Raw genomic sequence first — 72,089 nt, 5'->3', positions numbered from 1 at the left:
AAGCTGAATCTGTCTGGGATTAGTAAAGCAAATCAGTGACCTCCTGAGGTCACATTATTCCTGTTCTTATGATTCTGTGTCCTTCTTCAGATTTTTTTAACAACTCTAAAACACAGACTTATTATACATTGCATGTATGAAGCTGAACTCTGAGCCACATTACACTGATTTTTAACACAGCCTGATGGAACGTTATCACCAAACACCACTGAGTCAAGAATACAGACAAATCCTTGACTATAATGTCTGGGTTTTATTCAGAGAGGGAAAAAACTATGGTCAAGCAACAGTTACCCTTATTTTTATATAAGAAATGTACAAGATCTATGGTGATTGTTGAAATTTAGTTTAGTAGCTTTAAATATAACAGATTTGTGATCCTCTTTTGCCTTTCACTGGGTTTAAGAGAAAGTAAAAGACTGCTAAAAATAATGAGTTTGCCTCATAAAAGTTAGGCATTAAAATAATAAGCTAGAGGCCATAAAAACAAATGTCGCTTGGAGATTTTATCCATCTGGACTAGAGAGAATACATAGCTACTGCAGTTATTTAGCAAACAATGTTAACAACATCATTCTAAAGTTTTCACATTGAATCTTAAAAACCACAACACGTATCTCTTCCGTTCCAAAGATTCCCAGACTTCAGATTTACATCGAAAACTTACAGATGGCCCTACACTGTAATGGACCAAACCAAATCACTGACTCAGGGAAATATTTAAGCAACAGTTAAATCCATCTTTATTCAGCAAAACATTAGTATGTGCTTAACTTTAATAGTATTCACATTTAAAACAAAATCTTTTTTGCTCCCATGGGCTTTCACATATGCTCAGTAATGCATTTGTTGAAATTCTTACCATGAATATGAAAGAGGCCCCTTACAGAGACCAACCTGTACATACCCTCAAATGTAGAATTACTTGGGAGCTGGAATGCAAAGCTAGATGCAAGTGTTAAGGTCCGTCTCTGACATAAAACACTGTTACTCATTAACAGTTGCAAAGTGCTGGCTTTTACTCTCAAGAACAGTGGTTACGTCCACACCAAGTGTGAATGGAAATCCATTATGCAGCTTTTCAAGAAAAGAAAGCCTGGCTGATTCTGTCAGTATGAAAATAGCAACTTTAGATTTTCGTATCTTTTTTTCAGTTGCTCAGCACATAATTGTCACAGTTAACTTTGAGTTTACTTTGTCTTACTTTAACGTGGCTGATCTAATTCCTAAAGCCTTAGTCCAAAGTGGTAGCTGACAGGCATCATGTAACATTTACAGGAGAAAATTAAAAATCTATACAGCATCCATGAGTGCTGTAGCTTTCTCAATGAATGAGAAGTGTTTGAAATGAGTTGCTATTGTGGATAAAGAATAAATAAGTTAATTATGAAGAAAGACCTGTCACTTCATGACTATCTTCTTAAACAACTCAGTACTCTGCAATAGTCAGCAGAGATATGGAATGAGAAGTATGTTCCCAGAGCAAGGGAGGCTGGGAGCATTATATGCAGTACTTCCAGTGTAGCTGGGAAACATGTCACTGACTCCAGCTCTATGCCCACTAATACGTATGCAAAGCTGGAAGCAGGGTTAAGTCTCAGAGCTAAAACAGGAACACTTGTAGCAAAAATCAAATTCAAATCCCAGCAATTTTTTTTTTTTCTTTTAGCACTAGGCAGGGGGTACAGACTTTAATACATTCCTTTTTTTTTTTTCCATTTTTTTTTAAATTTTATTTACTGGCCCTTATGAAGAGGGCAATGATGGTGGGGGGTGTGGGTGTTGAAAAAAAGAAAGGTATGATTTTGATCAGAAGTAAGCATGTGCTCAAATGCACTACTGACTTAGGGTCTGTTGGCACACAGCCAGGGTCAAGAAGCATAAACAGAAACAAAGGTTTGAGTGATTTCTGGCTTGTAGAACAGAGGAGAGACTCATGCATTTGCTAGACTTGGGTGACCATTCGGAAAATTCCTTAATGGTGGCATGCAATGTCAACACTTCAATGCCACTGGTAAAGAGTTAAAACAGTCTTGGCACCATACAGGGGCTGAAAGCAGACTGATCGTTAATCATCTTATCTTCACCCTTTTTGATTAAATATCCTATTACTCTCCCATCTTCTTTTTGCTTTGCTATTATTTCCAGCCACGCCTGCTTATTTGTCCATATCTCCTAACCTCACCTCCATACTTTCTTCTAGATAGCCCTCACCATACACGAAACAAGTCTTCTCCTCTTACTTGCAAGATCTGCTTGTCCTTTTTAACCCCCATGTGAGTCCTTCTTAAAGACCCACCTCTGCTCTTTATAGAAAATCACATTGACTTACATAGAAATACTTCTTAGCTCCCAGTGTTTATTTGATTGTTCTTAAATTGAAAGTAAGGCTCTTCATTCTTGCTGAAGGTATTACAGGTGCCACAGTAAACAAACACAGTATCTATCAAATAAAACAAAACCCTCTAGGTGATAATACCATATATGCAATGATACAATCATCATAGTGACATCCCCAAAGTCGTAGATTATTGAACAATACACATACTATGGAATTAATTTTTCTCTCCAGTCCTCTTCTCCAGTGTAGAGAGACCAATATGATACCAGGAATTTCCCTTAATTCATAAAAAGGTGCTGAGGAAGAGAGAAGTCCAAAGCAAGAATTAGTCTAAAAAACAACACTTCGCTTTGTTTGTAAGATCTTTGATCCTCCTATTCTTCTCCATAATCTTCTGTTTTAAATTTCTTAGAAGTGTAGTAGAGATGAACAATGACAGATTTAAAAAAAGAAATAAATTTTATGCAAAACAAAGATGCCATGGAAAGGCAGCAGTGCTATATGGTGTGAATTAATCCTGTAATATTAAATTGGTCCACACTATGTAGTCCTGGATTAGGGAGCAAAGAGTAGAACTAGGCAGTAATATTCTGATTTTTAGAATGTTCTCCAGACTTAGCATTTGATTCGCAGAATAAGCCAGCCATCCAACTACCCTTTGGGCACCTGAAACCCTCTCAATGGAATATGTATTATCCCTGTTCAGCTATTGCTTAGAGTAGTAAATTTCTTGGTACGTGTGGGTCAGTTTGTAAAATCCCATAGGATCTAAATTTCAGCATTTGAGAAAGCCTAGAATTTCTTAAGCCATAATGACACTGAAAAGCTCTCATTCTACCTTACTAGTAAGCACCAATGGGACTCACAAAAAAAGCTACTTCCTCCACCAGTGTTCTCTGCAGGGCCTGAGCCTCTGGACAAGTTTCATGCCTCTTAACTACAGATGCAAACAAGTAGGAGAGACATGTTTTCCCCATAAGTCAATCGGTCTAGTAGTTTGAGTACCTCTGTGCCTGGTTTGGGTGAGGGCAATGCCGTATCTTTTTCCTTCCTTCAAGCTATCAAGATAATACCCTAAATTTTGTGCCACTAAATTTGCTGGAATGGATATTTCTCAGTCTCTCCTGCTGAAGTTGGTCTTTCAGTGTAAAATAGTATATTTTTTTTGCATGAGACATTAGAATTTTAGCCTACCAAACCATCAGGCCAAATAATTATTCTTACTCATTCTTACCCAATTAATATTTATGCATTGTATTCAAAGCAAAACAACAGCATTTAGACCAAAGGCTGAAGTAACTCCATCCCTTAAAATCCCATAATGACACATTCGGACATTCTCCTTAAAGCTGGGAATCCTGGACTTAAACTCTTACTCTTTGTCAGCTGGTCAATATCCATCTAATCATCATCTTCCACATCTCAGATGAGTAATTCAGCCCCTAAACTCTTGGACATAAGAAAATCAACTCCAAATGAACTTTTCTTCTCTTCTCAGCATGACTGGAGAATTAATGGAAACAGAACAAGAGAGTTACTTCACTCAGTGTTGATGTAGCATTTTCAGAGGTTGCACAGCCTAGAAGGGTCCTCTATGAACACAACTGTGTTGTGTGCCTTCCCTAGATGAGTAAGAGGATCGCATCTGCCAACCTTCTCAATGCACTTTAAGTTGCCCATGAAATTTACTTTAAAAGGAAAGACAGGGTAAGTCTCTCCTAGTATATATACAGAAGGCAACCAGTGATGTCAATCCAACCTAATGTCCCTCTGCTTCAGTGATCACTAATGAAAAAATCTAAGAGGAAGAAATTTCTAACATACTTCCACATGTGAAGGAGCATGTGGTAGTGTGAATGCATATTTCTCCTTGAGAAGGATAAAAGTTTTATGTGTATTTTAGTAGCTGCCTATATAAAGTTTTAAGATAATGGTGTCAGAGACTACCAGTCTTTTAATCTGTCATTGAAGGAGGTTATAAATAGGAAAGCAAGCAAACATGTTAATTTAAAACAAAACATAATCCTATCTTTAGTCATCTAAGTTGTAACTGAATTTAAATTTGATTGCATTTTCGTACACCTTTTTTTTCTTCTGGATCTGATTAGGATCAGAATCAAAAATGACAAAACATCTGAGCAAAACATAACTGAATATTTCTAAAGCCAAAGGGAAGAGAAGAAACTCCTCTTCCTTAGCATCCTGCCTTGCTGTGCAGATAATAAATCTACAATTGGGTCGAGGCAATTCAGATAAATATGATTGTCTGAATTTAGTGATTAGTAATTTAAACCATAGAGCCTCAGTCAAGTGATTAATCTGAGAATATCACACATTGTATTTTCAAGGTTTTTCAAATTATTTGCTGCTGATTCTATTTGCTGCAAAATCTATCACGATTCTGTTTATGAATCATTCATAAGCTGTTCCTAAGTTCCACAAATGCATTTGCTATCAATAAGTGTTTGCCAGATAGTCTAGGTATATAATTTTGCTTCTACTCTTTCCTTTTCTTTGACCATTTACTGTAGGACTGGTCATTTTTCATGATTTCTGACATATTTGGTCAGCTAAATCACACAGAGTTATTTCTTCTCCTTGACAGTGTGACTGAGGCTTGGGGAAAAAAATGATAAAAGAAATACATGAGAATTGCAAATGAGGAAAAGCCTCTAGGATCATAGAATCTGCCATCCTGGAATAAGCTATCTTGCATATAGTTCAATACTTTGCATCTGACAGTTGTCAGTACTGGATCCGTCAAAAGAAGGTAGAAGAAATCTGTAACAGCAGAGGGAAAATAATCAGACAACTCACATAGTTCTTTACCTGAACTCTGCCAGTTAGAGGCTGGTTAACATCTTCGAGTAGAAATCAAAATGCTTTCTAATGCTGTCATCATTATTAATTCCATCTGTGGATATTCCCGATACTTTTATACATGTCAAACTGTTTTCCATTTGATTTTGTTTCAGAATAGCAAATGACAAATGCTTTGGCACAAATGTTTAGTCAAACAGCCATTTACAAAACTTTCAGGATCAATACATTCAGCAACATAGAAAAGTTGTCAAAACAACTACATGTGTGTCTAAAAGTACTAGAAGACTAGACTTGGTATTTGTAGTCATGAAACAGAAATTTTTGACTCTTAACTAGCAGCAACAGCACTGATAAAGCCTCTGGGATCCCTCAGAAGGATCCTCCCTAATAGAAAGATCCCTCAGAAACTGAGGAGGTAGTTTCTCCGTTTTGGTTTTCTTTTCCTTTTTTAAGGAGGCACAAAAATGTTTTACATTTCTTATGAGCAGGTTTGAGTTTATAGAGTTTTTTGATTGTTTCTGGGAGAAGAATTAACACATAGATAAGGTTAGATTATGTGTTGCTTATCCTTCAGCATGCGGTCTTTTACCATAGAAATTGTGAAGCAATCTTGGGCTCAGATTCCAAATAATCCGAGTCAAAGTATTTCCACTAAGACGTACTGCGATTCTTATTCCCTGCTAATTTTAGCCATGCAAAAAAATTAGGCATTTAGTCAAAGCACAGTTATTTAGGCTACAGTTTGGGACAACGCAGAGAGATGGGCTGATTTTACAGTCTACCTGAAAACAACTAAGACTGTGATGAATCACTCCTGTCTTAGACACCTACCTTATACAACAATCTGCTTGCATCTTTTTCTGTGCTGGTGAACCAAATTCTGTGAACTGCTAAGTATCCTCAGCTTCCCATACAGACAATAGTAGTTAAGAGCACACAACTCTACCCAGGAGCAACTCAGCCCCTCTCAGACTTAAGCTTTAAGGAACAGAATTCTCTTTTAATAATAATCTGGCAACAGCTTATTGAAAAGTGGAAACATTGAGAGACAGATGTTTCTATATTTCCATTAGTATCACTGATCAAAGATTTATAAAAGTCAGCATTAAGTTCTTTTGAAACCTCATTCCCAGGAAGCACAGTTCAGAACAATGCCACTCCGTCTTATCAGTAGGTTTTACAATAAGACCCTTATTAGATTGCAATTGATTCACAGAAAGCTATTCATTCTTAGTCAAATTAAAACAACCTTTATTGTAGTGCCACAGTTCATGCTGATACAATTAATGTGGTGTGTGAGCATTTCTATTATGAAAATCCTTTCTTCCCTGCCTTGGTTTATAGCTCAAGCGTAAAGAACTCACATGGCACTGAAACTTCTCATACAAAGTCTCAGCCCAGACGAGAATGTTATTCTTTCAAATAAATAGTAGCAGAAAAAGGATTTGACCATTTTCCACATGCAGGAATATAATGAGGTGAGAGAAGCTGGAAATGTACCACTGGAACTGACCACTTGCCCCATCAGATTAGCATTCTTTAATTGCAGATGACTAATAAATGTGAGGACCAGAAAAAAATGTAATGTGTTCTGTCTTCACTGTCTTTATTGTACCTGATACAAGGATATGAACTGAAGACATGACCTCGTATAGTTCCCATTCCTTTAATGTATTAATTTCAAGGAGTGAACACAGAAAACAGTCACAGGGAAATGCAGGAACTGCAGCCATATCCTGATGTTGCACATACTGTGTGCTCTCACAGCACAACCAGAAAAAATCCTCCCCAGAGGGAGCATCAATGGATAAGCAAGAAGCAAAGCTGAGTGTGATATAAAGTCAGGTTAATACAAATAAGCTGGGAAAGAGTCATGAAACTGCAGGTGTCCAGATAAAGGATAGACTAAAGCATATTTTTTATTCTCCGCATCTGGTATTTATCCTGGATTCATGCTTTGGGCTATATTTTTAACTCAGTGTTAATGGAAGTTGCAGAAAGCTCAGCACTTTGCCAAGAGAATGGACTCCTGTATCTTCTTTGTGGGCATAGCAATGCATGCACTATGCTATGTAGTATTGATTTACAAATGCAAGAGATATAGTGAGACCAACGTCAAGGTTAAGGTAGTCATTTCTCCCTTTGCACCCTAGTTTTAAAGCAAGCTGCCAGTCTTCCCTTGAGAATTGCACTCATGGTGCCTTGAGCACTGGAAGCTGTTGTAAGCCAATGTTGCTGCTGAAAGCCCTCCATATACCAACAAAACTATCCTTTCACTTCAGCCAGAAGAAGTGTTCATGTGGCTGCTCAGGAAACTGATCCCAGTTACAACTCACCTGGCAAAATAAATAAAGATTGGTTCCCAGACTTGGGTTTTTTTTTTGGATTACTACATGGATTACACTTGTGTAAACAAAAGGTAGGGGTTGGAATGAACAAGTGGAGATAGGATTCCCTCCTCTGGCAGTGCTGAAAGACTTGGCTCACTTAAAATGCTCTCCTATGTTGAAGACAGTTTCCAGAACCTCCTTCTACACAGCTTCAACTTACCCTTTGCCAACAGAGCACAGCAGCATAAAGTCAGACAAAGACACTCTGTACGCCAGCAGCCACCTTTACTTGTAACATGTTTGCTCCAGCTAGTAGTTGCAGCCACTCTTTGTCCTGCAGAACTGACACAAGAAAGCCTGATTTGCTTAAAAATTCTTTTGAATGGAAGCTGGATAGCAATGTAATAAACAGAAAAAAATGCAGAATTCAACCTGCTCATTTTTGCTAAGGACTTTTGTTTCAATGCATGCAGTTCCCCTTCCCTACACTTACATCCCTAAATACAGATTCTTACCTCTATCCCACCTCTAATTTATCTTAGATAGAAGAGTTTGAGGGACACTGGAAATTAAGAACAAAATGGTGGGTCACTGGTAACTCAGGTCAACTTCCTGATGATTCAGCATCAGGCTCCATATGTTGTACTGGCACTACTGAGAGGTAACTGGAAAGATGCTGAAGCCAAAGGTTCTTAACTAGAGCTGCCACCAAGAAAACATGTGTGGAGACTTCATTCCCCAAGGTATTACCTTTCTGGGAACTTTTCTGTACAGATCTTTGCTGCCCTAAGTTTTTCAGGCTGATGACTTGGATTTTGCTCAATACTTAAAAGACTTACTCTTCTTGGGAAATCATCTTCTGAAATACCAGAATTCCCACTAGAAATATCAAAAATTCCTGATATAATTGATAAAAAAAATTTTTGTTTACTAGAAATGGAAATAATTTTCTGACACAAAATGTTACTAACATCACATTAAGATATCAGGATAGTTCAGCAATCTCCTGGAGTTGAGACCCTTGCTATTCTGCTGTCCTTCATTTTTACTGCAAAATCATTTCCTGAGTACAAAAGCCAAAAGTGGCATTTAAACAGAGCAGACTAATTTAAGCATTAAACATTGGAATAGTCCGAGTAGCAAACTCATGTTTGTGGTATGTACAAAGGAACAGTAAATGACTTAATGCAGGAATAGTGTCCACGATCAAAAGGAAAGCAGGTAACTTGGTGCATTCCTCAGTCAAACAACAGCTAAAAAACAATCTTGCAACAAGTTTTATATATGTATTTTTTTTAAAATTCCCACAGGCATTATCTTTCACACAAATGCTGAACTGCATTTTCCAAACTGCCCGACATCACCTGTATGGCTTTTTTAAGAAAAAGGTTCTCTGTAGAACTTAAAATACACACACTTGGAGACAGTTTAGGACCCAGTTGAGAAGTAATTAATGATGATGGGAAGTTTGCTATCCATTCTAAGAGGAGCTGGATCATTCTCTTAGCACTAGATCTTGCCACATCTGTGGTAGATCTTGTATCAGGTCTGTTGGCATTTATTCAACCCTGTATCCCGATTATAAAAAGAACCCAAAACATTGTAATCAAGTAGAGATTATAGGTCTTTTCAAATTTTGGATCAGTTCCACATTTCTTACAATTTAACACCCAGCATGCAGAGTACCTGTCTCCATTTAGCCTGCACCCAGGGCTAAACAATTATCAGTTGTTCTATCACCCAATCTCCCCTCCCCAACCAAGAAAGGGAATTGGGAAAAGGAGAGAAACTCATGGGTTGAAATTTAAACAGATTTAATAAAATAAGAAAACCCGTATCAATACTAATACAAAAGAACAAAATTATACTTACCCCATAGAGTAGTGGCAAGTTCCTCCAGGGACAGGAATCATTGAGAAGAGAGAAGGAGAAAGATAGAGAGAAGAACAGAACAAAGAGACCACCACTCCCCAGCAGCTTTCCCATTTATAGTGAACGTGATGTTAATGTTATAGAACACACCTGTGGGCCAGCCTGGGGCAGCTGCCCTGGCTTTCACTGCTAATGACCTTGATCACCATACCACAGCTGGCCACAAACTAAACCAAAATGTAACAGAAAATTGATTCTATAATTTTATCCCCATGAAACCAGGACAGTACCCAAACATGAACTCCACTGAGATGCAGTGAATTAAACTGTGGTGAATCTTTAGAAAACAACTTCAACCACATAGATTTATAGAAATACACAAAACTGTACATGCTGTTCAGCCTTGAAAGGAAGCAAAGCAATGTGAAGAACCTTTAGTGTTGTCATATAACCTTGAATCAATTTGACTTTATTACTATCTCATATTTATTTTCCAGTTGTAACATCTCAGCCAAACTATTTGAAGCTGGTGTTCTGTTTTTTTCCATCATCTTATTACTCATAAATGTGGAAAAATTACCAGTGAAGTGAATTCTTTCATCAGCTTCTATACAGATTTAAGTAGCTACCAGTGAAAGAACGCTATTCCATTTCCATTATTAAAGTAAAATCTAGTGTTTTTTTCCAATACACAGTTAATTCAATTGAGACACCTTCTAGTCAATGTTTTATGGACATAATACTGATTGTTACCAGTAACTTGAACACGCCCCTTGTGATGGCAGAACCTGTAGGAACTGTCCATAGAAACTGACAGTTAGATGTTAGAAGATTTCCAATTTCTTGTAAAAATTAGTACAAAGTATGCAATGGGGACTTTTGGGAGTAATTAATTTCAACTGATCTTTGTTTAACCTTGTGTGTGATGATTCTAGAGAACTATATGGATCCAAGGGCAGGCTTTCACTCTTCACTCTCCCCCTCATTAAGATTCAGATGTAGGCACGTATTAGCAGATGAATGACTGATGAGAACACATGTTGCCATATGCTAAATGAGAATATAGTTGTCCCTAATTCCAGCACCAGTGTTACACTCTGACAACAGCATTGCCATTCTGCTACATGACAGCAGATGTTCAGAGCCTTAGAGGTTGGCTTCCCAGTGAGGGAGAAAGCAATGACATAAAAACTGACTAAACTCTTAAGTGTTACTTACTAAATTTACACATATACAGAGATTCTGAACTTAGTCATAGAACATGCAGGGCAAACACAGCTCCAAAAAAGAATGAAAATGCCTCTTGACACCTGAACTAATAGTATCTTATTGTTAGTTTTGCAGACAGAAAATAAGCTCCTAATTCTAATTCGGAAAAGTTGACAAACTTTAAAAAATCTGACCCAAACTTAGCAAAGTGTTGAGGTTTTCTACAAAAAAAAAAAAGAAGACATCTTGTAAACACATCTCCCCATGAATTCTCAGGTGACTAGTAGTAATTCATGGTAGTTCTTTGGAATAAAAACAGCATGAAACAAATAGTGCAGCTGGAGACAACTCAGAAAAAGATTTAAGAAAATATCAGTGAAAAGTTTCCTTCTGATGTGAAAAGCAGATGTATACTCCAAGTTTTTCATATGCTGGGCTTTTTTCATCATCTTGCTGTCTTCACACATAATAGCTAAACCCATTGGTTTATGTTTAAGTTGTTTAAGACAACTTAATTAACTTAATTAAGAATAAACTTTATACCTAAATTTAAAACACAAAGACCACATCTAAGTAAGAATATCTCAGGATATGGGTAAATATTTTAATCAGTCAATATTAAGTATATATTTACATAAGCTATTGGACAGATATAATTTAAAGCATGGGCTTTAATAATTTCCAGGTCTGAGCATCTAACCTGATCTTATGTATCCCAGGTGTAACACCAAAAGCATGAAAGCAAAACTGATCTAGAAAAATACTGAAAAGTAACATTTAACAAATATAGAAAAGTGAAAGTCTCCTGAGCTGAAGATATGAGGCAAATAGGACCTGAATCCAGGAGCAGGTATGCACCAGCTGTTTGTGCATTTTAATTTACTTTGAAGGCTAAAAGAAATGACAGAAGGATTCACCTTTCTTGTGCAACCTGTGTGCTCAGTATTTCACTCTTTCTTCACAAAAATTACCGTAACCTACTCAGGGAGTCCAAGTGAGTAAAGCGTTACTCACTATTATAGCAATGCAGCACTGGGCTGTACATGACAATGGGAAGGAATTCATACCCTGGTTTGTTGGGGGTCCTCTAAGACATCCTTTTTAAAAACTAGAGCTGGTAAGAATGGTGAGACCAACACAATCAATCACATTTAATTACTTTGTTAACATTTCTAAAAGTAATGTAAAAGTCTCTGCCAGCCTGTAAACCACCCCGAAGCCAACACCATGGGGAAAGACCCTTCTACCAGACTTTGACTGACCTATTTGGCTTAGAAACCGCCCCACCGTTCAGCTGCAAAAGGTTTCAGCAACCTTCTCTTTAAAGAAATGCTTCTATCTCTTTATTGTTATTATTAATCATTTCTTAGACTGAGAATTGGATTGTAGAGATTATATAGGACTTCTATACCAATCCTCTGCTGTTACACATCAGTGACATTCTTCGGTTTCATACTAGTCTGGCTGTTGCCTTAGTGGTTAGGTATTGTGCTTTCATGGAAATAATAAAGCACAAATCTAAGCTCATGTTGCTTTATCCACAGTAGGAATTTTACCAGAAGCTCAGACTATTTTGGGAATACCAGAGCAAGCAAGGTCTGTAATATCTTTTTCTAAGATGACAATCTTTGTGCTATAAAGAATGAAATCTGCTCTATTAATTACTCTCTTCTTCAGCTCTGCATCTTGTAGGCCTATATCCTCAAAGGTATTTCATTATCTCTGCAGCCAAGAAAGGTTCAGTATCTGGTACCCAGCTTCCCACTGACAAAAAGTCTTCTAGTCATTACAAAGAAGATTTCTGTGAGTAAAGGTTACCATGAACTTTAAGTTGTTACTACTGACTGTCACAGTGACTCTTCAGTTCTGTGATGATTCTCTTACCACTTGTCCTGATTTTGGCTGGGATAGAGCTAACTTTCTTAGTGGCTAGAATAGTGTTATATTTTGGATTTAGTACAGGATTTGGTATGAGAAGAATGTTGATAATATACTGATGTTTTTAGTTGTTGATAAGAAAACAAGGACTCTTCAACTTCCCATGCTTTGCTAGTGTGCAGGTGCACAAGAAGCTGGGAGGGAGCATCGCCAGAGCAATAGATCCAAATTGGCCAATGGAATATTCCATATCATGCAACATCCTTCTCAGTATCTGGATGAGAGTTGGCCAGGAAGCTCTCTTTCTCTCTTCCAGGATTGCAGTTTCAGGATTTCTCTCCTCCAGGATCGCTAGACAGGGACGGTCAGCGGGTGGTGAGCAGTTACACTGTGCATCACTTGTTTGTATATTATTATTATTATTATTTTATTGCAATTATTAAATTGTTATTATTAAATTGTTTTTATCTCAACCCATGAGTCTCTTTACCTTTCCGAAGGTACTCAGGGGGTGGGGGAGAGGGAGTGGCTGCATGGTGTTTGGCTACCTGCCGGGTTAAAACCATGACACCACTCCACACACCTGCTTAATACACTCAAATGATACTCTGCAAAAATGCAGCTGGTGATGGTTACACATCCCAGAGTTAAGGGCTTAGCTCTGCCCACAGATCCCATCAATGTCAGTGTGGTTGCAGGGAGTGTAATTCCGAGTTTCAAATTATGCAGTTATCTGGGGTTTCACTATGGTTATTTCAAAACCACGAATTTTGAAATACTAAGTTATAGTTGCTTTGCTCTAACATAAAGATGCACTCTGACACTTGAGCTGCTCTCTGGAGAGAGATCCCAAGCTACAGCCAGATGGCTGTGGGGCTCCTGCTAGGTCTGAATCAAGCTGGCCAATTTATAAGAATTGGAGACCATAGTATGACACATTTCACAGTCTCTGGGGTTAAAATTTGATATGAAAAATATAACTGAATCAGCTAGTGACATCATCTCTTTATATTTTATTGCATTGTAGTTCTAATAACATTAGAAGATATTGCACTCAATTACTCAAAAGTGAGAAGATTTCAGTATGAACACTTTTATACACAAATAGTGTTTGGTGTAACTAAGGGGTATTAATGTGTAGGAAAACTGAGTTGAATACACTTCGTAAGCTATTGTGGAAGAAGAGCTTTCCTTTTTTTTCTGCTGCTAGTGAGTGATGAACATGATTATTTTACTGAGAACAGGGGAGAAAATGGAAACTAAGCAAACAACTGCAGTTCCAGAAATTCTACTTCATAAATTATGCCAATAAGGAAATAGTAGCTTGGTGATTTTACAATTCTTGAGTTTCAAATTGAATTGAAATAAGTAAAAGTGCCTTGTGTGCATTGCAGAGCACTTTCAGGAGGCTGTTTCCTGCCTTTCGTGATGCAATATCTTTTAATGAGATGTGTTGGGATTTTTCACTAATGTAATGCATTTTATCTAGATGATTGTACACTGCACAGGAATAGGAAATTAGTAACTGAGCATCATGGTCCTTTTAGTCACTTATCCTCACAGTGAGATTTGAAAAATAAAATTACTTTAAAAGCTTTTAGATTTTACCTTCTTTAAAATTTTCCTTTGCTCTAACACCTCCCCATAGGCCCAAGTTTATTGTAAGTCACGAATGCACACATAAAAGATCCTGCCTAAACCCAGCACACCTTCGATCCTTTTCAGTGGAGAGCACAATGAGAAAAGCTGACAAGAAGAGATGCAGTTGTGAATTCAAGTCAGGAGATCTGCCTTTTGCATGTAAATGTAGAAAATTCCTGTCTCCCTTATTTCTGAAAAATTACCATAAACATTCTACTTTTTAATTTAAGTCTAAATTGTTTGCTGCTTTCTGTGACAAAGCTACTACCTATACTAGGAACATGCACCATGCTGTTAATGTCTTTGAGGCCATCGCTTTACCATTTGATGATAAAACACTGATGAATTTTCAAAGGCAGATCTACGTTTTTAGAAATGGGCCTAAAAGTGTGCACTAAAACCAAAGCAAATCTTTCAGAGAATACTTCTGTTAATCATTCAGATGCTCCATTCTGTTGCATACACACACCCAAGCCTATGGTCATTATTTAACAAACAAATTGCTTGTTTTGGCTTGTACATGCAGAATACTTTTCCTTCCTAAATGTGTGCAAAATGCCCTATTTAATCTCCATTTATTTGCCTGGTTTCTCCATATATGGAGAAGCTGCAGCACACCACTTATTTCACAAATGAGATTTCATCTTTTGCTCCTGTATCAGCAGCAGATCTCTGCCTTGTGAGATACTGCCATACAGATGCATTATATGTCAAAAATGTCTTCCTTCAGTCACACAATGGCTCTTTCACAGAAAACCACTGGAGATAATGCAATGCTACTATACCAGTTTCAGATTTTCCTAGTTCTAGTTGGAACCTAGAAATAGGAAAACATCAACAGTAATACAAAATTCCTTACTATAATAACAGTAATAAACTCTGCTTCTTAAAAGTTTCAAGCGTTAGTCTTTCTGTAGTTTTAAAAATTTACAACACTGATTTATATCCTAGAATATTTTTAACACAGAAGGAAGAGCTCTCAGATCAAAAAAATATGAGTTGCTGATGATTAATCTTAAATGAAAAGATTTTTAAACTTCAGATTCTATTAATAAATTAGCAAATAAATTACCTGCATATGAAATACTCCAGTGACAACTTCCCAGCCTAATTTTCATATGAATTTAAGAAAATAGAGATTCAACTTTCAGATTTCATAATGTTTTGTTAAGTTTTAAAAAAATATTTTCTTGTCAAAGTCACAGATTAAAATTTCTTCACTGGATATATTTACCTTGAAGACTTCTAGTACTTTCATTGTTCCTGAAGGAAAACTCTAATTGGAACTTGGAAAGTCCAATGTTGTTCTTCCTGGTATTTCTACCAACATTGAGCCTCACTAACTTTGTATATTCTAGGAGTTTGAGAGTCCTGGCTTAAAGTCTGATTCAAAGACCTCTGAAAGTCCTTCTAAGGGAAGGATATTTATTGTTTCACTCAAAGGGTATCAAATGCTAAGAAATTAAGCACACTTCTTGAGCACATCTCACAAACATAATGTAACTTCTTTTGGATGTTTGTAAGAGAAAATACCATTTAAATATAAAGTTATAATGAAGAACTAAAGTTATAATGAAAAACAAAAATGAGTTAATACTGTGCTGAATAAAGACTCATGAGACACACATCTCGCTTTCATTATAGTTTATTATGACTTAATTTAAGACTCAGCTTCATTAACTCAATTTCCATTCTAATTCTAATTCTAAAATTTTTATTTTTTACTTATGTTAAACAAAAAATATGCAGAATACTCTCATGCATGATTAAGTAAGGAACTTCCCTTTAAATATATGGTATTTGGTTAATTTTCCAGGCATTTAAAGTTGCAGTGTAGTTATAACAGCAACGATGGTGAAAAACAGCTGATAAATGCTACTAGTATTGTCACTGCTGCCCATGCAGAGGCTTGAAGCCAAATGGATGAGGCATCAGCACTGATGCCAAGAATTAGTGTTTGGCAGAGATGGAGATTTGACTCATGGATACATTCCTAAGGGAAGAATAAATACTAAATTGAACGTCACAGCCGTTGCTACTGTAGCAACACCTGGTGGGTTGCCTGAGGAAATGTCAGTGGGGTGGATCCTTGCCTGAGATTCTATGAGCAGGAACAAGCTCAGGCTTCTTTCTTCGGACAGGAAAGAAATGGGGAAGTATTGGCTTAAAGTCATGTTTTGACTTCCCTCCCAGCATCAGAGAGGCCTTGTATAGGTGCTCTGTGTAAGTGACTCAGAAGACAGGGACAGCTACTTTCTCTACAGATTTTGTGAACTGTATGTCAGGTTGACGAGATATAAATTGAGATGAGTTGGACCTCCACCATTACTAAACTGTTACTAATTCAGAGAACTGTTTTCAACAGTGAGGAAGAAGGAAAGACAGAGAGGTATGCACAGAGGTATAAAATATAGGAGTATTTACATCAGAGACAAGTCTATCACAAATGATTATTCACATTGACCGAAATGGACACAGATAATCCCTTTACCATTTCTCCCCGTCATACGTGGAGCATTTATTTACTCATTCTAATTAAACTTGTTTTAGAAACTCATTCAATTCTAGTCGGAGCAATGCAAGAAATACCCATAATAGATTTTCTGAGGAAAGGCTTTTACTCTAAAACATTTCTAGATTGTTCATGTCAGACAGTATTCTTAGCATGGGAAGTGGTCGAATACCATAAAGAAATTGAGGTACACAACAATGGAGTAACTCTTCCTTTTCTGTAATGGTGACACTAGCTTGTTCCGACTATCTGAAGAAAGAAACACTGGAGTTGCTTATTTTGGAGCAGTATCTTTTCTAAGTTATATTGGAACAGATGTCCGTGGTTCCAGTGAGACTAATGCCAGAATCTGGCTCATTTTGTTTAACCCTTTAGATGTAATTTTATTATATGCATGTAAATGACTTTGGCTTGACATGGAAATAAATAACTCAAGTTGGTTTTAATGAGATCTAGATTATTAACTGCAATATACGTTGTTCTTTTTCATACACTGAGCACAGCAGAGTAAATTTTAATTGTGATGCTTAGGGATTTTCATTAGCAGTGAAACCTCTTGTGTGCTGAAATGAGAGTATTCCCTAGAGGGTGCAGAAGCAAGCAAGAGAGAATATGTAATGAACTGAGCTCAACAAAATGAAGGTCAGAGCCAACATTCATGCAGAAAAGAGGTCACCTGAGGAAGCTGTGTTATTAAATACAACCTGGAATATAGACACCTTGACAAGCAGCAGGAAGAAATCACTACTTAGTCCAGATAAGATCAAATGATAAAATTTAGGTGGATTTGCAGTGATTTGCAAGCCAAAATACATCTTAAGGAACAGGAATTTACTGATTTGCAAAACAGAATATGACTTTATTGGCCAGATTCTTGGCTCAGATGACTACCAACTACTGATTCATACTGGTTTGAAAGTGACACAAAGAATTTTTAAGAAATGCGGATGTGTAAATGATTTTGTCTCACCAATCACATGGAACTCAGCAGAGCTATTGCTACAGAATTTACAGAAGGGAGAATTACAGCTTTATGTTGCAACAGAGCAAGAAACATAAACAGATGTAAAATTTAAGTGAAAATTATCTTGGGAATGAACTAGAAAAACAACAGGGGAGAAGAACCTTCGCAAACAAACGTCATCGTGTGGACAAATGTGGACAGAAACAAACTGGATTATGAAGACCAATCAGCACTCCATGAGTTACCCCTGTGAGAGACAAAATACAGCAAGTAAACTCCAGACAGCACGGATGCTGAAAGACGTGAACAGAAGCAAGCAGACAAATTATCAAAGAGAAATGACTGACAGAGGGCCTTGTGTTTACCATCTATCAACAGCATGTCTTATACAGTTCAGCTGCAAGTCCAGCAAGATGATAAAAGTTTCATAATTGCCTGAGCTCTTGTGAAGCAGCAAGGAGGCTGCACTGAGCTCTCACAGGTGTTTGATGCTTGACAGCACAGTTATTCTGTTTCTGGATGGCCTGGCCCAAAGAGTTGTGGTGAATGGAGTTAAGTCCATTTGGTGACTGTTCACAAGTGGTGGTCCCCAGGGCTCAGTATTGGGGCCAGTTCTCTTTAATATCTTTATCAATGATGTGGACCAGGGGATCGAGTGCACCCTCAGTAAGTTCGCAGACACCAAGTTGGGCGGGAATGTTGATCTGCTGGAGGGTAGGAGGCTCTGCAGAGGGATCTGGACAGGCTGGAACGATGGGCCGAGGCCAATTGTATGAGGTTCAACAAGGCCAAGTGTCGGGTCCTGCACTTGGGGCACAACAATCCTATGCACAGCTGCAGGGATAGGGAAGAGTGGCTGGAAAGCTGCCCGGCGGAAAAGGACCTGGGGGTGTTGGTCAACAGCCAGCTGAATATGAGCCAGCAGTGTGCCCAGGTGGCCAAGGCGGCCAGCAGCATCCTGGCTTGTATCAGAAATAGTGTGGCCAGCAGGACTAGGGCAGTGATCCTCCCCCTGTAGTCGGCACTGGTGAGGCCTTTCAATCAGTTTTTAATATTGTTTTCCTCCCTTTTTGTTCTCAAAGAAATTTACATAATATTGCACTTGCACCTACTGATCAGAGAGATTTATTACAGTTGTCATTCACAGTAAAGATTATAGTTACTACTTTACAGTATTGCAAGAAACACAATGGTTAAGCTTACAAATTTAATTGTGGTGCCACTGCGGTGTTTTCTGTGGTTTTTTTCAAAGTGTATGGATACAAAAAAGGCAGAAACAAGTGTTAAAGTAGAGATGTGATTTGGGAATTCACTTAAATGGAACAACCTGATTATCCTCAGCTTTGCCTGTATTCACCCACATATGCATCAAAAGTAACTCGACTAACACCGGTACAGTTAGTCTGCCTTTAGGGTGGAAAAACCAAATAGAACATGGTTCACTACTCGCTCAGCATCTATGACTGACATAACCCTGAACACATTCTCTATGTACACTAAGCAGATGAGCTCTGCCCCTCTTTTCAGCTGACCAGAAGCAATAGGCTTGTAGAAGACTCTGAACCTCAGTTAACGTCTCCTGCTTCCCAGCTGAGCTTAGTAGCTTGGGCTGAGGGCCTCATTAACCCTGACAATATGGCTTCTAGTTGGTTTAGAGGTCACACAGCATCTTAGAGGTACCTGCAAAAGACTGGTGAAACTGCACTACATTATATTTAAAACCAAACCAGCACAGAGATTTTAACATGATTTTAGGCACTGGATGTATATAGGACTTCATACCTTTAAATTGTTTCAGTACAGCCACATTTTGCATTTTAAAAGGTGTTCAATAATCCCATAATGATGCTTACAAACAAGTCTGTTGAAATGCATGAGCTAATACATTTTTAAACACCGTTTGCCAAGTCTACTCATGTCCTAATTAAAAGGCTTTTGGGGTTTGCATTCTACTCAGGAAAGTGGGGGAAAAAAGAACTGATTGGGCAAAAAACAAAATTTCTAATGACAAATTAATGCAAAACACATAGAATTATGAACTGAACAGAGAGGAAAAGGAAGAAGTGGAAACCTTTGTGAATAGATCTGTGAAGAAGATAGTGACAAATGTACCAGAGGAAGACCTAAACAGTCTTTTCCTTTCATTGATTGTTACAGAGGGACAGTAGAGTAGGAGAGGCGTTTATCACCTGCTGTAAAGTGTGCTTAGGTGGGATAAAATTCTTTTATGCATGGTTATTTTATGTATTAAAACTTGAAGTTGCTGCATTTTAATAATCTAATTCTACTGTCATTTTCTGTTTTCTAGATATTTCTGCATTTAGGTTATTTCTGTCCTCCACTTCTCATTTGGCAATGGGAAAAAAACTCAGTTGCTTTCAACATACATGTAGCTGCTTATGTATTTGGATCTCTGGGTATCAGCCACCAGGAAATGTTGCAATGTCCAGGTTACAAAGAACAATATAGCATGTTAAATTCCAAAGCATCAACTCCTTTCTTTAGAATAGTAAAAGGCCACAAAAACAGCTGAATTAATTTTATCATTCATTAAAACATTATTTTTACAAAATCTGTATATACAGACTAAAACAAAATTATTGTTTCCACCTTTTCAATTGAAAAACTTTTCTAGGTCCATTTGAGCAGATTTTAAATAACAAATTTGAAAGGGTAATAGATAAAAAAAAAAACACCTAGAAGACTGAAATATATCATGCAGCCTGGGACAAGGCCAGAATGAACACACAGAAACATCTCTATTGATATGTCATACATACATTTTCCGAATAACCAGCAGAAATTAAATCCCTGGCTGTATTTACCCCTGTTTCGCCTGGTCAGAATTGTCTACTGAATAAATTTGAAGACTGAAACATTATAGTCGTTCAAAATGACTATGAAATATGTGTATAAGAACCTGGAATTTAAACATTCAGAGCAATGACACTATGAAACTGCACTAAAAATAGTACAGTTGTGCCGATTTATGTTATTCGAGGTATGGCTTTAATGTCTCCTATGTGATAATTGGATGTAGGCAACTGTTCAAGTATTTATTTCTGTTCTATTTTTCTTCCCTTCGAGGAAATGTTCAACAATTAGAAGTCTTACTTGAAGGCAGTTTCAAAAGAAAGACAAATTTGCTATCTCTAGCTTTTAAAATTCAAATTAGTCACCTTCCCTCACCTGCCTGCAAAAAAGCATCCCTCCATCCACACTTTTGCGTTGACTGAACCAGCTGAAACAGCCTACTGATCAGATTAGACACAAGTTAATTTCTAACTAAATTGCCTCATGACATATCACAAGCCATCACATGTCTCGCAGAGCAGGGCCTCTATTATGTGCGATGACATTACTAGGCGGTATGTCATGTTCAGAAAGCGCCATCTCTTTAATTGCCTGTCACTACAAAACACTCCTGTTTTAAATAACAACAAACCCCAGTAACTTTCTTTTCATGAGTGAGTTTATACAATTCCATGTTGAATCTTAGAGGAAAGGAAGAAGAACAGGTCAGGGGCTAGAAAGGAAAGCTATGCTGAGCAGAGCAGAAATGGTCACATCTATAATCAGCTGGCCTCCAGCAACGTTATCATCCTTGGAAGATCCTCTAGAAGGATAGTTAACAAATCTGGTCTTTCAGTAAAGCTGCTGGTAAGAAAGATTTGCTTGTGAGGGACCTTGGTGCTCTTCTGCACATCTCTGAGATGGCTGCACCTCTGCAGCTCTCAGGGAGAATGAGATGACCCAGGCAGAGCAATGGTCTTTCAAGTTAAATTGCAGAGGATTTTGGAGCAGGGTCAAACTCAGGTCGTTTTGTAACCTCTGGGATTCCTCAAGTAGTGTCTAGAGGAAGGGACTATTGGTGAGGTTATGCCTGATTCGTGCCTTTTTGAGCAAATACTTGTCAGTGTGTCTCTCTCAGGCTTCTGCACTACTGAGTAGATGCAGTGCCCCTTTCTCATAGCTGTGGGCTCTCAGTCAGAGTCCTGGGAAAACTGAGTACAGTTGGGTCTTTCTTATACACACGGGTGTTTGGACATGGTTTGCCATGTTTTCATTCATGGAAACAGACAAGTAGTTGGCCTGAAATGTGATTAGGTTAATCCTAAAATGGATGGTAAAATGAAACTAAAGGTAAAAATTGGATTCAGAGCATTTTCTGGTAAAATTTGCTAACACACCACTACCACCCATAATTACAGACTACAGTGATTAAGGATATTTTCATGGATCGTCACTGTCGCCAGGCTACTTCCTATATTGTGTCACAGTCTCATCTTTAATTTCATTTTGTATGTACATCGTGAGAAATAAGACTATCCCCTCTTTCTCAAGCCTCAGTTTTCCATCTCATCCAATTGTCTTTCATGGAGCAAATGAGGTGAACACAGCTATCTGTGCAGAGATCAAAAGGCAGAGAAACAGCTGTGTTCCTTCCTGCAGAGCTGTTTTATAGGATCAGCAGGAGAAAAAACACGGGGGGCAAGACACTAGTATGACGATATATTTGCATGAGACAACTTTTGCTCTCACTACCAAATTTACAAACAGCAATAAAAATCATCTCCCATCTACAAGAAAAGCAACCGAGCATTTATATACTGCTACAACTGCATAGTCCTCATACAGCATTTCAGCTCTGAAGACTACGGTTCAGATTTGGCACAAGTTGCCATCTAAAAGAATTTGATACCATCAGCCTTATCTCTAAAGCCTGTTTATTTCACATGTTGAAAGCATCAAGCAGCTTGCTGAAATTGGCAACTGTAGCTGTAAAAAAAGGACAAAGCATTACATTATAGTGGCATTAAAACATCCAAGTACAAAATCTTCTATGAAAGAGGCTGGCAGGGGAAGTGCAGGGGGTGGGCTGTTTGAAAAACAACAGCTCTATAGCCAATATCACAGAATCACACAGAATCACTGAATGTTAGGGATTGGAAGGGACCTCGAAAGATCATCTAGTCCAATCCCCCTGCCGAAGCAGGATTACCTAGATCATATCACACCGGAATGCGTCCAGGCGGGTTTTGAACGTCTCCAGAGAAGGAGACTCCACAACCTCTCTGGGCAGCCTGTTCCAGTGTTCGGTCACCCTCACCGTAAAGAAGTTTTTCCTCATATTTATGTGGAACCTCCTGTGTTCCAGCTTGCACCCGTTGCCCCTTGTCCTGTCAATGGATGTCACTGAGAAGAGCCTGGCTCCATCCTCGTGACATTTACTCTTTACGTATTTATAAACATTAATGAGGTCACCCCTCAGTCTCCTCTTCTCCAAGCTAAAGAGACCCAGCTCCCTCAGCCTCTCCTCATAAGGGAGATGTTCCACCCCCTTAATCATCTTCGTGGCTCTGCGCTGGACTCTCTCTAACAGTTCCCTGTCCTTCTTGAACTGAGGGGCCCAGAACTGGACACAATATTCCAGATGCGGCCTCACCAGGGCAGAGTAGAGGAGGAGGAGAACCTCTCTTGACCTACTAACCACACCCCTTCTAATACACCCCAGGATGCCATTGGCCTTCTTGGCCACAAGGGCACATTGCTGGCTCATGGTCATCCTGCTGTCCACTAGGACTCCCAGGTCCCTTTCCCCTACGCTGCTCTCCAACAGGTCTGTCCCCAACTTGTACTCATACATGGGGTTGTTCTTGCGCAGATGCAGGACTCTACACTTGCCCTTGTTATATTTCATTAAATTTCTCCCCACCCAACTATGTCTCAGTCTTGCCTGTAGCCTCTCTGAAACTTCAGCGAAAATGTATTCAAAGTTAACTATGAAACAAGTGCTTCCCCTTTTCATTTAACATTTTTGGCCTAATTCTATTTTTCTAGTGTTTTTCAAGCCTCCTTATTTTAGTTCACACTAGCATAATTCCTAGGAACATTTTATGGACTAGATTTTTAAGTACATTTAAAATCCAATGGGGCATACCAAAAACAAATCCAAAGGCACTGACCCAGTTCTAGAAGTTTCTTATAATCTAGAAAATTTTTACCTGAAGAAAGCAGGAATCATAGGTTCCTACATTGCACACATGTTCCACAGAACTCCTATGAGAAAAAAAGCAATTTTTTCCTCACCCTGGAGAATGAGATGGATTTTTCTAAGAGGTTCAGCCTTGCTCAGCTTGCTATTCCATTCAGTCTTGTTGACTTTGATGATACAAAGTTAGGTTAAAACAAGAGTTCTGGAAATCTCAGCTCACTTGTCATTTAAACACGAAGCATCTCTTGCCCATATATAAGCCAAGGTCTCTGACTGAAAACTAAACAAGCCTTTTTTGTTGTTTTGTTTCTATTTTACAAGACTTAGGGGTTTTGGATGGCCATTTAGCTGATAGCGGTATCTATCACGAACAGACTGACTCATTGGGGATTTAACATAAGCCAGGTTCATTTTATACCAATACTCAGCTTTGGTACTTCTGATAAGCTTCCATGACAATGGAACAATTACAAGACTTGAAAATAAATAATGCTTTAGTCAATTAGACCTTATTTTAAAAAGGATTCATTCAATGACTGAAAGTAATTTGTTTTTTTTCTCTCCTTCAGTAATTATTCTGACATATTCCTTTTAGTTGAGCGAAAACATTTCATAGGTCAAGGAGACTAGATGAGATTTCTTGAGTCATCAGATCCAGCTCCTTTTCTTTTGGAGTTAACCATTTAACAAACCCCTGCTCACACATTTTTCAGTCATAGATGGAAAAGATACCAGGATATCTGATTTCACAATAGATGAAGGGGAAGGTGGGAAAGAAACCAGTTACCAAAAAGAATTTGGGGAGTCTTTATAACCTTTTATATCATTGGACACATAAGTAACAGCTAAAGGAAGGCTGTAATTAGATTAGAGCATGTTTAAAATGATCCAGGCTTTGCATGAAAAGCTGTATGGTGGGACATTTTTACTACCAATATAACTTGACACTTTGCCCTGGCAGCTGAGGATTTATACATCTTTTTTTGATTGTGTGCTTTTTTTCAGCAGATGCAGACATGAATATTTAACTCTAAGGGCCTTTGTCTTTATTACCTGTGAAACAGTTAAATACTGATGAAGTGTTAACCTCTACCAAGAGCCAGATACTCAGGAAACATCATGTTGTACTTATTACTCTTTCATAAATGGAAAGAGTAAATTCTGTGCTTTTTCAACATCTAAGGAAGCCTGTTCAGTTACTGTATTCTCTGTTTTCTATGCAATCAAATTAGATCATGAAACATGTTCCAGGCAGTACAGAGCTGATATCTCTTACCAAAAACTACGCATTAGACTTTCAAGAGGTACAAAGGTCTACAAAGGAAAATGGTTGTCAACGTATGGAAAATATTTTCACATTAGCACTTTTTGAAAGCTTTATTTTAAAAATTATATTTCTGTACTAAAGCAGACTGTAGTGTCATGACAATCTTGCAATACTTTGAGCATAATATTCCCTTTAATGTAATTCCATTTTCTTTTACAGATTATAGAACAGACACCAAAACCTACTACTCTGGAGAGTCAGAATCAAAAGTCTTAGATTCTGTTTCTGGTTTTGTCCCTGATTTGCTGTTTTGAAATAGACAAATCACTTCAGTTTGTAGATCTACGTGAAAGTATATAGATATATAAATTCGATTTCAAAAAGTTTGGAAGTCTTGCTTCACATTAATCTCAAACCATTGTACTAGGGAGCTGATAAAATCATTGTATTTGGCGGGGGGGGGGGGGGTTGATGATGGCTCAATAAGGGAACATAATCCTTTTTATTTGGATAACACGGGCAAACAGATATTTCTGTTTTATTCAGTAATAAAGGTAAAGTTTTGGTGAATGCATTTCAGCCCTCCTCAGGAGTTCCAAACTATTCCCTTTGTCTGCCTGCTAGCTCATCACATGTGATTTGTGATCTAAGCCAACTGACTTTTTTGCTGCTGTCCAAACAGTTGCCTGAAACATCCTAAGCAGGAAAATAAAGAACAGTAAATAACAAATAGTGAACAACAGATATGAGTGTTAGAGCATGACTGCCTTTGTTCAAATTAAAATTCAGATATTCATACGGCACTCAGATATTCGCCAAAAATAGTGCATTGCATGAGCTTGGCAAGCAACATATTTCATGAGGGTTGAATGCAAAAAATTTCAGGGGATTCACACCAATGTTCTTAACATTGTCTATTAGTATTCATCTGTCTTCAGGTGTTTGAGAAGCTCATAGGAGAAGCTATAAATATACACAAAGTGCAACACTGTTTTTCTTGGATATCCAAATCTTTTCTTCAGAAAAAAGGGACGCATATCTTAAAAAAAAAAACCACTCAGCAAGGTGCTTTCTGGGTATCTGACATTCCTTTTTAATTTACATCTAGCACAAAATACACATGCTTAATCATTCCCTGCATGATCTGTAAATTGAAGAATTACAATAACTTCCCACCTTTGGGGCAGGGAGTAGATAGAATTTCATAAACATACACTGTAAAACCCATTCCCAGAATACAGATCCTGCTTCTCTATCCATTTTCTTCAGTTTTAACTGAACTTTAATCCATAACAGGGATCTTGCAGATACTGTGCTAGAGCTCCAAGCCAAAGTCCAGAAACATTACCAGCAAAAATACCCAGATTCTGATTTTATGCTCCTCTCCTTTCCCTGTTTTTCTAAAAATTATTTCATGCATTTGTTTTGGAACCAGGAAAAAAAAAAATAATAATCCACTGGTATTATCAGAATTACTTGTCCAAAGTTAGGCACATCTAGATGATAGATCACCATGCAGACAAGCCGAGCTAGTACCAAATCAGAACTTGAAGCTGGTTTTTCTTCACAACCCACCTAATGTGGCAGTCTCATTTCTGGTTTCAGCCTGAGCTCATTCTAAGTCTGTTTGAGCATCTTTTCTCCTGTGACGTATAAGTCTAAGTACTAGTAACACAGCTAAGCATTTATTAGGATTTACAAACCTGGCCCCCGTCGAGCTTCCATGACCTTCACTCACCTTCTCAGATAACTCTGTAAATCCAGCTGTACATAGCTACAAATGTGCATCTCGTTCAATTGCATGTGATCCTAAGTCCATCTGATAGAAAAAGTTTTGACAGAGCAGTTTTGCATCCATATCCTCTAACCTCCCAGAAAGAGTAAATTTCTGTCGCAACAGATCAGTAAAGCCAAAATGCATCATTCATGTGCTGTCTTAACTCCCTGTAATACAGATTATAACATACAGTTTATAACTTGTTAAGAATAAAATATTTTTATAACATTTCTTTTTGTCATTTACTTACTTATGTATTTTATGAGGTTTCTACTTTTCCATTTTAAGAGGAACATAAAGCTTGTTAGAAGAGAGCAGAAAAAAGCCAGCTCTATGGTCTCTGGCAGGGACCAGTGGGACACGCTTCAGAGGCCACAAAACATGGCATAAGTGCAGGGAACCTTTCTCTGGGACATCCCCTCCACCTCCTGCAGCTGGTGATTGTACATTTCCAGACTTACACACTGTGAGTTGGAGAATCAGCACTTTATACACTTTAGTCCTTTATCACTTAAACACTTTTGAAAATCTCACCTCTTATGACTAAATTTTAGAAAATATCTCAAGAATAAAACTACAATGACCTCGGGGCCTTCAATTAGACCCCAAATAGTTTATAATTTCCCATTTAAATTTACATACTTTCTTGAACTGACACTTTTATGTAGAACTGGGGAAAGTGGCTAGTAATACTAACATTTTTTAGCAGATGCCTCCTATGAAGCAGTTTATTTTACATAGTTACACTGTTTCACATAGATAATTCAATAGCTCTGAAGCCAGGCAAGTAAAGTAATCCATTTTGTTGTTATAAATTGATCGTGCAATAGATTTTGATAAATCATCCCTTTTACTATAGCATGGAACTACTGAACACTGAAAATGTTCAAGTTACTACATAACACACTCAAATATATCTTCTGTGCTAATGCTGATGTGAATTTTATACTGACTTTGACGCCAGAATAATTATTTTTTTCTTCTTCCTACAAGCTGTCTATGCAGATGATTTTTTGTTAAAGCAAACCATTTAAATGTAAGTTTATGATAGTATGCATGATTTATTTTCTGCAAGTGACCAAAAGTATCATAAGAATTTAAGATACAAATTTAACATAGCTAACAATTCACAGCTAATCAAATACAAATTAAGAAATTAAGTGCCATTTTAAAAATAGAAGAATTATTGCAATATTTGTGTCTTTCTATACTGGTGATAACTATGAAACTCATTTCAGTTTACGATGCTGCAAAGGGATTCCTGTGATAATGAGCTTGCATTCATGAATGCCATTATTTCCGTGGGTAAATTAAATTTCCAAAGAGCTCAATTACCTCAAGGTAAAAAAATGCCACAGCAGAAGAAAGCTGGGGAAGGCTGGGAAACCCCTAATGCTGTGGGGTGGTTGGTCAATACTGCTCTAAAAACAATCATGAACATAAGATGTGGTTTTTAAAGCATCAAAGCAGTTACGAACGAAAAAGTGAAAATTAACGGAAGTTGGAAGTCATCCCACTGCTGATGAAAATCTTATCCATATTCTTCTGAGGGCATTACAAAGGTAAATGATATAAGGGAAAGATTTTCAAAGACACAGAAGGACAAATAAGTGCCCAACTGCCATTAAAAGTTTTTGCCTGTTGCAAATAAATCCACTAGGAACAAATATAGAGCCTTAATTTATGGTGAAATGGAAAACAAATTGTTTTCCTCATAGCATTATGAATTGTACTGCGAAACCAAGGAGGAGAACAATTTAGATAACCCTATCACTCAGACAGCAGAGAAAAAGTCAGGGTTTTCTGCATTGAACAAGTGAGTGATGGTAATGAGAAAGGTATCAAAATGACAGTACAGAGACATTCATTGAGATAAACCTACCCATAAGGAAGGCACCCACAACATGATGATGATGATTTTTCAGCAACTTCATGACATACAACTATTTGACATCCTTCATGAAGAAATTCCCTGGAGCAGCACCGAGCACTTAGCAGCACTAAGTACTTTGTCTTAATCCAACAAAGCACAGACAATACATGGAACAATGATTTTAAGCACATTCTTAAAGATGAGAAGGTACTGTTTGATTTGCTAGACAGTGGACAATAGTGCCTGTGCAGATTCTACTAAAGATGAACTTCAAATATTAATATAATTTCTATCTAACTTTTCTGCCTGACAGCAAAGTGCCTGGAATATATAAGGGCATAACCAAAGTATCAATCACAGGCGTGTCTAAGAACTTTTCATCCAAGCTCAAAATACTGGTTTGCTTTCGTTTGTCTAAATGGCAACAAAAGGGTTTAAAATAAGTTATCTTAATCCCTTCCCCGCTCCCACCACAAATCTTGGGAAAACCTGCATTCCTGGAATTGTGAAGAGTTGAATATGTTAAAGAAACACGAAACACTTTTGAGCTCTCTAGAACACAGAAAAGGAATTGTACTGCAGTTTCATGCAATAATCTTGTTCACAGGAACACGCTCTTATTGTAAGTAGAAAGGCATATGCCAGTGTGGCCCAGCTTGGCAATTCCATTGCAAAGCTGCAGACCACCGGTTGCATGGGAGAATGGACACAATCCTGGCTTGAAGTGCCCCTCTGTATCTATGATGATCAGATTACATATAGCTCTAAACTGCAAAGTCTTGGAGACTTCACTGAGTTCTGCAATTCCAATGCAAAAAAAAAAAAAAAAAACACACCACCAAAAGAAGGCAACAAAAATATGGATAAAAATTTGAACTGTCTTCTATTTCACTACTTTTTAACTTCAGAGATGCAGTAAAACCTGTTCTCAGCTAACTCATAGTTCTAAGGTGATTTAATATCCTCAGATGAAAGTAGCCATATAAAAAGTAAGTGACAATAGATTAGTATTTGTTATTTCCTGGCATACACACAACTTGTTCTCATTTATGTGGCAACAAACTGAAGAAATGTCAGCACTGTTTATAGGTGGGGAAGAAAGGAATCATTTCCTAAGTGCCATGTATACAGGGAAGGATGTGTTAAACTAAAAGGATTGCAGCAGTTAAGATAGGGACAGAGTAGAAGTGTTTGAACAGCACTGAGTAACTCTTAATAGGAAAATATTGCATTGCATTTTCTATGTGCCTCAGAGCTGGCTCAAGTCTCCTCAGTAAGACAGACAAAAACTCAAGTTATATGCTCCAAGTGTGAAGGGTCAGTTGTTCCATCCACGGGAGTGGAATGGAAAGGAAGAAAGACGGGGAGGTGCAGTAGCTGAAGGTAGCTCTGAGGACCCCAGCTTGCTGTCCCTGTTTCTCTTGCTGTGAGTGCGGGACAGTGGAGGGTGCAGTACCGCTGCTAGAGGCAGCCACCTTTGCAGAAGTAGCCATCATGCCTTACAGGCATAGCTCCTGGCAGCTTGTCCTGGATGTCTTTAGGTTGCACTTAAAGCCTGCCTTGCTGCGTCTTGTTACACTTGGAACTAACTTTCAACAAGCTTAAAACTGTCCAGCCCTGTCCTACTGCCACTGAAGTCAATGTTAACATTTCTGCTGCCTTAATGGTGCAGGATTATGTGGTGGAGAATAAGGAAGGACATACCTATTCTCATGACACTGAGTGGATGTTTCATCATTCAGCTGAGGTTGGACACATCTTTTATCACCATGTATTCAAATGAAATCGCAGCCAGTGCATTCAGTGGAGTGGAGCCACATGGGCAGCAGAAATAATGACAAGGCAGTGGGATCACTAGTGACCTCAGTGCTGCTGTTCTCTCTCACCAGTGAAATCAGAGCTGAATGGGCACTATAAAACAATAGAGTAAATGAGCCCACAGCTATTGCTGGCCAGAATGCTTACTACTCCTGTTTCTGCCTCTCATTCTAAGGATTTCAACTCAACTATGTGAGCAGATAGTATTGCTTTTTTTATATGGCCATCTGCAATGCTGAACCTTTAGCCTAGATGAGCAGACATCTCATTAATCTTATTTTCCATTAAAGAAAATGAGATCATAAACAAGAATAGGGCAGGTATCTGGAGTCATTTTGAGGATTTATCACCAGCCTCTCTGTGTTAAGAAATTATTTATATTTGAACTTCTTCAGTGTATACTGTGAAATTGCTAACAAATGTGGAAGATTTTTTCTTTCTCAGTCTCTACATTTTCCCTTAATAACTTAGAAGTCTACTGATTGATTTTAACCAAATTTGATTAAAGATAGTTATTTCATAAAATTTAACTCAACTTTCATGAATATTAGTGACCAGGTACAGAACAGATGCCATAGAAGAAAAGGGTCAGAGCAGACCCTGCATCATTAGATGCTACAGAATCCAACCAAAAGGTGTACATGTCAGTAAAAACATTGGACTTCAAAAGATTCATTGCTCAAAGAACCAAAACTTCCAGAATCAATAGTTATCTCTTACTTGTACCATGAATTAGCAATTAAACAAATAATCATTATCAGCAGCAACTTCACGCTAATAATTCATGGTTGGTCAGCAGCCATTAACTTGTGTCTGTATGGACTCAGGTAGCTGAACTATTCTACAGGAGAAAAATGCTCCACATAATACTCTTCAAGTGGATAATTAACAAGCAAGCAGCTCAGAGTGCTCAACACTAGTAAGGAATGGTTGGGACCAATTATCTGCTATAAACTAGTCAGACTGGAAAACCAAAGAGAATTAAGTTCCTCTTCATCCTGTCAGAAGTATGGAAAGCAGCTTCAGAAGATCTGTCCTACAAGAGTTTAAGCCTGATTACACATATCAATTTATGACTGAAAAACATAGAACTGATTACTTGATGCAGTCAACAAATTGTTTTAGTTTTTCACACTGCTTCTCTAGCTTTTATGAGAGAAAGAAAGTCATCCAAGAGTATGCTTAATCTTCCAAGGTCTTTTTCTGGAGAAACAGCTTTGACTTTTCTTGCATCCTGAGAGCACATGGGAAACCTGGACTCAGACTATTAGCACTGGACTTGTAACAAAGAAAAAGTGCTTCTCATATGCCCCACACATCATCTTTTAGGTGCACTTCAGTTCACAGCAAAATCTGTCTTGAGTGTTCACTCCAACTGACATAACAAAGATCCTTTGCTTAAAGGGATCCTCAAGAGCTGTATGTATAGAGAGATTAGTATTATAGTATGATCTCTTACTGCAGAAAATTGCCTAACGAGCTGCATCAGTCTTTAGTGTTATAGTATGACCTCTTCAGAAAATTGCCTAACTAGGTGCATCTGTCTTTAGTGCAAAGCCATGCTGCACTATGGTAAAAAAAAAAAAGGTGAGTTTGTGATAAAACAATGCCAGGCAGATGAAGAAAAATTATCACTACTACTGACTGCATATGAATTGAACACTTGCTTTCATTACTTTTTCCTATCTGCCATCAGGTCTACTTATTAATTTGCTCATCTCCTATGCCCTGACATTTTCTCTATAAGCTTTTTGAATTGGAAATAGCATTAAGTATAAATATGTACAATACCACTGCATGGAAATATAGCACCATTTTGTATGCCTGCAAGAACTTCCCCAAAATAAATTTTAATAATAAAGCCAAAATAAAGCCAGTATGTAAGCCCAGGCAAGAGAGAAAGTGCTTAGAAGTGATGCAGAATTTGAAGATTTTGCAGTATTCACTCATCCTTAATCTGCTTGGATATTCAGAAGGCTAAAAAGATCTTTACTATGTAAATTGCATACTACATAACAGGAAAACAAGCAACATTTAAGTCAGTTAACTTACATCCAATTTACTAATTTGATAATGCTGATGACATAATTAACCATTCATTATGATTTAGAGGAATTAAAATAATGAAATTATTCATTTACATGCATAATTTTCTGTTAAGTAGATAGCCAATAGATTCATCTTTTACATAATCGTTATGCTTCAGCTTAGGCCCCATCCCCAAAGATTATTTCTGATTTTATAGCCCCAGGCATACATATTGGACTCTCTAAGTGGAAATAAATTTAAAATTTACAAAATTCTTTGTTAGTAACTATTTTGATGAAGATATTTTCTGTTATTCCAGACAAATTCATTGACTTTTCAATGAATCCAATCAGAATATTATATGCTTAATACTGGCCTATGTTTCATTTGAAGTCAACTGTAATGTGTTCAGTGGAAGCAGGACTGAGACAGACTTTAGGAAAAAAAAAAAAATCTGTGGAATTGGTTTGTTCAGCTACAAAAATCAGATCCTGAACTGGTGAAGAGGCTTTTTGCAGATTAGGGCCAACCTCCACGGGATGTGTGGGAATCTAGGATGCGAATGCTGCTTTCAGTATTATGCTTGAACAGAAAACACTTTGAATCAAACCTCTAGGGATGATCACCTTTTCTCTATTGATTCATACTTCTGGTGACAAGACATACTGATTGATACAGTAACTCAGTTTTCAAAACAATGTAAAAATTAGGGATTTTTCAGGGGAATATCAAAAGTACGCCATAACTCATAGGTCTTTTTCAACGATTCTGCCCATGATCTAAATTCAACACATATAAAATAGAAAAAGAAAGGAAAAAAAAAAGAGAAAAGAAAAAGAATTATTTTCACAGAGTCACAGAATGTTAGGGATTGGAAGGGACCTCGAAAGATCATCTAGTCCAATCCCCCTGCCGAAGCAGGATTACCTAGATCATATCACACAGGAACGCGTCCAGGCGGGTTTTGAATGTCTCCAGAGAAGGAGACTCCACAACCTCTCTGGGCAGCCTGTTCCAGTGTTCAGTCACCCTCACCGTAAAGAAGTTTTTCCTCATATTTATGTGGAACCTCCTGTGTTCCAGCTTGCACCCGTTGCCCCTTGTCCTGTCAATGGATGTCACTGAGAAGAGCCTGGCTCCATCCTCATGACACTTGCCCTTTACATATTTATAAACATTAATGAGGTCACCCCTCAGTCTCCTCTTCTCCAAGCTAAAGAGACCCAGCTCCCTCAGCCTCTCCTCATAAGGGAGATGTTCCACTCCCTTAATCATCTTCGTGGCTCTGCGCTGGACTCTCTCTAGCAGTTCCCTGTCCTTCTTGAACTGAGGGGCCCAGAACTGGACACAATATTCCAGATGTGGCCTCACCAGGGCAGAGTAGAGGGGGAGAGAACCTCTCTTGACCTGCTAACCACACCCCTTCTAATACACCCCAGGTTGCCATTGGCCTTCTTGGCCACAAGGGCACACTGCTGGCTCATGGTCATCCTGCTGTCCACTAGGACCCCCAGGTCCCTTTCCCCTACGCTGGTCTCCAACAGGTCTGTCCCCAACTTGTACTCATACATGGGGTTGTTCTTGCCCAGATGCAGGACTCTACACTTGCCCTTGTTATATTTCATTAAGTTTCTCCCCGCTCAACTCTCCAGCCTGTCCAGGTCTCTCTGAATGGCTGCGCAGCCTTCCGGTGTGTCAGCCACTCCTCCCAGTTTGGTGTCATCAGCGAACTTGCTGACAGTGCACTCTATTCTCTCATCCAAGTCATTAAGGAATATATTGAATAGTACTGGTCCCAGAACCGACCCTTGAGGGACTCCACTAGACACAGGCCTCCAACTGGACTCTGTCCCATTGACCACCACTCTCTGGCTTCTTTCCTTCAGCCAGTTCACAATCCACCTCACTACCCGATCATCCAGACCACACTTCCTCAGTTTAGCTGCGAGGATGCTGTGGGAGACCGTGTCAAACGCTTTACTGAAATCGAGATAGACCACATCCACAGCTTTACCATCATCTATCCACCGGGTTATGTCCTCATAAAAGGCTATCAAGTTGGTTAAGCATGCCTTCCCCTTGGTGAAGCCATGTTGACTGCCCCTAATGATCCCCCTATCCTTGATGTGCCTAGAGACAGCACCAAGGACAAGTTGTTCCATGACCTTTCCCGGGATGGAGGTGAGGCTGACCGGGCTATAGTTACCCGGGTAACCAGCTGCCCGGCGCGCGGGGCAGGGGGGGGGCGCGCGGCCCCCTAACGGCGGCCCCACGGAGATGGCGGACGGCGGCCCTTGCGGGACACAAAGGGCGATGCGGCGGCGGGCGGCGCGGCGGGGCCCCCTGGCGGCGCCGGCGGCTGCGGCGGCCGGGCCCGGCCCCGGCGGGGCCCCACGGTACAGCCTGCTGGCCGAGATCGGCCGCGGGAACTACGGCGTGGTGTACGAGGCGGTGTCGGTCCGCAGCGGCGCCCGGTTAGCGGTGAAACGCATCCGTTGCGACGCCCCCGAGAACGTGGAGCTGGCGCTGGCAGAGTTCTGGGCCCTGACAAGCCTCCGGCAGCAGCACCCCAACGTGGTGCGCTTCGAGGAGTGCGTCCTGCAGCGGCACGGCCTGGGCCAGCGCATGAGCCACGGCAACAAGCGCAGCCAGCTCTACCTGCGCCTCGTGGAGACCTCCCTCAAAGGTGAGAGGATCCTGGGCTACATGGAGGAGCCTTGCCACCTCTGGTTCGTCATGGAGTTCTGCGAAGGGGGAGACCTCAACCAGTACGTGCTGTCACGAAGACCCGACCCAGCGACGAACAAGAGCTTCATGCTGCAGCTGACCAGCGCCATTGCCTTCCTGCACAAGAACCACATCGTCCACCGGGACCTGAAATCAGATAACATCCTGATAACCGACAAGTCTGGCACCCCAGTTCTCAAGGTGGCTGACTTCGGGCTCAGTAAGGTCTACACTGGCCTGACCGCTCGGGGCAAGGGCGGTGGGCATGAGAACAAAAATGTGAATGTGAACGAGTACTGGCTGTCTTCGGCTTGCGGCTCCGATTTCTACATGGCGCCTGAGGTCTGGGAGGGCCACTATACCGCCAAGGCCGACATCTTCTCCCTCGGCATCATCGTCTGGGCCATGATTGAGGAGATAACTTTCATCGATGCGGAGACCAAGAAGAAGCTGCTGGGAACCTACATCAAGCAAGGGACTGAGATTGTGCCCGTTGGGGAAGCGCTGCTAGAAAACCCAAAGATGGAGCTGGACATCCCTCAGAAACGCAGGACTTCCATGTCTGAGGGGATCAAGCAGCTCTTGAAAGACATGTTGGCTGCTAACCCGCAGGATCAACCTGATGCCTTTGAGCTTGAAACCAGAATGGATCACGTTACATGTGCTGCTTAAATTCGGGGCAGGGCACTGCTGTGCTTTGCAGTTGGATTTATTTACCAGGGACCCATAATCTCCATTATTTACGTGCAACGAGGGAAGTCAAAGATAAGGGAAGATGGTGAAATAGAAGATTTCTGGTCTGCAAGATCTCTGGCAATGGGAAATCTTTGGGTGTTACTTTGTTTTGTTGGGCAGAGGTGTGCTGGGGTGCGGGAGGGGGCTGCAGGGGCCTGCAGAGGAGCACAAGCTGGCAGCTATCATGCTCACGAGACTTTTAAACAAGATCTATGTTTTTACTGACTTTAAAAAACTGGGACTGAAGCTTTCAGTTCACAACAAATTTTCTTCATAGTGTATTTTCTTCAGTTAGAAAAAAGTTATACATACATGCCTATGATATACAGATGCACATTCACACCATGTATATAATGTGTGTATGAATGCATACACACCCAAAATGTACATATATATGAAAATATACCGTAATTTTATATTAGTATATGGCTAAGCACTTTTGTTTCCTCTATACAAAACAAGGTAGATCAGTTACTTGTGCTGTTTAAAAATAAAAGTCACATTTTTACAATACTTTGTGTCTATATGCATTATACATACACATTGTCCCTTTTTTAGACTTACGTGACTCACTTTTGTTTTGAAGTTGCTCATTCATTTGCATAACTTGAAGTTGTGCCGATGTGGCTGAGGAACATAAGTTCTTTATATAAAGGGTATTTAATGGTTTTTTAGTATCAATAATGTGGTCATTGCTCCTAAATGACACAAATTGCTTATTAATGAGGCTAAAAATAGCCTTTAAAACACCCTAAATGCAGTCTAGATTGGTTCCTTTATAGAAATAATGAAGATATAATGACAACATGACCATTTATGTAATTTTATAGAGTGATTCACTGAACTGCTAGAATCATATGGCTATAAGAAAACATAATGCTTTGCAGAAACATCTGTTGTCATTAACCTAACTGCCACTGAATTGTATGGAAAGGGACTCCCTCAGTTCCACTGGAAATCTGAGCTGATTTCAGTGGGAAACGGATTATGTCCTTAGCAACATGCACAATGGAATTTAAGACCAGTATTTATTTCAGAAGTTTGAGAATGGGATCCTGTCTTCCACTTGATCATCATTACAATGCAAGAGATGAAATTCTGTTTAAATCATGCATTTCTGGAAAATAACATAGAATGCAAGCAATTGATTTTGTGATTTGGAATAGCTCACTGGTATAATCCCTACGCTATTGCATATAAAGACACATTCATAAATTACTTGATGAAGTAGGCCTTAATGAGGCAATCTGTTTTTTCTCAAATTGAGTCTATATTGAAAATGTAAATCTGAAATATTTCTGATGTACAAGAAGTTAGGAAGTGTTCTCTAAGGAAATGTGCATCCACAGACACTTTTTTGTCTGTTACAAAACAGACATTATCTATTGGAGTCTGCACTTATTTATTACAAATAGTCAATCATACTTATTAGAGACAAGAAAAAGTTCTGTCAGACACCACTTATTTTAAAATCTAGAGTAAGGTAGGAGATGGCCTGCCACAACATCAGCTGCTTAGTGGGAATTCTCCAAAACTTTTACAACACAGAAAACAATAAATGCATTAAAAACCATAGAGGAAGATGTGTGTGGTTTAGGGACCCAAACAGATAACGATGGATTCAAATTTCCTCCATGGAACGTGGCCAAAGCTGGAAGCTTTGCCTCTTGAGGTTTGCTGACCTTTAATGCAGCTTCAACTTTGCTGAGACATGCACTACTGAGACTTTGTCACTTTTCAGGTAAGGACACAAGTGTATTTTGTTCTTTATGGCACCTACGCATGCCTATGGGGATTGTTAAATGATCATAAATACACTAAGTTTCTGTTTAAGTATGAGGAAACAGAACAGTGAGTTACTTCCTAAGCTCCTGCATTTAAGACAAAGTTCATTATTTCACTTTGGATGGCAACTACTTTATCAGATGGACAGAAAAACTTTCCACTTGAAAGGTAGTGTTGAATTCTGTACATTTTTGAAGTGAAACTTGTGAATCATAATTTTTCAACATTTGCATTAGTGAAACAGCAAAATATTTTAATCATGTTTAAGTATCTCATTTATTTGTTATCAAAGAACCAAGCAATTAGGAGCTACTGGGAAACATCGGCACTATCAGAAACTGCACATGGAGTTGCCTTGGGTTTGCTTCTTGTTGTATACAATGCTCTCCACAGAGCACACTCTCTCTTTCAAGTATAGGCAGCGTTTCTTCTAGTCACTATGTGTGTTTAATTTTTAAAAGGTATTTCAGAGGGATCTGTAGTTTTGATATTCTAGAACTGTAGCTCTAACCTCTTTCATTAGAACAGCATCATCCTGTGCAAAATCTCTATCAGAAATACTGGACAGCTGTGTATCTGAACAGTTTTTCAGATTCAGTTTCCTATTTCTAGTTCCAGGCCTGAAAACGCCTAATTCTATCAGCAAAGCAGGACAGCAGACAATTGTGGAAGGTCAATATATACTCATAAAAAGAGATAAACATAAATTTAAAGAGGAAGCAAGGGAAGAAATAGAACATTGCAAGAAGATATGCAATGGCAAAATAATAAAAGAAAAGAAACATACACACACAATTGTACTAGTGAAGACAGAGACAGTAAGGGAAGCATTCCAACTTCAGACGAGTTGTGGGCAGAAAGCTACAGATGAACAAGAAGCAAATTTTCCCTCTGCTTTTTTGAGGGGTGAGGAAATCCTACATCCTTCCGCTAACTCCTCCTCCTCACTCTAGCTCCTGCCAGTGGGATGCCAGAATCTAGAGAGGTTCCGCAATTTTGAGAAACAGATTTAGCTCATGAGGAATAGAAAGGATGGGATCATCTGAAAAAAAAAAACGCACTGCCTAGCACATCTGCAATGGCAGAGCATCAGTTAAAGAAGTGACCCACTTAGCTTTTCCCACCCCCAGCCAATTCTTCTTTTGTACCATCATGCTCCACCTACTGTCAAAAGCCTTCAGCACAGTTACAATGAACAGTCAAGGCTACTAAAAGAAGGAATTTTAAGCAGATCTTAGAAAATATTCACAGAAAGAGAGTATTAAAATGAGTAAAAAATGGTATTTGTGCTAGAAGCTAAATTCTAACAGTTACACGTATCAATCCAAACAACAGAATATCAGTGTTTAATCTGCTTGAACTGCAACCATTTTACATATAAACCCACTTGTAGTGAACACCTAAAAGCAGAAAATGGGCCAGGAAATATTTTAGTTTCAAACTACCATACATGGATGAATTGTCATCCATCCATTTTAAATATACAATTAAGGAAGAAAATTTATCCATTATATTTGCTAGGAATTATTTACATTCCCATATCTATACCATTTTGAAGGCTATATCCAGAAACAGTTTGGAGATGCAGTTACGGAAAAACAGAGACCATAATGGCCATTATTGGCCGTCCCACCTACTTCTAACTGTCCTGAAAGTTTGTATTTTAAAATTATCAAGAAGTGAATATCCATTCCATTGTTACACATAACTCTTAATCATCTATTACTTAACCACTCAGGCACTAACAAATAACAAAACTTTTACCACTAACATTCAATACATCACACTATCTTTCAACACACAGTATGTTCCAGTACCATTGCCTGAATCTGGATAAATAAGACAAATGTTTCAACTTCTCCAAGCACTGAACTAAATCAGAAGGTATCTGAAGCCCTTCTTTAGGAATAGCTGTTCATTAAACCCAGTTTTGTTTATTTGTTTGTTTGAGTTTTTTCTCTGCCACATCACTGATTTGGGTACTTTCATGAAAGGGAGAGTTTTGTAAGACAAAAAAAAGAAACATATCTTCTGGTGAGAAACAAGTATTCAAGCTATTATGGATTTTGGTACTCCTAAGCAATGCTGCACCCTGATTCTACAAGTATTTTATGCTCCAGTGGTTTAGAAACTGGAATAGGAGTTTTGCCAGCAATGGTACCACAGAGAAGATAATTTTTTCCCTATTTTGAAAAGAGAATTCAGTTCTAAGTATTATGTAAAAAGCAGCACTCTTTAGCCTGAAGAAAAAATGTCATTTCTTTTCTTTTCAGAAGTAATGGGTTGGCAAGTACCCTGCTCCTGCAGTACTTTCCTTCACTCTTTATTGCTACCTTGCTTTCTTCTTTTTCCCGCTATAAACAAACGAACAAACAAAACCAAAGCAAAACACCTGACAGTTTAATTTCACTGCTTCCCAGTTCCATGAGGCAATAAACCTATGCGAATATATAGCCAAATATGTATAATCTAGCGTTTGAACACTAGAAAACAGTGAGGCAAATGAATAAATTAAGGTTAACAGGTATTTTCATTTACTGGAATTTAATATAGTCTGCTTGAGTAAGCAAATACATCTGCCTGAAGGCTTGTAGGATTAGGACATGCATCTTTAATGGGATAGACTAAAATCTCCAGTAAAAAATGTCCTGGAAAATGTCCTGGAAATCTAGACATTTGAACATGCATTTGAAGTTCTTATCTCAGATCTGTGTAATGCAGGTTTTTCACATCATCAAAATCCGTCCAAGCAGAAGTGAAACATATTTGTAATAAATGGAATAACCCCACAGATCTCTAGCATATGTGACATCTGCAATGTGAGAGAGAATCATACTCTTCTGTGCTCTTCCAGTAATCCACATATGAATGAATAAAATGTTTTCAGAATACCAAAATAAAAGGGGGAGATTTTAAATTAAATAATCTAGCAATTTTTCAGTGCAGGCTTTATTTGAAAGAGGAGAGATCTTACTTTTTGTGTCTGAGAGCTGCTATTTCATCAATCTGCTTTGTGAAAGAAATGTACTTTAGTTCTTTGCTGTTCTCTTCTAGATTACAGTTTATGTAGCTAGGCAAAATTTTCAGATTATGTGATTTTTTTATTTTTCTGTTCTGGAAAGAAACAACAGAGCAAAAACCATACTGAGTTGCTTCTTATAAATCTAAGGCCTGAAATATTCCTATTCTGCTGGAAGGCTAGGAAAAAAAAAATAATTGTATATGTATTTAAAAATGTATTCCTTTTATTTCTTTATTTCTTTTTTTTTTTTTCTTTACAGCATGTGCTTCTGAAGACTTTCACTGCTATTGAAGCTGACAAGGCAAAACCTGATCAGTTTTACAGATATTTAAAAGTATGAAATATGATTTCTTAACTGCATGATGAGTTTGAAAAAGAATAAGTCAATTCATTACTTTGTAGAACAGCTTGTCCACTAATCTTTACCCTTTTATTTTCTTTCACACTGTAAGTTCTGTAAAAAAAGGGTAAATCCCAAACTCTATAGATAGTTAGCTGTGAAGCACGGCTGTACCAGCTTACAGTTTAACAATATGGTAGACAAAAACATTATTCTCTACTATAAAGACAGCATTTATACTGACTAATTAAAAGAAATGGGCTTTGTGCAACTAAAACCATGGCATAATAACAGACACCAGAACCTTACATGGCTATATCCAAGGGTTTAGGACTTAATTCTTTCAAAGTGATGAAATTGTGACACAAATTATCCATATATAATTTACCACTTCTCTAAAGCTAGAGCTTTAAGCCTTCATCGTACTCAGGAGCCAGTTTGATATGTCTGTATCATAAGGAAGAATTATGTCGGGGAGGGAACAACTCAACTATTTCAGCATGGCATTGTATGCTCAAGATTTTCTGTGGTTACTTTCCTATGGAAGAGATAATCCTTACTACTTTGAAGTCAGGGAGTTTTTCTCATTGCCTTCATTGGAAGAAGGATTGAACCATCACTAAACATCAAGTATTTAAGAGCTACTCACTGCAGTGAGAACCAAGGGACATACAGCATATTCACTACTTCTTAATAGATTTTAATCTGTAATGAAATTAATCTAATTATTGTCTTCTGCAGCAGTGAATTCCTAAGTGCCATAGCTGCACTAAAGAAACTTCATTGGAAATAGATATTTCTTATAAGAGGGAATTAGGATTCACAGGCCTGAGAGCCCAGATATACCATTTTGGCTTCTATTTCCATATAATTTACACCCTTCCCCTTGTTTCATACTCTGTTCCTTTCTTGGATGGACGTATTTTCTTACAATTTTTGCTCCCCTCTGTAAGAGGAAGATTGAGCTAAAACATAGGAGGTTCATCAGCAATCCACTAACCCCTCTCTGCTGTAAACCCTAAAATATCAGACTCCATGAATTGATTTTCTTTCATTCTCTGCTGCAGGCATTCTCTGCACTGTTAATGAAGTTGCCAGGTCTGTTGAGATTCTAAAGATTTATTTGTTATACTGAACATAATGTCAAGACAGAGTTATTCGTTGCTTTACTCTGACAGTTTTATTCATGAAGCAGAATACTGGAACTTACGGAAGCTGAGCTCACTCAATACATCATTCCTGAAACTTAGTTAAAAGCTTAAAGCAAACTTAGTTTAAAGGAGAACAATTGCCTTTAACATGCAAATATTTTATAAATAAATTGCCTTAAAACATCTAAGTGAATTATTCTGTCACTCTAAGGAAAGTTGTGGGCTGACTTCCTTGTACTAGCCCTTAATCAATCCAAACCACAGCAGTCAGTATTAGAAATGTCCCTTTAAACGTCCTACCCTGTTCACTTTGTGTTCCTATTCCCTCGCTTACTCATATTTGAGTTCAGCTGCATCAAGGCAAATGTGGGACTCAAATTTGTATCTGGGACATAAAAATCAGATTTGAGACAAAACACCAGTTTCCTGCCTCTGGCAATAAATAAAACCTCTCAATATCGTTATTTGTAAAATAGCAGTACTAAGATTCACTTGGAGAGGAACAACACTGTGCAAGGTACTGCCTGTCCAGATTTAACTGATCATTCAAACTGGTTCTCTTGTGGCTCCCTGACCCTGATGAGCAGGACTGCACATCCCAGCAACTGCCAGGCTTGGCTGTGAGCTATCACAATTTTAAGGAACAAATTAAATATGGACTGATATTGAGAGCTGTTAGCCATCAACACACATGCATACCTTCAACCCTGTGATCCATAGTCATTCAGAGTCATCTCATGTGTTCCAAGAACTGGAAACTTAGTTACTTCTAATTTATTTTTAGGAAAGTTAAACAAATGATTTTTTTCAAATTCAGCTTTTTTTTAAAAAAAAACAAACTTGAAATTTAAACAATAAAAAATGAGTATGACTACCTTTCAACTATATGACATATGACATAGTTTAGAAAAAAACAATACTCCACCCTGAAATGAGCAGGAGGAAAATTATTGAGGCAGACGAGAGACTTTTTGGAAACTGAAAGCTCACACAGAATGTTAACAAATCAAAAGCAGTACAATTTAAAATTTTGATAAAACTCAAATGGAAGTCCTAAAATGAATGTAAAACTCTATTTCTAGGTTGCTTTTCTTTCTTGGAAGATCCTATATTCTTTCTTGGAAGATCCTATATAGAAAGCGGGAGATTGATTTCTTTATGAAGAAAAGTCACAACTAGACTGAGTCTAGAAAGTGAAAAAAGGCCTTACAGTATTAAATCCTACTTTGGTGACACTGACTCCAAAACCTAAAAATAACAACTTGTTTTAATTATTTCAATGCACTGTGTTTTGGTAGGAATTAGGCAAGGAAAAGTAAATTTGATTTCTTGAATCTTTTAATAAAAAATATATATTTTTTGAAAATCTGAATTTGCCAATCAAAAAGTTAACATCCTGAACATCAGAAACATTTGAGATTTATTGGACCTGAACTCCTAGCTTGAATTGAAGCAAGGGTGCTTACACTGTCCAGTGAAAACGAGGTTTTCTAAGGTGAGTCCATGCTGCTAGAAGTCAATTCCAGGTGCTAGAACCACCTGACCAGAACAGACTTCAGGTGTTTGGTTTCCTGCTCTCACAGGTAACTCTAGTGACACCTACTAGATACCAAACAAGCTCTGTCTTAAACCCAGTTTGATTTCTTCTTTTCCTCCTCAGCTCCCCAAGACAATCAAGTACTCCTACCTGAAACTATTTGCCTGTGAATCTTGAAATACAAAAATTAGAGCAGAACCAACAAACCACTTGAGTTTAATAATACATATTTGACAGAATATAATCCAAAATTATCAAATAATATTCATACTTTCACTGTTTTGTGAACAAGGCTTAAAATTCCTGTTCCAATTCTTTTGCTTACTACACTTACAAAATAGTTTAAAATGTCTCAAAACAAAAAGGCATTTTAAGACCATATTCTTCCCCACGCTTCCCAAGAAAACACTTCCCCAAGAAAAGCAAAAACCAACAAATGAAGAACAATTTGTGTCCAGCCAACTTGGGTGCTTTTTCCTTTCCTTGGGTGCTTTTTTCCTTTCCCTGTGTATTGGGCCTGGCTGAGATGGAGTTAATTTCCCCCCTAGCAGCCCTCACACTGCTGGGCTTTGCAGTGGTACCTAGAAAGGTGCTAATAACACACCAGTGATTTGGCTGCTGCTGAGCAGTGCTCCCACACCATCAGGGCTGGCTCTCCAACATGCTCCCCCCTCACCAGCAGGCTGGGGGTGGGCAAGATCTTGGGAGGGGACACAGCCAGGACAGCTGACCCAAAGTGACCAAAGGGAAATTCCATACCACATGACTCTGCTCAGCAGTGAAAGCTCAGAGAAAGGAGGAGGGGGGTGAGCATTCACTATTGCAACGTTTGTCTTCCAGAGCAACTGCTACATGTACTGAAGCCCCGCTGCCCATCACCTGCTGATGGGAAGTAGAGAATAAATCTTTTGTTTTCCGCACACAGTTTTGCTTTATTAAACTGCCTTTATCTTGACCCACAAGTTCTTTCCATCTTATTTTCTCCCCCCCCCTATCCTGCTGAGGAGTGGGAGTTATAGAGTATCTTGGTGGGCACCCGGTATCCAGTCAAGGTTAACCCACCACACTCTGTTCCTTTGTTCAGTTACTAAACTGAATATTGCAACTAACCCTTGCCAGAGGCAAAGTACAGTGCACATTTACTACATGATTCTGCATATTACCTCAGGAGTGTCACCTACAAACATACAACACACATCATTTTCTGTAAAAGGTCTTCACTCAACAGTCTTTAGTGGCTGGATTTGTCATTTGACAGGCAAAGCTGAACATAAGACAAAAAAAAAAAAGTTTTTTTTCTATTAGGTGATGACACAAGTTTCCGTAGGATGTTCTCCCTTCAGCCAAACTCCATGCAATGACAGAGTTCTTCCATGCACATAAAACTGGCCTCCAACAATAACATTATTGCAAGAATTCACAGAACACTTCATATGTATCTTCTGCGAAAGTGACCACTTTCATTAGACATATGAAATAAACAGGAGGTCAATAAAATACAGCAGAGTTCCACAAACCAGGGAGAAAACACATGTTTTTGTTCAAGGTCATGGACCCTGTCTGAGCTACTGTTAAATTAAAGCTACCCTTTTGAGATGCTTAAATTATCTATGCCATGTGGATTGGGACCATTGACAGCTGATGAGAAAATTACTTCTGTACTACCTCGGGGGAATTCCCACACCTATCAGACCTCAGTGGAAATGAGCTAGGTTTGCTTTAAGCTCCTTCCAGGCCATATGCCAGGGTTTGGCAGAGTGTATAAAAGAAACAGACCTCCCAGGCCAGCAGTCACTCAGGCTTGGATTTGGTGTTTGACAAGGAATGCCTAAATGAGGCAAAGGAGGTAAAAAAAAAAAGTGCCTTGCTTTGATGAGATGAATCAGAGAGTACACTGTCCTTCAAAAGAGGTAATTTTAAGAGACGAATGTCTCCTTATTTCCATAGAAGAACTGGTGAGTAAGAGGATGGGATGCAGTGTACAAGCAAAGCTGCGTCAGTAAAGAGCCCAAGGTTATCAATTTAGCAGCCACAGGTTACAAAATATTCTGTAAGATTATTATAGATCCTGATGTGTAATTTCTCAAATGCACGTGACAGATTCATCATAAATAATAAACCAATGCATAAATTAAGCTTATATCTTGGGGGATAATGCTACATTCTGTTCACTTGTAGGTCATCAGCTGTCATTTTAATTCCTAGCATTAAGGTCTTCAAAATCCTTCAACAGTGGTGCCCCACTTCTACATAAATAATGTTGCAGTCCTGTAGCTAGCTGAGCTTTCCAGGCAATAGTTGAGTGTAACAGAGCAGAATAGCTTAAGTGTCATACAAGAAGCAGGGAAAGTGTAATTTTATTCTAACATTGTATGAGGAGCAATATGAGAATAATATAGCTCTTGAAGATATTCTGTCTCTCCCTACTTTGCAGCAGAGCTTCCATTAAGAACCCCTGCAAGAGAATCTGTATACTTATGTCACTGCTGGCTGGCACAGACCCCATTGCAACTAGAAAATCCTGCAGCTAAATCCCCACTTGTTTTAAACCTCTCTGATTTGCACTCAACACTCATGTATGGGATTGCCAAGCATTCATAATGTCTTTTCTCTGAACATTCTGGGTACAGGGTAGAGCTGGTCCAGTTTAAGATTATCCAGAATAAGCTCTTAGACAAAACAGAGGATCTCCTAAAATCTTATCACATTCTCCTGCTTGCTAACTTTTTTGTCTTGACCAGAATGGCATGGCTCCAGGAAAGGGAATTCACAAGGTATTCCTACAGTCCCTTGGATGATCCTGCCCTTTCTTCATCTTTTTTCTGTATCCTGCTGGCTAAGTAGGCTTTCCATGGTGCCTTACCTACTTCTGTTCATAGCCCTTAATTCTCCTTAAATCTATAAGCTCTGAACTCTGCCATTAACTCCAGGAGGGTCCATAAAATTGACTGCTGAAGAGTAAAAATTCCTTTATGAATCTACTTCGCACACTCCCAGCAGGGCTTGGATTATCAGGACTGTGATGGTCATAAAATGGCACAAACAGTATTTTGCTTGTGCTTTATAAGTGAAACTCTTGGCAACAGATCTCAAATTAAATAGGTGCGTTTCTTGGTGGTGTCAGTCAGATAGTTCTGCCAAGACATCTCAAGCTACCCAGCTAAAGCTTACTGCATTATTTATTAGAGCAACAATAAGTATAATAATGATAGTAATCATCATCATCATCATCATCAATGTATTTATAGGCTTGTTTTACTTTCTTTTCATCTAGGCAGAGCTAGATAGCTTCTTTCAGAGTTTGCTGTTAAGCCTGGGTTTACTGAGGCTCTACAGAAACATTTTGTTTTCAAGTAAAGTTTATATGTGTTTTTTCTTTTGGCCTTAAATTTATCTTTTATTAAAAAGCCACAAGAAGAAAGCAGTGGAAAAACACTACAAAAGTGGTGCAAGCTCTTGGCTCACAGGATCTCAGCTATCATCTGACTGTGGATTTTAAAATTACAAACAACATGCAAGTGAAAATAACATGTCATTTCTCCTCTCATCCACCTCTGGGTAAGTGGAATTGCCATTAAAAAATATAAATCAAGGTAATTTGTTTTCATTTGACAGCAGGAACTAAAAGTACATCAATGTTGCTCTCATCAGCAGTATCTTGCATTCCCTCACAGTGATGTTTCTGCCTGATCGAAGGGGACATTTGCTGAGCTATAGACAGAGAAAATCAAGCTCAGAGAGCAAATGGGCATTGCTCATACTTTCAACAAGCATTAACAGATTTTTCATATTTGATCTTAAACTTAGGAAAGGGATAAAGGTTGAGGAAATTAAACGCATTTCCAGACATTTTAGCTAACATTCATCAAATGATCAGTAACACTACATGTTTTTTCCATTGGCCAACTATAAACATACATGGGCAACATCTTTTTGTACAACATTTTCGTTTGTATAAAACACAATGATAATTGTAATTGTATAACTGATAATCCCCCAGATCAAAAATGTTCCTACATCCTTCCAATTCAAGGGAGTTAATTTCCACCTATGAGACACTCGTCATCAGATGTCAGGGCTGCAGACAGTATGAAACAGAAAAGAGGTACTAAATAGTTCAGTTCTGTCATAATGGCCCACTACTGTGTCTGTATATACACCAATCATCTGCTGAGCCATGTCTCCTTCCAGTTTCCCTCAACATTCATTTCAAAGTTCTTAAGTACAAGGCAGGATCAAGATGTAAATGAGTCAAATTTAATTTAACTCTGGATCTCCTTTAACTCAACAAGAGGTGGAGAAAAGTACTTAATATTATTGGTTCCCATTCTGCCCGTGCTCAGTCAGGTTCCCAAAAACTACAATCTCTATGCTCATACTTCAGTGAGGTCCACATTAATAATTGCTACAAAGTGGTTCAAATTTCCACAGAGTGCTAGGCACCATCCACCTTTTCCATCTTAGGTTAACTACTCTGTTTGTTGGTATGTCTTTTACCTTTGACCCCCTCCCTGTTGCTCCCTCCCTCTGGCTTCATCAGCATACTGCATTACAGGATATGATCATAGGATAATTCAGGTTATATGGACCCTCACCTGGTCTCTAATCCAACCTCCTGCTCAAGCAAGGTGACCTACAAGGTCAGATGAGGTTACCCAGAGCTTTATCCACTCTGGTCATGAAAATCCCAAAGAATGGAGATTTGCACAACCTATTTCAGCAATCCATTCACTGTCCTCGTTGTGACAGGTTCTCATATCCAGTCAGCAACTCATGTAGCTGCAGGCATAATTCCCACTGCACCTTACCATCTAACTTTTTGAAGCAGGTTCCTAGTTCTCCATGACTGGTCATACACAGACTCCTATTATCTACCTTTAGAAATTAATGGAAAGTCTACATTCAAATTTTCTACTCTTTAATGTTTATTACCTGACATGAATTAAATGTTCTTACCTATAAGACTCGATTAACTTTTCCACACAAATCAAAGGGGTTTTTTCATGGCTAAAGAAGGTAAATCTCATCCATGTTCTTGTGATTTAACACTCTATCATTGGTTTATTAAACTCTGCATAAAGTGTTTAGAAAATATATATTTTCTGCTGCAAGAAAACAAATACTAGGGCTTTTCGCTTATTTCGTTTCAGTATTCTTCCCAGAATGTACCTAGATTTCCAAATAGTACCATGTTGTTCGGAGGATGTAACTTTGAATATGTTTTGAAGTACACTAAAAAACAAATGACTTCTCCACACTATTACAATGCAAATAGCTAAACCAGCCTGACAGAAAGGCAAATGGAAAGTCCCTGTATCCTTGCCTTCAATTCCAGGCCAAGCTGGAAGTGCATTAGTGTACTCTAAATTGTATCAGCTGCCATCTCCTTTGGCATTACTTGTACTAGGAGCTCCCGGAGAAAAGAAATAAAGAACAATCTCTTCTGCTCCTGGTCACCTGGGATTTCTCCACTTTAAGAGAATCCTTAGTTAGAACTAGTAAAAGTGGAAAAATCCACCCACAAGACCTGCAAGAGTGGCTAGGCGTAAAAAAAACCCTGATCTGGTGCCAGGCGTTACTTTAGTTGCTTATTGTATATAGAAGAATGAGGAAACAGAAAAAAAATTAATCTCTACAGACAGCCCACAGAACACATTAAAAATGTTATGTGAATATCCATTTTCTTTGTTCATATTCCTTTTTGTTTGCATTTCCTAAATACGACAGTGAAAAAGCTTTCCTTGCACAAGTCTTTGCAAACATTTAATATGGTATGCTCAAATTGCAAATGAGGAATAGTACACTCAAATATGTGGTTCATATTGCTTTTAGTTATAAGTCATTTGAAGAGAGGACAGGAAAGTTGCCACATGTCTTCTTTAAATGAATGTTCATAGTTGAGCACTTGTGAATGACTGAGAATTACTGACTTTAAAAGATAAATTGGAATGCCTACAAATAATTGAGTATTGTATAAGCTGGAGAACAGTGGATTGAAGAGAAGTACACAAATGGATACACTTCAAAATGAAAAGCACAACTATGTTTTTGAGTGAAACAGCTAAAACCCTGCTTCCTTTATATTGCATGATGTCTAACAACTACCAATGAATAAACTGTCGAGGCTGGCCACCCTCAGCCCTATACCATTGAAACCTTTCTTTCACTTTCTTGGAAAAGGGCGTATGTGTGTCCTGAAGGCTGTGTGTGTGAGAATCTCGGGTTTCCTTCTCCTCCAGGGTACTAAATAGGAGAAAGGACTTACATTTACTTGTGGGAAGTGGTTGTTTTCTGACCCTCAGCTTGATTGCATACCAGCCAAAAGCTAGAAATAAATCACAGCCAGGCATACCACGTTTTAACCCTGCCCATAGTCCCCAATTAATTAACCTAAAGTGAAAGAGTCCACAGAGCCTCTTGTCAGTCTAACTTGCATGAGAAATTCTTCCCCAGCCTCCAAAACTTGCAAACAAAGCAAAACACCAATAGTATTTCATAAGCACAAGTTCAAGAGAGTATGCTGCTTCATGACTATAAAAAAATGATTACTATTTACCGTAAGAGATTTCTCTACAGAGGGTATGCGGACAGCCATCAAGACCCGTCACTCACAAAGCTTAGGCAAGCAGAAATCTGATTTCTTTGTGCCTAAATCCCATGCTCAAGTACAAGAAGGAAGGCGCCTATCACTGAAAGCATCTCCAGGCCAAAACTACAGCAAGGGAAAACAAGACTAGTTTCTGAAAGAGTGTCTGTGTGGGACGCACCATGCTCAGTGGTCTTGTGCAGCTGTCCAGGAATGGGGTGCACATCTCTAGAGCAACTACTAGAAGTAGTCCAGGGGAGAGTAGAGTAGAAGGACAGGGCTCAGAGGGCCCAAAACAGAGTTCTGATCTTAGGCATCATTGAATTATAGGCTGTGTTGGAAATGAACATCTGGAAGCCAGGTTGCTATAGTGAACCCACAGGAAATTGTGTGTGTGCGTGTGTGTGCACGTGTGCACTTGCACATGTAAATAAAGCTTCCTGCTTGATTCATTGCTGGTACGTGAAAATTGCTTTCTTCATATATCTACTGAGTGCTATCAATACACAGTCTCAGACAGTCATGAACTGTGACTCATATCTAACATTTTTTTTTTTTTTTCTCTGTTGAGCACTAACGTTGGATTTTTCGTGCTGCTCCTAGAGGACCAAATTTTGAAATATTTTAATCGGGAAACACACCTGCTATAATCTTTTAGAGCTAAGCATTTACAACTGAGAAACTGTTTTGACCCCAGAAGAGTGATTGAGAGACAGATAAATGAATTGTGACTTAGCCTGAATAAAAAAGCAAGCAAAGGAGAATGTTTCTTTTGGGGGGAAATCTCATTTCACTAGAGATTTAAAGCTTAACAGGGTCTGGAACCTTGCCTTGCCCCACAGAAAGGAGTACGTCCAATGGAGCAGAGTTGAGCTAGTGAACATGAGGCCTCTCCAAGTAGAAACCTAGGAGCCTGCATTGATCTCCTACAACAAGAAACTGCAGCATTCCCACATGTTAAAGTTAATTCTGTTTGATACTGTTTATCTGGCTAAGACACATTGACATGGAACATTTTTCAATATAAGAAGATTTAGACTCCTATTTGTGATCCACTGTCAGAGAGGATTCCTTTATTATTTGGCCAAGAGCAGGCAGGGAAAGAAGGCAGCCTGTGAGAATTGCCTACCATTAATAATGTGGTATATTTCCAGGTGTTGTCACTGAATGTCACTCTGACATATTCCCTGAAGAAGACTCACTATCTAACTGACACAAGCACACGTGAGATTTGTAATAATGTGCTCAGGAGTCTTAAGAAGACTTTCCCACTCAGCTTCTCAGTTCTGCATCTGCTTCCACAGAGTCAAGCCTTTTGATAGACCTCAAAAGGGTCACATAAAATGGCTTGCATCTTTCATATTTTTAATGTGAGTTTTTCCTTGCTTGCTGTGGCAGGCTCAACTACCCCCACCCACTACTACTTCTATTTCAGGAAGCTGTTTTATGAATAACTCCTCTTAAAGAGTATGTTGTAATAGAGATCAGATGGTAAGAGACTTGAACACAAGGACCACAAGCCTTGGCAAGCAGAGAATGGAGCCTTAAACATTTCTGTGCTTAAATTCAGTATAGAGTGCAGGGATGAAAGGCAGAAAGTGCCCATCGCTCCCCCTTCTCCTGCTGTCCTCCTTCTTCCCCAATCCAGTTGTGTTTGTTTCTGTTCTATAAAATCACACTTGACAATCTTCATCCTAGTGAAGTCTTTCTTCTGGATGGAAAAAGTGGTGATAATTATTAATCCTGTTCCAGGCTGGCAGTTTACATATCTTGAACATCCATTCACACAAACTCCACATCCTTCAATGTAATGATGTGCATCCTACTTTTATTTTTGTATCTTGGTAAGTGCTATCAAATACCCAAAATTTCTTCTGTCCCACGTTTTAGCACTACTTACAAGCACCCAGATGTCCTGTAAGAACAGAGTAAGCAATACTTTTATTCCTAGCCAAACTACTTTAAAGATAAAAAAAATAGTTTGTATTTGATCTCAGAAAGAAATAATCTCTATACTTCCTATGTTTTTCTAATGACTAAAAGGAGTTTGGGTTCTTAGGTCCTTCAGAATATAGGAGATTTATCAGGTAGCTGTCAGACTACCCTAATTCTGTAATCAACAGGTGAAAAAGCAGTGGAACTGTCATGAAGCTTAATTGACTTCTTGGACTAAGACAGTCATCTATAGAAAAGTTAAAGGTGAAACCTGGAGCAAGGCCTGAATTTCTTTTTATGAGTCTAAAATTAAATGTCTACTGATACGACACTAGGCATCATTCACTTCATAAACAAGCCACTAATATCATATCCGTATGTGCATACCAGACCAAATCCCAACAGTAGTCTTCAGCAGACCTGTGGATACTAATAAAAATTCCCATAAATGAAGCTCACTCAGCATTTTCTTACTTCATACCAGGTCCTCAGAACACTCTGAAATATAAATGCTTTAATCACAGGCTGCACTGCATTTCTCTAATTAGCAAGTGTTCACGGAACACGCTTCTCTGCAATAGGACATGTCCTACAACGGCTCATAATATGAGTGGGAAGGTAGCAGACACATTTAATAGCACAAATTAACTTGATGGTAATGAGGAAGCCTCTCTGTCTGTGATATCACAAATTAATTTATCTGCTACCTCACTAGTGATGAGCAATAAATAAGAAAGATATACAATTGCTTACAAATAAAACAGCGCAAGATCAGCTTAAAGATATCTGTCTTGGAATCTCTTTGGCATAACAGCATTCACTCCCTTAACTCTGATACCGTTTGTTTGTAGGTAAACTTGATCTTCAACATTATCTTAATTAAGCTTTTAAAATTTAATTTCCTTTTTCAAAGGAGAGCATCTTGGGCACTACACAGCATGTTTTCATTAACAATGCAGCAGCTTCAACAGAGTACTTTCAAGATGAACAGAAAACAACAAAAAGAGCTCTGTCAGCCAATGCCCTGTGGGGGGAAGGAGGAGCACTGTGCAACACAAGTCTCTTGACAGGTACCCTAAAACACAATAGATTTCCCAAAGGAAGTCAGTCACTAAGTGATTAAGCTTCAAAATATGTTTTAAGGCCACATAGTTTATTTAAATTAAACTTTGAGTCTGTAGGCAAATGTTAAAGACTGCAAATATTTCTATCAAGAGTTCTTTTCAGGTTTTTTTGACATTTCAAGATTTAACTGAAATTAGACCCTGTTTTTTTTATTACTCTGAAAACAATTGAAGAGACTAGCAGATTATTTACCTGAAATTAGTTAAAACAGAGCAGGGCTATCAACTCTTCAGAGAGATTCCAAAACCACTCTTGGCAGTTCAGTAATCATATTAGCTGCAGATGCAATAGCCTTACTTGGCACTTGCTAGAACTGCAAATTCAAAAAGATCCAAGACAATGAGTGATCCAAATAGGTAAAGTACGATGAATTTTAAAAAACTTTTATAAAGTGCAATGAATCTTTGGTGTCAACCAAGATCATAAAATACCGATATATTAGTCTTTTTTTTTTCCCCCAATAACTTCCATGTGATTCTGGACCTTCCACTTAAATGCAGAAAGTGTAATATCCCATGAGTCATGACTGGGAGATCAAGATGAACAGGCAGCAACAGAGCTTAAAATTTCACAGCTCACACAATACAACACTGATGTACTTTGAACAATTGCAGATAAGGTTTGTGTCTATCATGTGCTGGTGTTTTAATTTATGCACTTAACATATTATGCAGTCTTGTGCAGTTTACATGCTATTGTAGCCGAGTATGTATGTACAAAACAGCCCAGAAATCCTTTGGCAAGTAGATAATATAAAAACACTGCTAGTGATCTGCCAGTCCTCTATTAATGCAAGTGATATTAAAATAGGGATACAAAATAATGCAAGTCTAAGCAGTTTCTAATGCAGTCAAGAAGGTAAGCCCAACAACAATAGCAGATTGAAGAGTAGTAGTACATTCCCCTCAGTTAGGGTTTTCAAGACTTACTGGAGAAATAACGTTTTAGCAGTCCTTGTCACCTGGAGCATAAAAATAAATACATATAAATGTATCCAGTCAGAGCAAGCATGCTGACATTATCTTTTTTAACAAGGTGAAAACTCAATAAATACGGAAACCAACTAACACATAGTTCACAATGCTATCTAAGATAGAAAGAAAAAGGTAATGACCTTAGTAGGCATCAATAACTTCACCCAATGGTGCTGGACAAAGCTGTTCAGCTGTACTTTAGGGAAGACTAGTGTTCTGTTAGATGCACTGGAGTTTAAATAACACGCTTCTTACAAATAGTCCATACTTTTCTTTCCCTGCTTAGTAGGAAGATTCCTGCAATAGTCCTGATTTTATGGAGCCATATTTCTTTCTCCGTGAACAGCAAGAGATGTCATCTTAAATACTGGAGTAGTTTTGAGAAAGTTCTGTTCCATTTATTAAGGACAATGAAACAATTCACAGATTGCTTCTGCTGGAAAGAAACGCTATTTTGCAGTAACTACTTTGTAAAGTAATGAAACTAGGCGAACACTGGAAGAACATGACAAAATATATTTGGTTGAACCATGTCTGGCAAATTTTGAAAGTCTTCAATAAAAGTGTTTTACAGATATATCACTCAAACAGCAACATTTAAGTGGAAGTTAAACTATATTCAAATATATTAAAATTTAAAGAATTATAATTTTCCAATCATGGAATCTCTAGTAAAGTTTTCTAAAGAACATACACAGAAAGCATGAGAAAAAGAGAAAGTATTCATTTATCCAAAGTATTTGGATTTGTTAAGTATCTCCAATACCACAAGTAGAAACAAAAGAAGTTCCAAATATCCAGATTATTCTGAAAGTCATTTTAAATTCAGTAACAAGTAGTTGGCACTTTTTGACATATATAATGACATTTATAGCATAACACACAGTAAAACACCTAATGATGAACCTAGAACAGTAAGTTTATAAAGATAGCAGTCTGTCAATTGATAACTTAAATAATTTACTTTACAACATAGTTTGTTGCAAGTCATTCTTCTGTGTTTGTATTTATCAAAGGTGAAAACAATTTCAAAGTATTTATTCATGCTGTTAATCAAAAGAGTTTTCCATATTCTGTGATCCCATATCAGTCACATCAGATGCCTGTCACTGTTTTGTGCAACTATAGAATGGTAGCTGATCCTTATTTCTACTAGATTTGGTTTCATATTCCTTGATGTGATATGAACAACTGAATCAGAAGTACTAAAGCTGTTGATCTTCTATGAATAACGAAACTTTGATTAAAGACTTGCCAATGCTGACAGTTGATTGTTAGAATACTTGAATAAAATTTAGGTTTTTCAATATCTTGTAGAAAATGGCCTTCATAGAGTGTATTATAGAATCTGCAACATCTGACTGGGACGATGACTATTCTAACCCAGTCGTTTAAGAAATAGCTTAACAACCCAAACAGCACTTGAAATAAAGAGCGGGAAGAGATGGCAGAATGGGACAAAGGGCTTAAAAGTGAATCTGAAAATAATTCTTCAGAAGTACTCTTTGTTGTGTAATGGAACGAGTGCCTCAAATAGGAGACATCAAGGGTATAGCCATCATGTGACCTATTTCATCTTATTCTCAAAGAGAAAGTTGGAGAAAAAGTACTTAATAAAAAAACCTGCTGAAAAAACATGAGCAAGTATAAATGGTATATCAAAAAGCTACACTAGAAAACAAGACTGAGATTCAATCAGTTCAGAAACTATTAGCATAAATCTCTTTCTTTCCTTCAAATGTGATGAAAACTTTTCAGCCATGGTCTGTAGTGAAGTTCCCCTGTAACACCAATTCTAAGAATTTTAAGATATTGTTTCTAAAACTGGCTGGTAATTAAGAGGAACTAGAAAGAAATTTTTCAACATGTTATTTAGAAAATAAATTGTCATGGAAGAAAGCCTTACCACGTGATTCCATAGACTTCTTCCTTTACTGCATTTCAGGTTCAATATTAAAGCACATTCTGTTTCAGCTTGCTTTGTTTTTTCCACAGTAGATTTAGCCAAGAAAGAAATAACTTCTCTGACTGAGTGAATGAACAAATTGTTGAGACTCGTTTTTACCTTTAATTAGAATAAGAAAGCTAGGAGCACAAAGATTCTGTTGCAGAAGATGAAATTGTGTGAGAACAGTGGAAGCAATGCTGTTCAGCATCAAATCTTCATGCACCTAAAGCTCAGCCAGATTATGTGGGAAATGTTACTACTGTTGCTTTTGGTACTAGTTTAAGCAAATGACTGAGGTCCTTCTGGTGCAATGACAAGTCCTGGTCAAAAAGTGAACTGATAATCTGCAAGACTAAGATTAAAGGCTCAGAGATCTAGAAGTAATTTGCCCTCCTGGCCATATAGCAAGACCTTACTTGCCATTCCATAATATTCCAGGATACTGAGGAAAGACAAATACAACTCGGGCTTTCTTGTAAACAGATTTACAAGGCATGTGATTAGCATGCGTGCCTTCAATGGAGTCTATTGCTTCCCTGTCGATTCTAACCTGCAATTATAATTTTTACTTCCTAGCATAACACTCATGGGATGTGTTGCCCAATCTGGTGTCAACCCTAGACTCATATGGGCAGTAAACTCACAGGTAAAAGTACCAAGATTACCTCTTGCTCTGCACAGCAACGCAAGCAAAAGAAATTGTAAATCCATAAATCCATCCATATTCGAGTCCCCTGAATTTAGATTATAGATACAGATTCATGAAGTCCTCTCATCCAATTGGCCTTAATTTTGCAGCTTTTAGTTTTAAGTGTAATCTCATTCCACTTATATAATTTGACATAGCAAGGTAAACGTATGCTGGTTATCTATCATCATGTACCTATTTACAGAGCAAAGACAGGCCACAGGATACAAATATAATTTCTTCCATAGCTGCCCACCTCCTCCTCCCCCCATCTACACACATGCAATTTACAGCCATTATTGTTTATTTCCCTCAAAAATGATCTGAAAAGGCAAAATGTCCATGACCTTGGTGACTCACAGTTACTCAAACACAGGCTAGCAAGATGAGTTCACGCCAGTACTATTTCTTTTCAAACAAATAGTTATAATTTACCAAAAAACCTTTAACGGACACACAGTTACACAGGTATTGAGTCTGTAACTTCCTTTTAACATTTTTAGGCAAACCAGCAAAATATAAAACCCTGCTGCTGCACTGAAGAACAGCTGAGTACAGGCCAAGAACAAAGCAATTATGCTTTCAAGGCTGTGCACAGTCCCCTTGTGTGCACTGATTGCTACAGCCTGTCATCTCCTGTTGATATGAGAAAGAGACTGCAAGGCAAAAAAAAAATCATGCAAACCAGCTATAATACACAGGTTTTTATCTAATAGATCATGATATTCTATCTAAACTGGAATGGACCATGACAATGAGAACATATGCACATCTATTAATGTCCACACATCTTATTGGTAATTTAACATGCTTCAAAATCTCAGGAAACTATGCATTCATGATGGTTGACTATCATGTCAGATTTTGTAACTTAAATAGTACAGGTCAAATAGCTTGATTTTAAGAGACTTTTTCACATCTTAAAAAAAGTTTTCATTCCAAACCATTTTCGAATCACAGCCTGACACTTATAACAAACCCTTCTAAACTAGTCTGTTACTACAAGCAAGACCTGTGGTAATTTTACAATGTTATCAGATTACTTGATTGCAATATACACAATAGATAGCAAGTTTAGCCTTAAATCTTCAATGGCAGATGAGTGCCTTCCCTAAGAGACTTCCTATAGCCTTCAGACTTTTGTTTTCATAACTCAAATACAGGCTAAACTCAAGATTAATCCTTGATTCTTGTCCAGGTAACAAAACAGAAAGCTATACTTCCCTTGAGTCCGCAGAGGCTGACTGAAGGATTTCTTACCAAGTCAATTAGTAATATAAATTCCACCCAGATGAATGTATTCAGGCACATGGTGAGATTGTTAACCTTATTATGCCACCCTGCTTTATTTTCAAGCTTCCCACTAATGTGTTGCTAATAGACACAGGTGCCAGAATTATTGCCTACAAAGGCTTTTCCCTGTAGTGGAAATAAGTTGTGCTGCAGTCATTTATCACTCATGATTCTGAGGTGCCTCTTATGCTAACATGTGGAAGACATTACAAACGTTTTGTACCTCTGCAGCGGGAAGTGCCAGTGCTTCTGGTTGTCTGCTTGTTCCCATCTGTGTACTCACAGCCAGCCAGGTCAAGCTGGCTCACTTCAGAGCCCTGTTGTTTAGGTAATACCTCGTGATACAGTAGAGGATCCTGGATTTTGCAAAACTGTAGTTCAGCTACAGGTCTCATGGCCTCCTCCAGAGGAAATTCTCTTTCCTCCACAGTAACTTGCCAGTGCTAGGTTTAAACACAGAACTTACTTACACACAGTGTGAAAGGCCCTAGTGCGCAGCCGAAGGGAAGCTTCCCTCCAGGAAGCTGGAGGGACCTGATAACTGGTGGCATTATGCTACAGGGAGACTGATGAGGATATTGACCTTGAATGATATGGCTTCAAGTGCCAGCAGAGAATTGCACAACTGAAGCACTCCGTGAGCCTCCTCTCTCTGAAGGTAGTGCAAATCAGTATCTTGCAGAGTCCTGCTATTCAAGGCTGCTTTCCTTTGTCACAAGATTAAGTTTCCAAATTTCTCCCCTATGTAAGGCACTCCCCCAGGGTAGCACCTTACCGCTCTGTCTCCTCAAAGCACAATCCAATACTAACTCATTAAGACCGGACACTTAATGTGGCCTTGTGACTCACAATAACCGACTTTAATTAATTTGTTATTTTCATGTCCTTGATGGTTTTGGTACAAGCAGACAGTATTCTCTGGATACATTCATTTCCTCAAGTCTTGCCACACATGTCTGTTAGCTACTTCTTTGTATTACTAATGAATCTAAACAACACCTTGAGGTGAATCTTGATTAGCATGTTAATTAGAAAATTCCTAGCAGGCACTTTGGGTGACAGTTTAGTCCCAAACAGCAACAATAAAACGTGTTCAGATAGAGACATCAGGTTGAATTATAAAGATGGACACACTGGAAATGCTTGTCAAACAAATCAATCTCCTCTCTCTATTCCCAGTCCCTTTCCCCAACTTCTGTAGCGCAAGCACTCAAAAAGCAAATGCTTGCACGAAACTAGCCAGGCACTGGCTTCTCAAGCAGCCTCCTGTGACTCTGTTGGTCTTTCTCTTCCTTCTCTTTAATGTACACACAAACACAGAGACGGGACTGAGAACTACGGAGAGCAAGACTAGTCCACTGTTCTGAGCACCTCCTTGCCAGCTGAGACCTGATCCAGCCTGCAGCTCATAGAAGGCTATGGGAATATTTCCAATGATTGTCACAGGCTTTGAGTGATGCCCAAAAGGTCAGATTAGAAAACACAGTCAGTCTGCTCTTCTGCTGTATAAGACAATATCCTTTCTGCATGCAGCTCCCAGCTGATGTAAAGCCTGTGCCATCCACCTTTCCCCATATCTCATCCCCATATCACTCACCACCACTTCGCAAGTGGAGATTCAATCTCATTTATCCTAAACCATCTGGAGTATGGACAGCTCCTGCAAACCAGTGGCCCTTCTTTATCTCCATCCCTCTCCACAAGAGACAGCTTGGATGGCCAGCTTTGACTAGATAATGTTTAGGAGGTTACGTTAAGAAAGATCCTACCTTTGGTGTGCCAGAATCTATCTGGTTTTAGCAGAGAAAGCAGGAAATCAATAAAACCTGAGGTCTTCTCTCATAGTTTGGAACCATTATTTTCACTGCCTGCCTTTTGATCACTTTTCCTTTCACTAATCTCATTGCGGATTAGGTCAGCTTCCACACAAAATTAACTGTGTCAACTTTAACTCACCATTGTACAAGACAGAAGCACATTCAGGCCTAGAAATCTCTTGTAGTAAAATGCTGCCACAAAAGGGTATTCTTTGCTGGTGTCTAGCTCAGTCAATAATTTATTCTAGTGGCAATAAGTTATTTGACACAAAGATAGGGGGACACATACAGACGCAGAAGATTTGTGTTCAGACAAGTGAGGTTATTAAAAAGCAAGAAAAGAAATGCTAATTTTCAGTCTGAAGGTTTGAGATGGGGATTGAGGGAGCTACTGGTTCTGTCACCAATTCAGGTCCCCTGGTAAGTAAAAGCATTGGGTAAAACCATTCATAAAATTTGGACTCCTTGTTTATGTTACTCGTGGGCTGAAAAGGTCACATTCTGGAGGCTTATTCATAAGTTTGGAGACTTGATAATTTGATGGAAAAATAAAAGGTATCAATAACAGAGGCAACAAAGATGGGAGAGAGGGAGAGAATTAAGTGAACAGGTATTTCACACTAGCCAAGACAAAGTGGAGAGGAAAGAAAGAATATGGAGCAATGAAAAAATAAATTCCATAATAGCCGCTTTGCCAAGAGTGAGCTATTAAGAAAAGTAAGGGTGAAAAGACAGAAAATTTGGTCCTGAAGTCTGCAGCAGAGTTCTCAGCATCACAGAAAGATGTTACCACAAACCAAAAGCAGGTCATTCAAATAAATCAGAGGAGAAACTGGATTTAAGAAATTGTAGTATTACTGCTCATTACATGTAGGTGTGGTATCCCTTATATAAATGCAATAAGGTATTTATCTGGAGAGAAAAAGTTTACAGAAAGTTTGAAAGTCTGGGAAGAAAAACACAAAGAAAAATGCAACAGCTCCATTTCTATCAGATTAAGAGAAAGAGGAAGGAAACTGAATTATAAATACATCTACATTAGTTATTTTTCTCATTGAAAGTAAGACTTAATTACTTTTTTAAGAGTGAAACATGTATTATGCATAATTTATTTATGAAACAAAGTACCGCTGGGCAGGTTTATGTAATAAATACCTATATGTTCTTTATTTTAGAATAATAACAAATATATGCAATATTTCAGATGGAGCTGTTTTGCATATTAAGGTATTTACATTTACTGTTTGCCTGTAGACATTTGTAAAGTAAGAAGAAATAAAACAGTGGAAATACAAAACATCAATATTATTGACTTTTTAGCAGAAAGGTATTTACATACTGCTTCCGAGCCCTACCCCATATTAAAAACATAATGCTTTAATGCAGATGCAGAAGAAAAGTATGTTTTGTAGAGGTAAAAACTGGAAAATGAATGTGGCATTCCTACATATTCATGGAAAAGTTGCTCCAGGGGATATAGATATGCATCGAATATAGGCATTGGACCTGTACACTGGTATAAATTTGAAATAAAATCACATAATTTGAAATCCTAATTAATTTTAGAACACATCTGGAAGAATTAAAGTGTAGCAGTAATATAATTTTCAACATTGAGAATTCTTTCAGTACTCATTCAAAGTATTTCACAAAAAAATCATTTTTCCTCCCTCAGCAGCTCCCCAGATTTCCAGATTTTCCTTATTTTTCCTCAGGGGAAAGAATAAAACAAACAACAACAAAAGAACAAGACACTTTGTCCTCTACCATCAAAGCCTGACAAATCTGCACGATAAAATGAGAAATACAGTTTTTGCCCTTAAAGTTTATTAGTATTTTTTTGATCTCAGATCTCTTTATGAAACGTGGGTAATGAGAAGAGTACTTTATTCAGTTTGCTGATTTCTTGCCCTTCATAAGCTTGATGGGAAACTATGAGAAAAAGGCAGGTGGAATAATGGCTTTCTTGAAGTCAAGGTAAAAGAGTGGAATCTAAATTTCACCCAGGCTATTCATTCATTTATATGTTGCAATTCTTAACAAAGTGTTTTTTTCAAGTTGTACTTCACATGCTCTTTGTAAGAGCAGCCTATTAGTGTCAAACTGTAATAGCATCAAATTAAATGATGTGAGTATTCAGGCCCTGAAGCCAAGTATTTTTCTATTATGGCAAAAATGTGTGTGTAGAATGAATCATGCAGTCCCAATGCATGTTGGCAATCATGGTTTTATCTGTTCTGTTGTACTGTTTTACTAAGGAGAGAAAGGCAAGATAAAGTCCTTGGTATGTATGACCTAGAATCACAAAACATTTAGGTGACTACATGCCCGTCAATGAGATGCAGGATTTTAATGTGTTTGTGAATGTAAAACAGCATAAGTAAGGAGACTAACTGGATATTGGTTTGATTTCCCAGAAAACATACAGTATATATTGGTTTCAAAAGCTACTTGGGTCTAATCCAAAACCCACTGAAACGAACAGAAAGTCTCCTACTGCCTTCAATAGGCTTTGGTAAAGGATAGCGTTGCCTCCAGCCTGATTTCGTGTTGAGAGTGTAGTGGATTTTTCAGTAGTTTAGGATTCCTGAAGATTTCACCTTGTTTGAGTGTTAGATTTACAAGCATAGAAACATGTGGATGAGAACACTGCCATCACCCACTCAGAGTGTTCCCATGTTCTGAAATGTCATATTTAAAAGATTCAAGTGAAAGAATCATGGTAACACTTTACTTACACAGTAGCACAGAGCTGCAGTGTTTTTAGACACAATATCCTCATTTGCTTTTAATTAGTAGAGGGAGAAGGGAAAAATCCTGATTCCCTGACAGCATTATATTATGCATAAAGACAGTCACAACATGTATTTATCAAATTATATTTTAATTTACAGCCAGTAACTTGAGGTGATTCTGCCCTTTTAGTCTGCTCTCATGAGACCCCACCTGGAGTACTGCGTCCAGCTCTGGGGCCCCCAAAATCAGAAGGACATGGAGCTGTTGGAGAGAGTCCAGAGGAGGGCCACGAAGATGATCAGAGGGCTGGAACACCTCTCCTATGAAGACAGGCTGAGAGAGTTGGGGCTTTTCAGCCTGGAGAAGAGAAGGCTCCGGGGAGACCTTAGAGCACCTTCCAGTACCTGAAGGGGGCCTACAGGAAAGTGACAGAGGGACTTTTTACAAGGGCATGTAGTGATAGGACAAGGGGGAATGGTTTTAAACTGAAAGAGAGTAGATTTAGTTAGATATTAGGAAGAAATTGTTTCCTGTGAGGGTGGTGAGACACTGGCCCAGGTTGCCTGGAGAAGCTGTGGCTGCCCCCTCCCTGGAAGTGTTCAAGGCCAGGTTGGATGGGGCTTTGAGCAACCTGGTCTAGTGGAAGGTGTCCCTGCCCATGGCAGGAGGGTTGGAACTAGATGATCTTTAAGGTCCCTTCCAACGCAAACCATTCTATGATTCTATGATAACTTGCAGTTATTTGAATATACCCCTAATTAGTATACAATATCAAATATCTGTCTTTCAGCATGAGTAATACTGTGTTATTGTGATGGAGTACCTCACTAAAAATGTTGAGGCTGGATTGAAAAAATGCAGACTTACTTAAAAGTTTAACAAGGTACTTGTTTTAACTGAACAGTGCCCAGTTCATAGACAGCCTTGCTGAAATTCTGTAATGAAGAAGATTCTTTAATTATCACTGTAGCCATTAGTGGCCCTATATAATGAAATATTGGTAATGTCCTTGTCTTTGTTCTGCAGATAATTTAAGAATTATCCTTTATGTTGGTGCAGACCAACTACAAAAGACTACTGAAGTTCTCTTCCTTGTTGGCATATATTCTTTGTTCTGTTCTCTGTAATTACTATGCCTCTAGTATATACCTGAATACACTAGAGACAAGAATAGAAAACATAAAATATTTAATACTAAACCTTCAAGGTGAGTACACACACATGGATATACATAAATCCCCTATTTCTTATTAAAAAAACCTGTACCTACATTGTTATTTTAGACTGAGCGCCCTACAGAAGAACCTTTCCTGATATCTTAGCAATGCTACAGGGACCATGAGCCAAAAAACCCACGAAACAAACAAACAAACATTAAAGTTACTTTTCCAATTTCTAACTTACCCAGAGCAGATGGAGCAGAAAATCATACTTCCTATGTGGGGGTCTCTTGCCTGTCATTGAAAGGCAGCACAATATCCTGGCAATCTTAGATAGCATTTGTCTCTCAGGATATTGTAAGGTACTAACACTGATTAAGCAGCCCTCAACTACGTATAATCTATGCCAAGGTTGACACAAAACCAGCTGCCCATTCAGAGCCAAAAATGGTGGGTTTGAGGCCCTGGTGTTTGCTCTGCCCAGCAGATGCTGGATGAACAGCTATTAATTACAGCACATATTTGTGCCAGTGTTCTTCCCAGTCGGAATACAATTCAGTGCATTTCTCTTTGCACAGAACACAACAGTTTTTAATAGGCTAGAGGGAAAGGTACAGCAAGAAAATGAAATTTACTTACCATTCTCCTCCTCCTGCACTTCTATTTGAAAAAACATTCTCCAGGAAAAAAAAAAACAACTGTAAAGCGCATATATACCAGCAGGCTCACAATGGAATCCTTCAGTCTTACAAACACAGAGGTACAAAGAAGCTGTTCTGTTATTATACCTACAAAAATGAGAAGATTTTGAAATGTCTTTTTTTATATTCCACTCCTCAGTTCTCCTTGCAGTCTGCCCCTTTCCCATTTGAGATTTGACATGTATATTTAAACTCAAGCCAGAATAGGAGAAAAAATTACTCAGTATCTTTGCAGGAGGAACTCAAATACCACGATTTTGCGACAGAGTTTGTTGTTTAGATTTTTTTTTTGTTCAGATTTTTCCACTAACATTTTCCTATTCATTTGAACAAACAGCCACTCACAAGCTACCCCAATACAAACACTCATCAAACATCACCAAACCCCCAGAATTCAAATGTTCGTTTCCTCTTTATTGCTCTGGCTTTTATATGAACGCATGTTTAATCTGATTCCAAACCATAAAACTCCTTGTATTTCAGTGTTTTCAAACTTCTCTTGCTATAACCAAAGCCATGTTATGCTTTCTTTTTCAGGAAAACAGACTCTTTCTCTCAGCCAAAGTTCGAATTCCCTCTCTCCACCTGTCACTCAACCGGTTGCACTCTAAAACTCATGATTCCTGTCATTCAAGCAATCTGGGAGGCAGAACATCCTCGATGCTGCTCTCTTGACCCTTGTAAACCCAGCAGCAGTGTTTCTCAGCACAACAGATTAACCTGCTGCTCATGCTCCTTTCTGCCTCTGGCTGCATCTGACTTCTTGTCTCCACTATGAAATAAGTAAATCTGTAGTCACTGCAAAACTGTGTCAGTCAGCTGCTAGATTTTACCCCCTCCTCTCTGAGGAAGCAAGGTGGTTTTGATCTGGGTTCATTTTTACCTGAATTACTGAAGTTGAAGGGGATGAGCTTGGATATCCAACTTCTTTCCTACTTAGGCATTCATTACAATAAGCTTGGCTTCCAAATCAACACCAGTGGCACTCCTGGGGAACGAAATGAAGTTATCACAGTCACTGTCTATGCCAAGAGTGCAGTGGCAATCTCTCCCACAATGTGGAGTATGGGTGCTTCTGGGTAGTAAATTGGGATGCTCTTCCCAAGTTATCAGCAATATCGTAATGAAAATGTCAATAAATCTATTTTCTAAGTTACAGCTGCCTTAAGTAGCAGAGAAGTGGTGGTAGAGGAAAGCTACCCAGAGAGGTAGGCTGCCCTGACAGCCTTTGGTTTTGTGTCAAAGGCTGCCCAGAGAGGTTGTGGAGTCTCCTTCTCTGGAGACATTCAAAACCTGCCTGGATGCGTTCCTGTGTGACATGATCTAGGTAATCCTGCACCAGCAGGGGGATTGGACTAGTAGATGATCTTTCGAGGTCCCTTCCGATCCCTAACATTCTGTGATTCTGTGAAAGCTAATTAAGCAAGTATTGAAGGCATCTTTTACTGCCTCCCACATTAATGCTTCATTAGGAACTGGAACTGTTCTTAGACTGGAATGATAACAGCATGGACATGTTCAGGAGAGCATAAATCATAGAATCATAGAATCATTTTCATTGGAAGGGACCTTTAAGATCATCAAGTCCAGCTGTTAACCTAGCACTGCCAAGTCCACCACTAAACCATGTCCCTAAGCACAACATCTACATGTCTTTTAAATACCCCCAGGGATAGTGACTCAACCACGTCCCTCGGCAGCCTGTTCCAATGCTTGACAACACTTTCCATGGAGAAATTTTTCATGATATCCAGTCTAAACCTCCCCTGGAGCAACTTGAGTCCATATCCTCTTGTCCTGTCACTTGTTACTTGGGAAAAGAGACCGACACCCACCTCGCTACAACCTCCTTTCAGGTAGTTGTAGACAGCAATAAGGTCTCCCCTCAGCCTCCTTTTCTCCATACTAAACAATCCCAGTTCCTTCAGCCACTCCTCATAAGACTTATGCTCTAGACCCTTCACGTTGCCCTTCTTTGGACTCGCTCCATCACCCCAATGTCTTTCTTGTAGTAAGGCACCCAAAACTGAACACAGTATTTGAGGTACGACCTCACCAGTGCCAAGTACAGGGGGACGATCCCTGCCCTAGTCCTGTTGGCCACACTATTTCTGATACAAGCCAGGATGCTGTTGGCCTTCTTGGCCACCTGGGCACACTGCTGGCTCATATTCAGCTGGCTATCGATTAACACCCCCTGGTCCTTTTCCCCCAGGCAGCTTTCCAGCCACTTCCCCAAGCCTGTAGCGGTGCATGGGGTTGTTGTGACCCAAGTGCAGGACCCGACACTTGGCCTTGTTGAACCTGATACAGTTGGCCTCGACCCATCAATCCAGCCTGTCCAAATCCCTCTGCAGAACCTTCGTACCCTCATGCAGATCAATGCTCCCACCCAACTTTATGTCATCTGCAAACTTACTGAGGGTGCACTCGATCCTCTGGTTGGGATCATTGATAAAGAAATTAAAGAGAACTGGCCCCAATACTGAGCCCTGGGGAACACCACTTGTGACCAGACGCCAACTGGATTTAACTCCATTCGCCACAACTCTTTGGGCCAGGCCATCCAGGCAGTTTTTTACCCAGTGAAGCATATGCCCATCCAAGCCATGGGCAGCCAGTTTCTCCAGGAGAATGCTGTGGGACATATGTCAAAGGCTTTACTAAAGTCTAGGTAGACAACATCCACAGCCTTTCCCTCATCCAGTAAGTGGGTCATCTTGTCATACAAGGAGATGAGGTTAGTCAAGCAGGACCTGCCTTTCATAAACCCATGCTGACTGGGCCTGATTGCCTGGTTGTCCTGTAATGATAATATGAAGTGCAAGACAATACAAAACACAGGTTTAAGTGATGTAAGCCTTAAACATAATTTAAAATTTGTATTTTATTTACAGAATATAAATACCAAGAAGGGAAAACCCATGTTTTCTTAATCAAAACAAGCTATAGCCTTAAATATAGAGGATTTTTTTTTCTTTCCTCAGACCACCCAGAGGCAGGTCAAATGGAGTAAGGCACATGTGAATAACAGTTTTGCTTCCTTATGATTTTCACACGCAGAAGCTGACAGGATGACTATACATACACCTTCTACAGTGCAAGGATGAGCTCTATCTACAGAGACAGCTGCCGATCAGTCCTTCCTATGTTCTGGAGGAGGGGATGTCATAAGGACAGATCTTCTCATTGATACATTTCAGGCTAGAGGATGTGGCCTGAAAGCTCTTACTAAATGCAAATATAAAGCTCAGAAGCTTGGATCACACTAACGTGGATGCCAATAAAAATGTAAGCAACAACGCCCATTTCTTTTCTCCTTTGATCATAAGGTACATGTTCAGCTTTCACCTTTTAACGCTCTTAATGTCTCAACTAACCACCAAGCTAACCATCATTATACAACACTTACACACTGAGGAAATTTGGCAGTGTAAAGACTCTCTATTCCACCCATTCAGGCTAGTTGCACATTTGGGAGAAAAGCCTGAGCAGATCATGCAGTGCATACTGTGCTGGTGATGAGGCTATGTGCTCCTCAACAAAGCAATTAGAAAGTTCATATAAGAGTGTACTTTCCATTATTTAATACACTAGGCAGTACTTCTATTGTTTCTCATACAAATTATAGTAGGGCAAAATGAACTGGACTCATGTACTCTAAGAACATTTATGTTCCTGTTTCACTGTGCTACCCTGGACAATGTACATACGGCAAAATTCTGCATGCGTGTTCACACATGGAGAAGCAGGCTTGAAATTCCTTTCAAACAGTAGTGGGGGGACTCTACATATAGATCACAGACATTAATGGGCAGAGAGTCCTACAATTTAGCCTTTCCTAATGATAATAAAATTGGTGTTACTGCATTCCTTTTATATGAAGAGAACATATATGAAATCAGCATGTTCAAGATGGCTTTCCTGTGCCTATAATATTAAGGGCATTTGAGAACATGAATAAGAAACTGTTTTCTGAATTAATAATGTCCATTCCCTATAGCAGAGATGACAGAGAAACAGGTTCTTAAAACTTACTGACTGTGAATTATTCACTTAAAGAACTGTGGAGCCAAAAGTAACAAAGAGCAGACCACTTTCCAGCCAACATGACACAGTATCATTACTTGAGGAACTGAAACCAGCAGGAACACTACTGTTAGTAGGGTAGCAGCCTCATCCCTCCAAGCCCAGCTCTCCTACAGGCAGGGAGACGGATATCACTTTTATTCTGCTCTCTGTGAAACCAAATTAATGCTCTCCAGAGCTGAACTTGCTAGAAAACGGAAGACTGCTCTCTAAATGAAGGTGATGCAGAAGCTCGGCTGAAGAAAGCTCTGAATCTCTGCTCTAATATTACATTAGAGCATAAACTAAACAAACTTCCAATATAGCAAAAGCTCTGGCTTGACAGCTCAGAGAGAAAAAAATAAAACCAGTCCCTCTGCTCATGTCCTCACTGGACAAACCTTCTGTAGGCCTGCTCTTAGATCAGGCAGCTTTCAGTGCCACCTCTGGAGACAACAGCTTTGTGCGATATCACAGGATCTTTCCTTCCTACCTTCCGGGGCCCGGCAGCACATCTACTGTAGCAGCACACTACTCCGTAACAGTATCCTGGTTTGCCATTCTGCTACAGGGTCTGTGCTGAGTGAATCAGTCTCACACAAGCTGTGCTTATGCACCAGAATATTTCCTATGTGAGATATATGTTTGGGGAAGACATCATCTCGAAGATATGGCCTGAACCAGAGCACTGGATAAGCCCAGGTGAGGCACACAGGCAATCCTTCCTCTGCTGTCTTCTGCCTTAAAAACCAGACAAACAAATGGACAAACACAAAAAAACCCTACCACTGGAAACAAACAGAACGGATGGTGTCTGCCAGGTCTGCTTGTATCAATACTAATGGCCATTGAGGACCTTGAGATTTTTGGTGCTCTGTGTTCTGTCTGGGCTCTTCTCTTGCCAGCACAGTAAGTTTAATTGGTGCACTATTGCATGCCATGAGCCATGCTGCTAATCCACAAGAATGCAGCAAAGACAACAGAGTTAAGTTTTGATGCTACAAGCAGCAGCTTTTACGCATTAGAAGAAATACAGCCAATGTTGCCTGAGTGAAGGCTTATTTCTCACAGACCTGCGGCACAGTCCTGTTGCAGCACAGAGCAAGCCAGCCTAATGGATATAGTCACATATGATCAGAGCAGCGCATGACTCGGTACAGACATACACAAGGAGTTATATACCAGACAGATCTATAACACTGGGCAATAACATTACCCATTGTCTCTTACTACTGTTGTGAAATTCATCTGTAAAGACAGAGGTCCCTGTGGTAGTGGGAATCATGCCACACAGATGCTGCTCTGTGCTGTTTCAATCCTTTTGTCAGTCTTTAATGTGCTTTTGTTCCTCCACATGCTGCAGAAGAGAAATGAACAGCTGGTGATTGTCTCCAAGTTTATATCTAGCTTTTATTTAAAAATTTCACAGTGCCTCCAATCTTCCCAGCAGACTGAAACACAGAATGAAAAGCCTTACTTACAATACACATTCCTCTTTTGCTTCTGTACCTGGCATTCTGAGTGCAGGTTGCCGGATTCCCTCTCTTCAACTTTATTCCCCAGTGTCCTTGCTTTCTTGCTGGATGCATTTAGAAAGCATCCAACTGGACCACTAACAGATGGCCTGCTGTGACTTCAGGCACCTGTTGAGGCAGGTGTTGCCATGTTGAAGCTATTACAGATAATTCAATCCATGCTATGATGCTTTTTGAGATGCTAATGATCACTCTATTTTAAAGTACAGCAGCATGAAGTTTTTAAAAGACATATGCTATCACTGTTATATAGATAATGCCAAGTATCCAGATTGGTGTAAACAGGCATACCTCAAAGGAAACCAGTAGAATAAGATTATTTGCATTAGTATGACCCATAGTCTGCAAATAGATCTTTTACACTGCAATTTATTCCTGATTAGTAGAAAATTATTAACCTGTGGAAGTTGCTGCTCATCTCCTGAAGCTTCATTTGACTACGAGAGGGAGCCCCCAGCTATTAGACAACTCTTTATAAAATCTGCTATGAGCAATTTCTAATACTGGATACACTGGAAGGCATGACAACACATTGCACAGACATCTGATAGACCACTGCCACTTCTAAGTGACCCAGGAAATACCAGCTTTATTCAGGGTGCCTTGTATGATAAAGGAAACATTCTGGTGAAGGGAAAGATATCCTGGCTTTTCCCAACATGTGTATTGCAACTAGCCCTCACTTACAATGTCATTAGTAGCCTCTAACAAGTGAATTCCAGCATTTAGCATATTACCTGGCAGGAAAGGGGATTGGGGACGTGATCCTGCTGCCTTTTCTTCCAGTCCTGCCCTGTCCATTTCCCTGGAAAGATCCTGGAATTTACCAGCCCCAAGAATCTGCACGGTCATAGGGAGGCAAAAGAGTTTATCTGTGTTGGGTTTAGACCTTAGCAAGTACAGCTGGTGCTCCACAACCAAACACGACTGAGAAAGAAACAGGACATTCTCTATAATTTTCTTTGCCATTCAGACACAGGCAAGTTTGCCTATAAACTGAAGTATATGCCACAAGGTTTGACAGTTGCATGAGATTTACACAAGAAGCTGTCTCAGGAACACAATGATGTGTCACACTGCACACTGTGTTGCATGGTTTTCAGTTCCCTGAACATCATACCCAGCATTTAGATTCCCAGCATCATTTGGGAAAGAATCTGGAAGCCAACAGAGATGCCTGGGGCCAGCAGCATCAACAGCAGGTGGTTTTAGCTAGCAGACAGTGTAGCTATACCATATTTGCACTAAAGCATTCAATGGCTCTGCGTCAATGCATCAAACTGATTCATTACAAGGCAAAGGGAAGACACTGATCTAACTGAGAAAATAAGGTATTACAGTTGGAACTTAGTAACCCCTGTCCTTGAGGTTACTAAATATGGAAAATTTTGACTATTATGTCACAGTGTGGAAGGCCAGAAGTGGAAAAGAAAAATAATCCTCTAAATACATGATGAAAATAAGAACTTATGATATTACTCAAACAAAACATTCAGATTCCAGAGGGTCAATGGGATTCACATCTGCTTGTTTTGCTTTTGCTGTGGGATTTTTGTTCATCAGTCCTGGCCCCCTCCCACATGTGCAGAATGTGATAAGCAGCTTTTCTCAAGCAAGGACCCCTTCAGCCAGCTCAGGTTTGGCAGTCTTGGTTTATGACCAGGGTGGCCAGATTGTCGTTACTGTCAGCAAGTGGGATTGACAGGGGCAGGGTCCACAACACCTCTCCATCATTTTTGCTCTACAGTAACATGAACTGAAAATCTCTGCTCTCTCCCCCACACCTCTGTCTCTACCCCTCACTCTGTTCCTGCTTGCTTTGAGTTGAACCTTCTGTTTAACTGAAGGTTTAGCCCTGGCACGTTCTCCCACTTCCCATGCTTTTCAGGCAGAGAATA

At 38.9% G+C, this 72,089-nt stretch overlaps 1 protein-coding gene across 1 annotated transcript; it reads left to right on the top strand.

The window, feature by feature from the left end:
* Window positions 1-34,605: 34,605 nt before the first annotated feature.
* Window positions 34,606-35,727, top strand: LOC137669827 (serine/threonine-protein kinase 35-like). Its single transcript, XM_068412146.1, has one exon. It carries the CDS (start codon window positions 34,606-34,608, stop codon window positions 35,725-35,727), a length of 1,122 nt encoding a protein of 373 aa, XP_068268247.1.
* The last annotated feature ends 36,362 nt before the right edge of the window (window positions 35,728-72,089 follow it).

Source organism: Nyctibius grandis, chromosome 13, assembly GCF_013368605.1.
Source record: "Nyctibius grandis isolate bNycGra1 chromosome 13, bNycGra1.pri, whole genome shotgun sequence".
NCBI classification, from domain to species: domain Eukaryota; kingdom Metazoa; phylum Chordata; class Aves; order Nyctibiiformes; family Nyctibiidae; genus Nyctibius; species Nyctibius grandis.
The sequence above is the reverse complement of the archived record's forward strand: the minus strand, read 5'-3'. Positions and strand labels throughout refer to the sequence as shown.

Bases quoted from the DNA above. Each gene is read 5' to 3' on its own strand.
- LOC137669827 (XM_068412146.1), top strand. From the start codon at position 34,606: ATGGCGGACGGCGGCCCTTGCGGGACACAAAGGGCGATGCGGCGGCGG.